Source organism: Capra hircus, chromosome 6, assembly GCF_001704415.2.
Source record: "Capra hircus breed San Clemente chromosome 6, ASM170441v1, whole genome shotgun sequence".
NCBI classification, from domain to species: Eukaryota; Metazoa; Chordata; class Mammalia; order Artiodactyla; family Bovidae; genus Capra; species Capra hircus.
In genome coordinates, this window is record NC_030813.1 from 70,613,697 (window position 1) to 70,685,785 (window position 72,089).

Consider the following 72,089-nt stretch of genomic DNA (forward strand, 5'->3'; position numbering starts at 1 on the left):
TCAATAGGTATATTAATCAGATTTAACCTTCTGGGTCTTCATTTGCAAACTGCTTAACTATTTGAAATTCGGCAGTATGAGTTTATCTTTTCACAAAATGTAGTATCATTGTCACAAAGGACTGACACTGGAGTCTCTAACTTTCAGAAAAGATAAGATTAATCAGAAAGAGTGATCTAGTGGGATCACTTTAATTGTTATAAACCACCTGGAGCAACTGCTTCTAATATAAGCAGCCAGGAGGATATTGCATTTTGATGGAATATTTGGTCACAGAGATTGATGCTGCCTTAGGAACCTAGAAATTCTTAGCAATGGAACAAAGATAAATTATTCTACACTAGTTTATAATACAGTGTATCATTCTAACTGAAAAAAGTAACATTCTGTTCATTTTAGAAAATGTGAAAAACACAAAATACTTTAAGGATATAATAATCATTCATAATTCTTCTGATCAGAGACAATATTTATGTCACCAAATGGTGACACCATTTATGTATGTTTCCTTCCAAGCTTTTTTTCCCTAGACATAGAATAACTTTTATACATAAGTCATAAAAGAATTTGAAGTTTTAAAGAATTTTATAATAATGTGATATAGGCTCTAATTGAAGAAGCTCAATTCTGCCTAGTTCAAAGCCACTTAGAGTGATTTTTATGTTTTCACATTAGTTTAGCATGAGCATCTTCAGATTGCTTGAAGTGGTATTTTTTCCCATTTCCTCCCTTGCTTTTCAGTTTCCTAACATTGCTTTTTAGTATTAAATTTTTCATATATATTTTGAAGTCATAATAAAGTTAGGAGCATCTTTTGAAAATTTCTGGGCAATCATAAGTTATACTTGTGGTTATGCAAAACAACAGTTCAGGAAGAGGCCAGGACTTGGACTTCCACCCATGGGATATAATAAAACTGTTTGTGTGAAGATTTTTTTTCCAGTGCATAAAAGCACTTCCAGAGAGTACTTTATGGAGCCATATTAATCCTCTTTGGCCACCAGAATATTGCAAACTAATGACTAATTAAATAAGACCTAAGCAGCCTGAGATCCCATACAGCTCTGTAGTAGATGCTGTTTTTGCAAACTTAATCTAATTTTGCTATTCTTTCTCCTTCCTATCAGGACCCTAATTTTTGATCATTCACCTGATCAAATAATCCTATTTATTCTAAGCCAATCTCCTGTTGACTATTATTCAGGTAGGGACAGCTGTGAAGCCTATGGTGGCCCAAACAGTTAGAAGGAAAATTTTATTCCCTGACTCTCACTCGTGCTGCACCCAAACAAGAGAACAAATACCCCAGATTGCCACTAGCAATGAAATTGCAACCAAGAGTGAAATCACCTTAGGCTGAAGCTGAAGCAGAAGATAGCAGTGGAAACAGGTTCAGAGTGTAGGTCATTGGAATACCATGGAGCTTCAGAACATACTGCCTCTGAGACCTGTCCAACTGCGGACTCCCAGTTCTACAAGATAATACTTTTCCTTTTTGTTTTAGTCCATTTTGCATCAATATTTTCTATTACTTGCAGCCAAAAGCATCCTAACTGGTACAAGCTCTCTAGAGCTCAGTTTCTTTCCAAGCTTCAATGTGCTATGGTTAATTCTGTATTACCCAGAAAGTAAATGAACCAAAACTGTTCTATACTTTTTCTATTGGTATAAAAAAAAGTAAATCATGATAGAGATCATACTAAGAATTTAATTTTAAGAAATTCACCACCAATAGTGTGAATTTTACAATAAACTATAGCTCAATAAATCTGACTTTAAAAAATGTCTTAAAATATCACCACCAACAAAAAAATTTCCGTCAGTTAAGTTTAACCACTCAGTAATGGTGTCATGCTCTTTCTCTTTCGATTATGCCATCCTTGGTGTGCTTGATCCAGCCTCTGGGGTTGGGGCAGGACCTATACTCCCCAGAACAAGAGAAACTGAACAAACACAGCCTTCTACTAGCTAGGGTGATGGGGGAGGGGAGGAATGGCTTTCTTGTGGGTAACGGAGCGTGTTTACCACCTTCAATCTGGAGTTTATTGTGCATTCATTCCAATAAATATTCTGTGCCTACATCCCAAGTAACACTGAATATAATTATGTTATGACTATTACAGTCATCAAGCAAAAAATCTCAAAACACATTAGAAATTAAGGAAGTTATGCACTTAAAAGAGGATGGAAAATCATAGAATTCCAGAAAATCACAGCAACTTTTTTGTTACATATCAAAGAGCTGATATATACCAAGTTAGAGTCACCTGTGCTTTTAGTTACTTGAAATCCTGGGGTTTTTTTCAATGAAGGTTATTATCAACCTATGACTTCTTTCAAATCTTTGTTTAACCATTTCAAAAGTTCAATCTTCTCTTGATGAGATGAATGAATGAATTAATTAATTAGCATTTGTGACCCCCTAAAATAACCAGAGCACAAACAAAATCTAATTTATTTAAATTAGTTATATAAATGAACCTGCAAGCAACATTCCCAGACCTCAAAAACATGATGCTGGGTGAAAGAAGTCTGACTCAAGAGAGTATATTTTGTATGACTCCAGTCTTTGAAGTTCAAGAACAGACAAAATTAATTTATGATGATGGTAATCAGAGCAGTTGTGGGGAAGGGGAGACCGACGGCAGAGAGACAAAGGAGCTTTCCGTAAAGATGGAAATATTTTGTGTTTTATCTTGGGCTGTGGTTAACCGGTGTAATACAATCACCAAAAGTCACTGAACTGAACAATTAAGATCTCTGCATTTTACTTGATGTTAATGGTATTTCAACAAAAGCATTAAAAATAAAATATGAATGTGCAGATTCAGGAATTACTTTAAACAGCCATCAAGAGGTGACACAAATTATGACACATACATACACTGGAATAATATGCAGCCTGAAGGAGAATGAGGTAGATGTTAGCAGCACTGGAATAAGATGATCTCCAAGATAGTCCCTGGCAGCCCAGAGGCCAGGGCTCCCCACTATCAGTGCCAAGGGCCGAGATTCTGTCCCTAGGGGAAGAAGTAAAATCCCACGAGCCGTGAGGCCAAAAATAAGAGTAGAATCTGGCTAGCATATGGAATCTATTGTCATTTGTGTATTTTTGTACACATGTAGAACTAATTCTGGAAGGACTCACGTGGCACCAGGAACAGTTGCCTCTAGGGAGAGAAGCAGGAGGTGAAGGTGGGTATATGGAGTAACAGGGTATGGAGACACCAGCTTTTCACTACATGCATATCTTAGGATGGAAAAATCAATATTAATGTGTTATTTGGAGGTACAGTTTAATTATAACTATGTGGGGTTACATTACTGATACAGTCCACTGTTGGATGTCACAATGATCCTTGGAGAGTGGCAGTCAGGTATAAGACAGGTACACCAGCATTGTCTGTTGGGGTATGTTCATGTCAGCCCTGCCGCGGAAATATTGATTTCTATTGTGTCCAGAGTGGAAGGAAGTGTTACTCCCCCATTTTCTGGGTGTGGCAAACCACTTCAGTATTCTTGCCTTGAGAACCCCATGAACAGTAGGAAAAGGCAAAATGATAGGATACTGAAAGAGGAACTCCCCAGATCGGTAGGTGCCCAATATGCTACTGGAGATCAGTGGAGAAATAACTCCAGAAAGAATAAAGGGATGGAGCCAAAGCAAAAACAATACCCAGCTGTGGATGTGACTGGTGATAGAAGCAAGGTCCAATGCTGTAAAGAGCAATATTGCATAGGAACCTGGAATGTCAGGTCCATGAATCAAGGCAAATTGGAAGTGGTCAAACAGGAGATGGCAAGAGTGAACGTTGACATTCTAGGAATCAGCGAACTGAAATGGACTGGAATGGGTGAATTTAACTCAGATGACCATTCTATCTACTACTGTGGGCAAGAGTCCCTTAGAAGAAATGGAGTAGCCATCATGATCAACAAAAGAGTCCGAAATGCAGTACTTCGATGCAATCTCAAGAATGACAGAATGATCTCTGTTTGTTTCCAAGGCAAACCATTCAATATCACGGTAATCCAAGTCTATGCCCCAACCAGTAACACTGAAGAAGCTGAAGTTGAATGGTTCTATGAAGACCTACAAGACCTTTTAGAATTAACACCCAAAAAAGATGTCCTTTTCATTATAGGGGACTGGAATGCAAAAGTAGAAAGTCAAGAAACACCTGGAGTAACAGGCAAATTTGGCCTTGGAATGCGGAATGAAGCAGGGCAAAGACTAATAGAGTTTTGCCAAGAAAATGCACTGGTCATAGCAAACATCCTCTTCCAACAACACAAGAGAAGACTCTACACATGGACATCACCAGATGGTCAACACCAAAATCAGATTGATTATATTCTTTGCAGCCAAAGATGGAGAAGCTCTATACAGTCAACAAAAACAAGACCAGGAGCTGACTGTGGCTCAGATCATGAACTCCTTATTACCAAATGCAGACTTAAATTGAAACAAGTAGGGAAAATCGCTAGACCATTCAGGTATGACCTAAATCAAATCCCTTATGATTATACAGTGGAAGTGAGAAATAGATTTAAGGGCCTAGATCTGATAGATAGAGTGCCTGATGAACTATGGACTGAGGTTCGTGACACTGTACAGGAGACAGGGATCAAGACCATCCCCATGGAAAAGAAATGCAAAAAAGCAAAATGGCTGTCTGGGGAGGCCTTACAAATAGCTGTGAAAAGTAGAGAGGTGAAAAGCAAAGGAGAAAAGGAAAGACATAAGCATCTGAATGCAGAGTTCCAAAGAATAGCAAAAAGAGATAAGAAAGCCTTTCTCAGGGATCAATGCAAAGAAATAGAGGAAAACAACAGAATGGGAAAGACTAGAGATCTCTTCAAGAAAATTAGAGATACCAAGGGAACATTTCATACAAAAATGGGCTCGATAAAGGACAGAAATGGTATGGACGTAACAGAAGCAGAAGATATTAAGAAGAGGTGGCAAGAATACACGGAAGAACTGTACAAAAAAGATCTTCACGACCCAGATAATCACAATGGTGTGATCACTCACCTAGAGCCAGACAACCTGGTATGTGAAGTCAAGTGGGTCTTAGGAAGCATCACTCTGAACAAAGCTAGTGGAGGTGAAGGAATTCCAGTTGACCTATTTCATATCCTGAAAGATGATGCTGTGAAAGTGCTGCACTCAATATGCCAGCACATTTGGAAAACTCAGCAGTGGCCACAGGACTGGAAAAGGTCAGTTTTCATTCCAATCCTAAAGAAAGGCAATGCCAAAGAATGCTCAAACTACCACACAGTTGCCCTCATCTCACATGCTAGTAAAGTAATGCTCAAAATTCTCCAAGCCAGGCTTCAGCAATACGTGAACTGTGAACTCCCTGACATTCAAGCTGGTTTTAGAAAAGGCAGAGGAACCAGAGATCAAATTGCCAACATCCGCTGGATCATGGAAAAAGCAAGAGAGTTCCAGAAAAACATCTATTTCTGCTTTCTTGACTATGCCAAAGCCTTTGACTGTGTGGATCACAATAAACTGTGGAAAATTCTGAAAGAGATGGGAATACCAGACCACCTGACCTACCTCTTGAGAAATCTGTATGCAGGTCAGGAAGCAACAGTTAGAACTGGACATGGAACAACAGACTGGTTCCAAATAGGAAAAAGGAGTACGTCAAGGCTGTATATTGTCACCCTGCTTATTCAACTTATATGCAGAGTACATCATGAGAAACGCTGGACTGGAAGAAACACAAGCTGGAATCAAGATTGCTGGGAGAAATCTCAAAAACCTGATATGCAGATGACACCACCCTTATGGTAGAAAGTGAAGAGGAACTAAAAAGCCTCTTGATGAAAGTGAAAGAGGAGAGTGAAAAAGCTGGCTTAAAACACAACATTCAGAAAACGAAGATCATGGCATCTGGTCCCATCACTTCATGGGAAATAGATGGGTAAACAGTGGAAACAGTGTCAGACTTTATTTTTTTGGGCTCCAAAATCACTGCAGATGGTGATTGTAGCCATGAAATTAAAAGATGCTTACTCCTTGGAAGAAAAGTTATGACCAACCTAGATAGTATATTCAAAAGCAGAGACATTACTGTGCCAATAAAGGTCCGTCTAGTCAAGGCTATGGTTTTTCCAGTAGTCATGTATGGATGTGATAGTTGGACTGTGAAGAAGGCTGAGCACCAAAGAATTGATGCTTTTGAACTGTGGTGTTGGAGAAGACTCTTGAGAGTCCCTTGGACTGCAAGGAGATCCAACCAGTCCATTCTGAAGGAGTCCAGCCCTGGGATTTCTTTGGAAGAAATGATGCTAAAGCTGAAACTCCAGTACTTTGCCCACCTCATGAGAAGAGCTGACTCATTGGAAAAGACTCTGATGCTGGGAGGGATTGGTGGCAGGAGGAGAAGGGGACGACAGAGGATGAGATGGCTGGATGGTATCACTGACTTGATGGACATGAGTCTGAGTGAACTCCGGGAGTTGGTGATGGACAGGGAGGCCTGGCGTGCTGCGATTCATGGGGTCGCAATGAGTCAGACATGACTGAGCAACTGAAGTAAAATGATAAATAGCTTTTTAGATAAAAGCTACTGGCCTCCTGATGATCCTTCCTGGGTCACTTTTTGGGGAGAACAGCTGACCTTGACTGTTGCTGCTTGGTCCCAGTATGTGCTCACAAGGACTCACTTCATTGTATATGTTTGAACTATTAAGATATACTGGAGTGGGTAGCCTATCCCTTCTCCAGCGGATCTTCCCAACCCAGGGACTGGACCGGGGTCTCCTGTATTGCAGGTGGATTCTCTACCAGCTGAGCTATCAGGGAAGCCCAAGATATGTTACCACGTACATCTATATTGCCAACTTAAATTAAAAAGAGTAAAGATACAAAGTAAGAGTCAAAAAGAGGCCAAAACTACTTGTAATTAAGATGATCCATAAGTTCAGTATCTCAGATGAACCTTAATATGAAAAGAAGATGAAAAGGAACATAGACATATATATAACCGAATCACATTGTTGTACAGCAGAAATTAACACAACCTTGTAAATCAACTAGACTTCAATTTTTTTTAAAAGATGATCCAGACACTAACACAGAGCGAAGCTTATCCACCAGTCCTGCTGATCAGCCTTCCTCAGGACTGATACAGCACTACCATCCACACCTCTCAAGCGGCACATACTGCATTATCCTTGAAATCGTGATTCGCTTTCTCTAGGCATAGAGTTTATCTTCATGGCTACATTGTAAGTAACCTTGAGAATGGTCACCTAGTCCTATACTTTGGGATGGGAACCTACCCTTGCCCTCCAAATAGCTGGTAGCTAGATAAATATTTAGTCATTAAAGTAAGTAATGAGTGTGAAGATTCTGCTTAATCTCAATACCTAAAGTCATTGCTAATTATCCTGTGAGACCATAACGATCCCAAAGAGGTTCCAACTGTTGAGATATTTTTTGTTTTTGCTTTTATATTTCAATATTATATTGATGTGACTCTCATAAAAAATATTTGTCCCCCAAATTTGTAAGTAAGATTTGTGTAAATCAAATCCTATTTTAAGTTCTCCAGGAGCTTATTATTTAAAATGGTTTACCTTGCTAGAGTTTTAAAAATAGATATAATACTCCCATCAGTAATACTGCAATATTTTTGTGATATGAATAATCACAGTATAATTAACCTATTTCCTAAATTTAAAAGTCTAGATTATATATTTCCTAAGGCAAGCCTCAGCTGTGGTTGGATTAACACCAAAATGACTCTTTTTCCTGAGTCATACACATAAATTCTAAATTACCCTCTCTTTTTATTTTTATTATTGAATGAGGGTAACACAATTATTACAGGGAAAAGGAGACAGGATAATAAAAGACAAAGGCATAATCCTAGAATATTGGGACAAATGGAGGCCTAGCAGCTTTGGATGACAGAGAGAGGAAGAGAAAGACTGTCCTTTGGAAGAAAAGAGGCCTGTTACCCAGCAAGCAGTGGATGCAGGCAGACTGGATGGGGAGGAGTGGAGAGGAGAGGCAAGGAAAGATCTAAAACCAAACAGTGTCCTGAATCCAAAGAAGCTTGAAATAAGAGGGAACCGGTGAGATATTTCACAGTTGGGCTAGCTTAGGCCTGAGCTCACTGTTTATTTCTGAATCTTGGAAGGGAATCTTGAATTTGAGGTCTTCTCAAATAGGACACATCTTTATGTAGAAAACCACTGTGGTCCCATGGAGGTGAAATGCCCTGTGCATTATCTCTGCCCAGAACAAATATAACATGGCTGAGGAGTTCACCACACAGGAGTCGGCTCTTAGGGACTGCTTTTGCTTTGTTTTTAAAGACAGATGTTTGGTTTGTTTCCTGTGTGTTTACTGCTAGTGTATGTTGGGAAATCATTCTGAAGCATAGGGACAAACCATTTCCTGGACTCTGTGACTGCCCATAAGGAACTAGATTCCTGGATATTGGCCCTGTCTCCCCACTATGAGGCCAGCCTGCCTCCATCTTGCTCTCTGATTCTGATGCAGAATCGGGAAGTTGAGAGGCAGGGCTGCCTCTTATTTCCTTTGCTCATTGTCTTTGCTCACCCAAATGGCAGCCCATGCAGGCAGGTTTGCCGTCTGTCTTGCACATGACTGCACACATTCCAGCAACTAACACAGAGCCTGGTTGAGAGCATACACTCTAAATATTTGTTAGAGAAACAAATGAATTGTTTGCAGGTCTGCCTTCTTACTCTCTGGTAGGAATGGCAGTATTCAGGAAATGAGGAGAGTACTAAGTATGGTGCTGGGCTCTTTACATAAAGTGAAAGGGAAGTCCTTCAGTCGTCTCTGACTCTTTGAGACCCCATGGACTGTAGCCTGCCAGGCTCCTTCTTCCATGGAATTTCCCAGGCAAGGATACTGGAGTGGGTTGCTCTTTACATAAGACATCCCAATATTGGGAGCTGGCCTAAGCCAATCACTGGTTTTTCTGATAAGAATGAGTTGCCTCTAGCCATTGAAGTGGATCAGTTCAGTTCAGTTCAGTCAGTCGCTCAGTCGTGTGCAACTCTTTGCAATCCCATGAATCGCAGCACGCCAGGCCTCCATGTCCATCACCAACTCCCGGAGTTCACTCAGACTCACGTCCATCGAGTCAGTGAGGCCATCCAGCCAGCTCATCCTCAGTCGTCCCCTTCTCCTCCTGCCACCAATCTCTCCCAGCATCAGTCTTTTCCAATGAGTCAACTCTTTGCATGAGGTGGCCAAAGTACTGGAGTTTCAGCTTTAGCATCATTTCTTCCAAAGAAATCCCAGGGCTGGTCTCCTTCAGAATGGACTGGTTGGATTTCCTTGCAGTCCAAGGGACCCTCAAGAGTCTTCTCCAACACCACAGTTCAAAAGCATCAATTCTTTGGTGCTCAGCCTTCTTCACAGTCCAACTCTCACATCCATACATGACTACTGGAAAAACCGTAGCCTTGACTAGACGGACCTTTATTGGCACAGTAATGTCTCTGCTTTTGAATATGCTATCTAGGTTGGTCATAACTTTTCTTCCAAGGAGTAAGCATCTTTTTATTTCATGGCTGCAGTCACCATCTGCAGTGATTCTGGAGCCCAAAAAAATAAAGTTTGCCACTGTTTCCACTGTTTCCCCGTGTATTTCCCATGAAGTGATGGGACTAGATGCAATGATCTTCGTTTTCTGAATGTTGAGCTTTAAGCCAGCTTTTTCACTTTCATCAAGAGGCTTTCTAGTTCCTCTTCACTTTCTGCCATAAGGGTGGTGTCATCTGCATATCTGAGGTTATTGATATTTCTCCTGGCAATCTTGATTCCAGCTTGTGTTTCTTCCAGTCCAGCCTTTCTCATGATGTACTCTGTATAGAAGTTAAATAAGCAGGGTGACAATATACAGCCTTGACGTACTCCTTTTCCTATTTGGAACCAGTCTGTTGTTCCATGTCCAGTTCTAACTGTTGCTTCCTGACCTGCATATAGGTTTCTCAAGAGGCAGGTCAGGTGGTCTGGTATTCCCATCTCTTTCAAAATTTTTCACAGTTTATTGTGATCCACACAGTCAAAGGCTTTGGCATAGTCAAGAAAGCAGAAATAGATGTTTTTCTGGAACTCTCTTGCTTTTTCCATGATCCAGCGGATGTTGGCAATTTGATCTCTGGTTCCTCTGCCTTTTCTAAAACCAGCTTGAACATCTGGAAGTTCACGGTTCACGTATTGCTGAAGCCTGGCTTGGAGAATTTTGAGCATTACTTTACTAGCATGTGAGATGAGTGCAATTGTGTGGTAGTTTGAGCATTCTTTGGCATTGCCTTTCTTTGGGATTGGAATGAAAACTGACCTTTTCTAGTCCTGTGGCCACTGCTGAGTTTTCCAAATTTGCTGGCATATTGAATGCAGCACTTTCACAGCATCATCCTTCAAGATTTGAAATAGCTCAACTGGAATTCCATCACCTCCACTAGCTTTGTTCGTAGTGTTGCTTCCTAAGGCCCACTTGACTTCACATTCCAGGATGTCTGGCTCTGGGTGAGTGATCTGGGTGAGAAGATCTTTTTTGCACAGTTCTTCCGTGTATTCTTGCCACCTCTTCTTAATATCTTCTGCTTCTGTTAGGTCCATACCATTTCTGTCCTTTATCGAGCCCATTTTTGCATGAAATGTTCCCTTGGTATCTCTAATTTTCTTGAAGCGATCTCTAGTCTTTCCCATTCTGTTCTTTTCCTCTATTTCTTTGCATTGATTGCTGAAGAAGGCCTTCTTATCTATTCTTGCTATTCTTTGGAACTCTGCATTCAGACGCTTTTATCTTTCCTTTTCTCCTTTGCTTTTCGCCTCTCTTCTTTTCACAGCTATTTGTAAGGCCTCCGCAGACAGCCATTTCGCTTTTTTTGCATTTCTTTTCCATGGGGATGGTCTTGATCCCTGTCTCCTGTACAGTGTCACGAACCTCAGTCCATAGTTCATCAGGCACTCTATCTATCAGATCTAGGCCCTTAAATCTATTTCTCACTTCCACTGTATAATCATAAGGGATCTGATTCCTCTCCTCCAATCTCCCCCAGGGCTTCCCTTGTGGCTCAGCTGGTAAAGAATCTACCTGCAATGTGGGAAACCTGGGTTCGATCCCTGGTTTGGGATGATCCCCTGGAGAAGGGGAAGGCTACCCACTCCAGTATTCTGGATTCCAGTCCAAAATTCCATGGACTGCATAGTCCATGGGGTCACAAAGAGTCGGACACGACTGGGTGACTTTCACTTTCGCTTTATTTCACTAATCTCCCCTAACTGTTGCAATGAAAGTGTACCCTAGAGCAGCCTCTTATTAAAGTATAAATGTTTCTGGAAGGCAGGTGCAGAATCAGCCACACTCCCTGTTCTCATCAGTGCAGAGAAGCCCCACTCCTTGTCCTCAGGATTTCTGATTACACCTTCCCTGGAAAGCTCCCTTGTAGGCTGTTCATAGGATTCTAACTGGTGGATTAGCCAACCTTCCAAGTACATCTCAAGACAGAGCCCTCTGTGAACAGAGAGGCAGACACAAGAGCAAACAGCTCAGGATGGAGATGAAGGTCTGAAAGGACAAGAGTCCTTATTCTTCCTTCAGGAAAGGGCAGTGGGACCTGCTAAAACTGTCAAGCCAAACTCATATCTTACAGTACACTCATGTCACCAATAGAAAAAAAGAAAAAAACCTGTGGCACATCCATGTACCAGTTCTGGTGTACATTTTCTTCTGGTGTATATTTTCTTAATGATATTTGAAATGCCTAAAAGGCCACGTCTCAGTTGCGGACTCTTGATTAGTTTCATTAAATGTTACATCCCACCCCTTCTCTTCCCTCACTCCCTCTCTCTACACACACACATTTGCAGGAAAAAGTTAATGTACTGGAACATATAGGTTGGTTCTGCAGGTTACCACATAGACGGTTCAATTTCTGAAAACTTACTAGAGTGAAAGAAGAACAAAAGCTTATAAAGTGCTTATTACATGCCCAGGATCTGAATGCATCAGACCTTCACAGTGACTCCACCATGATTATCCTGATTTTACAAATGAAGAAGCTGAGGCCCAGAGAAGGAGGAACACCTTCCAACTCACACTGCTGAGATGCGATCAGTGCCAAAAATCAAACTCACTATGAAGTTTCAGAGCCCATGCTCTTAACCACTATATTCAACTGCATCTCCTTCTGAAAATAAAAATTATTAGACTATTTATTACAGGTGTGCACAATCCCCAACACTTCTTTCTTTCTTTCTTTTTTACCCAAGATTCCTTGATCTCTTTAACACTGTGAAGACAAATGTTCAGAGAGGCGAATGTGTTAGCTGACAACCACTGTAGAAGTTTCAGGCACTGTGCTACAGTCTGAGAAAATTCGTGCCTGGACACCGACTCCAGAACTGTAAAAATATCCTATAAATCATGTTATCTTTTTCACCCCAAATGGAAGTTTGGTTTCTGAGCCTCCAAGGAAGAAATAATATTCATACAATTCCTCTACTACATTTTAAAATTAAAAATATCCATGAAAACCTCAGCTAAATTTAGTTCCTAAAACATTAATATTTGGTATATTTGGACAATAACAACTCTGAGGCAGTTTTCTACTTTTTCATGCTGAAATTAGCCACTAGGAAACATCACTAAGACTCTTCAAGTGACTCATAACTGCTAAGGAGATAAGAACGTGGGTTTTGGATTCAGCAAGCCTGGGTTGGAAGTGCAGCTCCATCATGTATGTATTTGTGCTATTAATACTTCACCTGTAAGCCTCAGCTCCTGGTTTATGAGATGGGTGTAATGGGCATCTGTGTGCCTAGACCATAAAAGACCATAAAGTACAACAATCATTTATTAAAATGCTAATTATTCAGGGGGATTAGCATTTAGTTGAGGCTCCTGAGAACAAATAGCCTCCAAGTCACAACAGAAAGAACTGCCCTGAATTTTCACATTGCTCTCCCTGGTAAGCCTCTCACCACCTTTCTTAGAGTCTACATATTTTGAGAACTCTTGTTATTGGTATAAAATCACTCAACTTGGCTGGCCTGGAGTCTGTTTTATGCCCCAGGCAAGTTCTCTACCTCCATGATTCTACTTCTATTTTGTAAATAAGTTCATTTGTCCCAGTCTCCCAATTTATCCCTCCCCTGCCCCACCCTTATATCCTGGTAACCATACACAGGCAAGTAACCTGCTTTATGTAATTAGATAGGACATATCAAACTCAGGTTGTTCTTTTTGGCTAACCCTTCTATCTCATGTGAATATGTCATTTTAAATAGCTAAAGGGTTGCTTTGTGGATGTAAGGGCAGAACTAGAACCAGTAGGTAGGAATTTTCACAGCATAGATATGACCTCAATGAAATGTAAAGTTGTGATCCCCCTGTCACTAGAAGCATTCAAGGGAGGGGAGGGTGCTAAGTGCTCAGTTACATCCCACTCTTGGTGACCCATGGACTGTATGTAGCCCACCAGTCTCTTCTGCCCATGGAATTTTCCAGGCAAGAATACTGGGGTGGGTTTCCATTTCCTACTCCAGTGGATCTTCCCAACCCAGGAACTGAACCCATGTCTCTCATATCTTCTGCATTGTAGGCAGATTCTTTACCCACTGAACCATCAGGGAAGCCTTCTAGGAAGCTTAGTAATTACAAGATCGGTGGAGAGAATATCCTTGCTTTAGACTGAACATGGACTGAGTAATAAAGATAAGAATAGTAATAAAAATCAGTGCTTTCATGCATTGAAGTGACAGATACTTCACACATTTGAGTTTATTGAATTCTTATAGTTATTGTTACAATTTTATAGTAGTAGCCCTTTTAGGAATTCCCAGGTGGCACAATGGTAAAGAATCCACCTGCCAATGCAGCAGACAAGGAGATGTGTGTTTGATAACCTGGGTCGGGAAGATCCCCTAGAGTAGAAAATCACAACCCACTCCAGTATTCTAGCCTGGAAAATTCCAAGGACAGAGGAGCTTGGCTGGCTACAGTCCATGGGGGTCTCAAAGAGTCGGATGCGACTGAGGACACACAGGCCTTTTGCACTTAATAAACCAAAGTTCAGAAAAATTAAATTATTTAAAAAATCTCTCACAGCTTGAATAATTAACACTGGGATTTGAATTCAGAAGTATGCTCTTATTTTATCAGTAATATCTACTTGTTATAAGGTCATCCCTGAGAACAACGAGGCTGTATTTCAAAGATATAAAATTGACGTCTGAAGTGGTGAATGACAGATACCATCTAATACCAGCTTTAGCATTCAAGTTACATTTTTATTTTGTTTTTGGTGCATAGAATCATAAATGGTGTGGTATTTTCACTGTCCTCTTCGCTATCTCTGGATATATTTCAGTTGGACTAACTCAGAATTTGGAGAGAAGATCAGGACATTTTGTTTGAAGTCTGAATCATGAACAGTATCTAACAACCGCATGTCTGCCTTATCACGGTACAGAAGTCAGAAATACACTAGAAATACACAAAGCTCACAGAAACTGTTAAAATAATCTATGATAATGATATAATCATCACATGGCAGTTACTCACAAATTCTCTGAGAGGCAGTGACACACTGGTTAGGAGCATAAGCTTTGATGTGAAGCAGCCCAGCGCCACTGCCACTAACTATGACCCAAGCCAAGATTAAACTCATTTAGCCTCAGTTTTGCAAATGAGGATTGTCAAGAGCTAACCAAGGGCCTCCCTGGTGGCTCAGTGGTAAAGAATTCACCTGCCAATGCAGGGGACATGGGTTCAATACCTGGTCCAGGGAGATTCCACATGGCTAGGAAAAGTAAGCCCGTGTACCACAGCTACAGAGCCTGCACTCTAGAGCCCAGGAACTGCAACTACTGAGCCCATGCACCCCTCCTACTGAAGCCTGAGTGCCTACAGCCTGTGCTCTGGACCATAAGACACCAGTGCAATGGGAACACTGTGCACCACAGCTAAGTGTGGCCCCAGCTTGCCACAGCTAGAGAAGGCCCGTGCATAGCAACAATGACCCAGTGCAAATATAAACAAATAAATGAAAATAATTCTTTCTAAAAAAAAAAGAACTGACCAAGCCAATTTGGTTGTTTACAATCATAGAGTTCTTTCAAGAAGACAGACTCCAACGGGGAGAAGCAAGTTTCTCCCAAGACATCTTGGACACAGAAAGTATGTTACAATGAACAGCCTCTGCAACATACAAGCTCTAGTGAAATAGCCATTCAATCTTAATTTATGAAAGGTCAGGGAAGTGCTAACTCTGTCCTTTCAGACACTTTGAAAGCACCTCACATGGAAGTTTCACTTCGGGTAGGTACAGCAGTGTTCCCACAGATTTGCTCAGCCATCAGTCTGGTTAAGTCAGGTGACACGATCTTCATTAAATGCTATACTCAGAAGAAATGAGAAGGCTAAACACAGGTTACTCTTCGAAGGGTGTAGGCAACTGGGCTAGATAGGTTCTTATTTCCTACTTGTTCAAGGGCAGGAGCACCTATTCATTATTTCTAACCAATTCAATCACTCTTGAAAACTATTCATTTCTCCAATGAAATGTCATTTCTAACATTCACTATTCTAATTAGAAAACCTTCTGGTATTGATCAGAAATAATGATGGTAGAGTCTGAGTTTTGGATTAGTGTCTTTAAAATGCTAACTAACCCCCTGGATTATTATTATTAAAGTTTAATACACACTGCATTAAAGAATTTTAAAGTGAATGACAGATAATATAACGATGGTAAAAAAAATACCCCACAGAAATGTTTGTGAGAATTAATAATAGCTGAAAGTTATGACCAACCTAGATAGCATATTAAAAAGCAGAGATACTACTTCGCCAACAAAGGTCTATCTAGTCAAGGCTATGGTTTCTTCAATGGTCATGTATGAAATGTGAGAGTTGGACTGTGAAGAAGGCTGAGCGCCGAAGAATTGATGCTTTTGAACTGTGGTGTTGGAGAAGACTCTTGAGAGTCCCTTGGACTGCAAGGAGATCCAACCAATCCATTCTAAAGGAGATCAGTCCTGGGTGTTCTTTGGAAGGACTGATGCTGAGGATGAAACTCTAATACTTTGGCCACCTCATGCAAAGAGTTGACTCATTGGAAAAGACTCTGATGCTGGGAGGGATTGAGGGCAGGAGGAGAAGGGGACGACAGAGGATGAGATGGCTGGATGGCATCACTGACTTGATGGATGTGAGTCTGAGTGAACTCTGGGAGTTGGTGATGGACAGGGAGGCCTGGTGTGCTGTGATTCATGGGGTCACAAGAGTTGGACACGACTGAGTGACTGAACAGAACTGAACTGAACTGAACATATATTGAATGCTTACTATAATCCAAGTAATATAACAAATAGTTTATGTGCATCTTCTCATTTAATCATCATACATGTATACTTGTGGCTGATTCATGTCAATGTATGGCAGAAACCATCACAATATTGTAAAGTAATTAGCCTCCAATTAAAATAAACAAATTAATTAAAAAATAAAAATAACAAGATTTACCAACAATGTATACATGTATAATTTTCCTAAAATAGTCATCACAATTGATAAACTCTGGGTACACGTTTAGTTTATTGACATATTTTGCATTCATTGTATATTCATTCTGTTTAAAATATACTCAATGAAGTTCTTGAGAAGTGAATAATTAAGTCAATAAACAGATATACTCCTATTTATAGGACTAAATAATAAATAAAACTGTTTTAAATACTTTCCCTTATTTTCACAAACCAGATTCTTATTGAAATGCTTATTCAATCACTTTTGTACTGAGTTAAATACCACACTTGTCTGTTACATTTTGTCATTAGTTCTTTCAAAATATAGCCTAACCAGAGAGTCACAGATATTTGTTCATTTACCAAAAATCTTATCCTATAGTAAATACTACTTATTTTGGCCAAAAAAAAAAACAAAAAAACTCGCTGCAATGAAGACATTATTAAATGACATGATTAAATAAATAGTTAAGTATTTATTTGACTGTTAGTCAAATAGTTATTAGTCAATTGGCTACTAGTTAGCATTATTTCTAGTGCATCATATGCATATAATAAATAAGAACTATTCTTACATTGCAGGTCTGATTATTATGTTAACCTACAATACACATTATTGTACCAATGGTCTCTAATGTGTTAAATTTGGCATATTGCATATTTTGAGGGATATTGTAGTTTTTTTAAAGTCTCACTTTTTTAGATGCTTACTAATACTTTAAAAGTGAAATTTGAATCAAACATTTATAGAGTGATTGAAGCATTTCCCTCCTTTAGACCCCATTTTGATGATGACCTAAATGACCACCCAGCATTCAGGGTTCATTGCCATATGAAGATTCTGTCCTCTATTAGCACCAAGAGCAAAATCTAAGATTTGTTGAAGCCCAGTCTTCCAACCAATGAACAAAATCCAACTACTCTTTGTTTCAGATTCCAATCAACGTAGAGACCATGATGAATAAAAGGAACCATTGATTATAACTCACATTTTTCTTCTCATTGAATAAACATTATTATTTCCAGCTTGCCAGTCATCTTTCTCTTTCATTCTCTCTCTCTTTCTGTGCTTTGTGGATTCCTTGTTTTAAATATTAGCGTGATTTCACAGTTTCTTGATCTAACTCCTTTTCAAGGAGTCATGTGCTCTTGACTTACAAGACTAGTCAAAATATCAGGATGGAAACGAGGTGCCTTGCCATAGGGCTTCTAATTGCAGATCAAAAGCTTCAAGTTTTGAAGCCAGTACTTTCAGTAGCCTCCTGATGGGCTGTGTTGTCTTCTCTCCATCCCCCCACCGCCGCCCAGTATGGGAAGTCATAATACTTCCCTTCTTGAGTGGGCCACTGAAGTAACAGGAGTGAATGAAACCAAGAGAAATAACTTCTTCTAGGGAGTATAGACATCAGTGTAAAAAAATTTCTTTTAAATAATAACTTCAAAAAAGTCACAGAATGTGCACTTTCCTGAAAGTGGAAGCATGTGACAAAATTTATAAAAGGTCTGGCTTTATAGCTGGGTCTTTGGAGGGAATGAAAAGCTAAAAGGCATGGACATCATGACAAATTCAGAAGACACAGAGACAATAAAATGCTGAAGGCAACCAGCATATCCAAAAAGAAAAGCTAATTCAAAACTGGAGATATAATTACCTAGATTAAAAGAGCAAGTATCCTTAAATTTTCAGAGGAAGGTTATAAAAATCATTTAATTTAAAATAAAGTGTACCTTTTGATACAAACCCTGAAGCCAAAAAACGTGCTATAATTAATTTTAGATCAAATTTTGGATGAAGGGGAGTATTTTGCATCTGTTTGTCAAATGTGCACACATTAACAAGCGATTAATGACCCCTAAACCCAATAAAGTCATTACCAAGCTAATAAAGACAATCATAGCCGAGATCCTCAGTTAGTCAACCCAAAGATAGAAAAGATTGAATTAGCTAAATGAAGTCAGATGATGGATTTAAAAGCAAACAATTGTACCCACCACTCTCATTAATAGAGAAATTAAGAAAGCTGCCACTGACTTCTGCCATCTCTCTCACCTCAGGCCATCTCTGATCCCCTTCTTGTCTATTGATTGTGTTACTTCGATTACAAGGCACTGAGGCAGGACACATCTTGTGTCTCCATTCCTGGCATTAAATGGAATATATTATGCAGTTCATTAGTTCATTCATCCAGCAAATGATTACTAAATGCATATAGAAAGAAAAGCATTGATTTGAGTTTGCTAATTATATACAGATAAAAGATAGGACACCCCCCCCCCCCGCCACCCCACCCCAACCCTTGGAGGAGTTAACAATCCGATGAGGGACACACACATAAAAATAATGACAATATAATATGCATACGTACATAAAGATAATTGCAACACAGAAGCCCCTTGAGAAAGGTGCAGCATGAGCTGAGGGAAGAAGGCTGAATTCTGCCTGGGGAGGAGGTGGATCTTCAGCTGAGCATTAATGGCTGAAAAGAAGTAAGGATTGCCATGAATTGCCCAAAGCTCAATGGGTTTTAGGCAACTCTCAAATTCACTTTGCTAAATAATTCCTGCTGAAGAAGTCTGAGGCTATCATTACTTTCCCAGTCTTACCATAAAAGCAAGCATCAGAAAAAAAATCTGCCAGTCATACAGCAATTATAAGGAAATATTCATTAACAAAGAAGCACAAGCAGTTCCTGCCCTTCATTTATAATAAATGGTAGCTCTCTGTCCGAGGCGCTTTGTGTGCTGAGACCACCCCATGCATGAGAGTTTCAGTTCAGCTAGACAGAACCACATTCCAGAAGCAGGATTCTGTTAGTCTTAGATCTGGCATGGAGACAACTAGAAATCCTCTTAAACCAACCACTGGACTTGAGACGATTTAGGAATTCAGTGTCAAGTGCCACCCGTATAAATGCAAGCTACAGGTTTCCTAATTCTTATAGTCTGTATCCTGGAGTATAAAATGTCTCTAAAATATTTTGGCCACTCCACCTTTACCACGTTCAATTTCACCATGAAATTTCATTTTAAATATTTGTCTTGCTATTTCGGAGGCCATCAGTTTCACCAGTGGGAGTGGAAAATGCAGGACATCAACAATGCTACTTTGCACAACCTCAAGTACTGACCAAGATTTAGCTAACAGAAGCAGTGTGGTAAATTCTAGAGATACACTGCCCAACATGGCAGCCACTAGCCACATGTGGCTACAGGTGTTTTGGGTAGGGCAAAGTGAGATGTTCTGTGAGTGTGAGATGAATTGTGCCCAACAAATAAACTGAATAAAATTAAATAGTTCATTAACAATTTTCAGTTCAGTTCAGTTCAGTCGCTCAGTTGTGTCCTACTCTGTGACCCCATGAGCCACAGCATGCCAGGACTCCTTGTTCATCACCAAATCCCTGAGTCCATCCAAACCCACGTCCATTGAATCGGTGATACCATCCAGCCAACTCATCCTCTGTTGTCCCCTTCTCCTCCTGCCCTCAATCTTTCCCAGCATCAGGGTCTTTTCAAATAAGTCAGCTCTCTGCATCAGGTGGCCTAAGTATTGGAGTTTCAGCTTCAACATCAGTCCTTCCAATGAACACCCAGGACTGGTCTCCTTTAGGATGGACTGGTTGGATCTCCTTGCAGTCCAAGGGACTCTCAAGAGTCTTCTCCAACACCACAGTTCAAAAGCATCAATTCTTCAGCACTCAGCATTCATTATAGTCTGACTCTCACATCCATACGTGACCACTGGAAAAACCATAGCCTTGACTAGACAGACTTTTGTTGGCAAAGTAATGTCTCTGGTTTTTAATATGCTGTCTAGGTTGGTCATAACTTTCCTTTCAAGGGATAAGCAGCTTTTAATTTCATGGTTGCAATCACCATCTGCAGTGATTTTGGAGCCCAGAAAAATAAAGTCAGCCCCTGTTTCCACTGTTTCCCCGTCTATTTGCCATGAAGTGATGGGACCGGATGCCATGACCTTAGTTTTCTGAATGTTGAGCTTTAAGCCAACTTTTTCACTCTCCTCTTTGACTTTCATCAAGAGGCTCTTCAGTTCTTCACTTTCTGCCATAAGGGTGGTGTCATCTGCATATCTGAGATTACTTATATTTCTCCCAGCAATGTTGATTCTAGCTTGTGCTTCCTCCAGCCCAGTGTTTCTCATGATGTACTCTGCATACAGGGTAAATAAGCACAGTGACAATATACATCCTTGACGTACTGTTTTTCCTATCGGGAACCAGTCTGTTGTTCCATGTCCAGTTCTAACTGTTCCTTTTATATATGTAAATAATATTTATATACATAGAATAATATTTCATATACACATATGTAATATTCTGACATACATAATATACATAATATTATTTTGACAGATTATTTATATATATATATGATATAGGCATCTAAATGCAGAGTTCCAAAGAATAGCAAGAAAAGATAAGAAAGCCTTCTTCAGTGATCAATGCAAAGAAATAGAGGAAAACAACTGATTGGGAAAGACTAGAGATCTCTTTAAGAAAATTAGAGATACCAAGGGAACATTTCATGCAAAGATGGGCTCGATAAAGGACAGAAATGGTATGGGCCTAACAGAAGCAGAAGATATTAAGAAGAGGTGGCAAGAATACATGGAAGAACTATACAAAAAAGATCTTCACGACCCAGATAGTCATGATGATGTGATCACTAATCTAGAACCAGACATCTTGGAATGTGAAGTCAAGTGGGCCTTAGAAAGCATCACTATGAACAAAGCTAGTGGAGGTGATGGAATTCCAATTGAACTGTTTCAATCCTGAAAGATGATGCTGTGAAAGTGCTGCACTCAATATGTCAGCAAGTTTGGAAAACTCAGCAGTGGCCACAGGACTGGAAAAGGTCAGTTTTCATTCCAATCCCTAAGAAAGGCAATGCCAAAGAATGTTCAAACTACTGCACAATTGCACTCATCTCGCATGCTAGTAAAGTAATGCTCAAAATTCTCCAAGCCAGGCCTTAGCAATACGTGAACCGTGAACTCCCTGACGTTCAAGCTGGTTTTAGAAAAGGCAGAGGAACCAGAGATCAAATTGCCAACATCCGCTGGATCATGGAAAAAGCAAGAGAGTTCCAGAAAAACATCTATTTCTGCTTTCTTGACTATGCCAAAGCCTTTGACTGTGTGGATCACAATCAACTGTGGAAAATTCTGAAAGAGATGGGAATACCAGACCACCTGACCTACCTCTTGAGAAATCTGTATGCAGGTCAGGAAGCAACAGTTAGAACTGGACATGAAACAACAGACTGGTTCCAAATAGGAAAAGGAGTACGTCAAGGCTGTATATTGTCACCCTGCTTATTCAACTTATATGTAGAGTACATCATGAGAAACGCTGGACTGGAAGATACACAAGCTGGAATCAAGATTGCCGGGAGAAATCTCAAAAACCTCAGATATGCAGATGACACCACCTTTATGGCAGAAAGTGAAGAGGAACTAAAAAGCCTCTTGATGAAAGTGAAAGAGGAGAGTGAAAAAGTTGGCCTAAAGCTCAACATTCAGAAAACGATCATGGCATCCGGTCCCATCACTTCATGGGAAATAGATGGGGAAACAGTGGAAACAGTGTCAGACTTTATTTCTTTTTGGGCTCCAGAATCACTGCAGATGGTGACTGCAGCCATGAAATTAAAAGACGCTTACTCCTTGGAAGAAAAGTTATGACCAACCTAGATAGCATATTCAAAAGCAGAGACATTACTTTGCGACTAAGGTCCGTCTAGTCAAGGCTATGGTTTTTCCTGTGGTCGTGTACGGATATGAGAGTTGGACTGTGAAGAAGGCTGAGCACCGAAGAATTGATGCTTTTGAACTGTGGTGTTGGAGAAGACTCTTGAGGGTCCCTTGGACTACAGGGAGATTCAACCAGTCCATTCTGAAGGAGATCAACCCTGGGATTTCTTTGGAAGGAATGATGCTAAAGCTGAAACTCCAGTACTTTGGCCACCTCATGCGAAGAGTTGACTCATTGGAAAAATCTCTGATGCTGGGAGGGATTGGGGGCAGGAGGAGAAGGGGACGACTGAGGATGAGCTGGCTGGATGGCATCACTGACTAGATGGACGTGAGTCTGAGTGAACTCCCGGAGATGGTGATGAACAGGGAGGCCTGGTGTGCAGCTATTCATGGGGTCGCAAAGAGTTGGACATGACTGAGCGACTGAACTGAATTGAACTGATATATATGATTAAGGGAAGTCCCATTTCCTTTTGACATATTACATGTACATATAGTTAAGTGGGGTTTCCCTTTTGGCTCAGACGTAAATAATCTGCCTGTAATGCAGGAGACCTGGGGTCAGTCCCTGGGTCGGCAAGATCCCCTGGAGAAGGGAATGGAAACCCACTACATTTTCTTGCCTGGAGAATTTTGTGGACAGAGGGGCCCCATGTGCTATAGTCCATGAGGTCAAAAAGTGTCAGACAAGACTGAGCGACTATCACTTTCACTTTTCATATTAAGCAAAATATATTTAAAAAAATTAGTTTCATCTCTTTCTTAACATTTTAAAAGTGTCTGTTAGCAAAGTTCATACTAAGTATGTAGCTTATATTACATTTCTACTGAACAACACTGCTCTAGGGTATAGAATATGGAATTATGAATTAGAGCGCTTTCTGGGTCTTCATGGGACTTTTGCATTTTCAAAGAAAATGCAAATAGCCTGAGGTAAACTTATATACAGCTTACCTGAAGTGGCATGTCCATAACACCAAACTGTGTAGGCTAATGTTTTAAAGTGGATTTATTTATTTACTTATTGATTGCCTAACAAGGCAAAGTCTGTACTGACATGGGGATTTATAGTCTCTCTGGGGTAGACAAAAGGTGAAGACATAAATAACAAAAAATCAGAAAACCTTAAGTGGTGCATAGAGAGTTAAAATGTGGTGATATGGTAAAGAATGACTGAGTAGCCACTTTAAATTGGATAGTCAGAGAGGGCCTCCCTGAGGAGATGTCATTTAAAATCCTATCTGAGGGACTTCCCCAGTGGTCCAGTGGTGAAGAGTCTGCCTTTCTATCAGGGAGGACAGGTTTGATTCCTGGTCAGGAAACCAAAATCCCACATATCACTGGGTACAGCCAAAATTTTAAAAATTGAAGAAATAAGATCATAGCTGAATGACATGACAGAGCCAGACACACAAAGATGGGGTTGGGTGGGAAGGCAATTGGGAAAGAGGTTGTTCAGACTGGAGAAACAGCTAATGCACGCACTCAAAAGTGGGGTGAGCTTGGCTTGAGGAGAAAGTCCAACTCTTTGCCACCCCATGGACTGTAGCCTACCAGGTTCCTCCATCCATGGGATTTTCCAGGCAAGAATACTGGAGTGGGTTGCCATTTCCTTCTCCAGGAGATCTTCCCGACCCAGGGATCGAACCCAGGTCTCCCACATTGTAGGCAGACGCTTTACCGTCTGAGCCACCATTAATTAAAACCATGGCATACAGTAAGCTATTCTCAGGAGAATGTAGGTGGAAAAGGAGAAGGGGCCCAGCTCCAAGCCCTGGAGAGTTCTTCCATTTAGAGATTGAACAGAGGAGATATCCGCAAAAGGGAAGAAGAATCAGAGAATTCAAACAAAAAATTGAGAGAGTGTGGTGTCACTGAGGCCATGAGCTAAGTCTGTTTCCAGAGGACAAAGCAGTTGTACTGAAAGTGCAGTACTGAAAGGTCAAGAGACTACAGAATTCTACCACGTGAGCTCATTGGGCATTTTGCAGAAGCAGTCTCCGCTGGGCATCAGGAGTAGAATCCATCAAGAATAGGTTGAGGAGAGAATATGAAGCAGTAAGTGCAGACAAAGGCTCTAGTCTATCCTTTTAAGCTGTTTTTCTGTGACGGGAGAGAGCCACGTTGGGTCTGAGGAACAGCAGAGACAACTGAATGCGGGTAACATTGAGCGTGTTACTGCTGATGGGAGGAAGGAGCAAAAGTAGATGGGCAAGGTCACATGTCAAAGGCATTCAGAAAGGAGGGGAATTACTGGAGGTTATTGAGCAGAGGAGCATAGTCATCAGGTACAAGTAGAACAGGGAAGAGGAGAAGCACGGTAGGGGTTTTCATAAGAGGAAGGGTCTTCCATTCACATTCTCACCATCATTGGGGTCTACAAGTCTCGTGGAAAGTTCTCAAGAAGAGTTGTTAAAGAGAGTTAGTAGTGCAGAAATTCTTAGTAGAGAAAGGCCAATTCACTTAAAATCAATTCGCCAAAATTCAGTTTACAAATGACCAATTCATGTAATTTGCCAAATTTTTCTATTCGCCACCAAGTTTTCATGGAATGCATGGAAAACTAATTTGCTACAAGTCAGTTTGCTAAAATTAAGCTACTGAACATCCAGCTCACCAAAGTATCAATTCATAACAACTCTATGTTATGAAGTTTATATTAATAGTATAAATGGAAAAATGGGCAAAGGGTATGTGGATAGGCAGTTCACAGAAGGGAAGGTCCTACTGGCTACAAAGCATATAAAGAGATGTCCAGTTTCTCTAATGGCACTACCTACATGGCTCAATGGTAAAGAATCCTCCTGCCAATGCAAGAGATGCAGGTTCGATCCCTGGGTTGGAAAGATCCACTGGAAAAGGAAATGGCAACTCACTCTAATATTCTTGTCTAGAGAATCCAATGGACAGAGGAGTAGTGGGCTATCGTCCGTGAATCCTACATGTCAAAGAACTCTATATGACTGAGTGACTGAGCATCCACGCATGCATGCGCAGAATCTAATAGCCAAAGTAATGCAAATTTTCCAAACACTGAGATTCCACTTTACATACATTAGGATGACAAATACTGTACAGGAAGATAACACCAAATATTGGCAAGTGACACAAGTTGAAATCTCCAAATAACAAACTCTCGGCTTCAGCTTAATGTGCAAGACATTTACAGGGAAGTGGTGGTAGGATCAACATCTGTGGAGGGAGGTGGGGAGGGGACAGGAGACGGGAGCTGCATGCATTGCTGTCCTAAAGAAAGCTTCAGCCAGCACCATGGGGAATACTGAAGCTGGGCTTACCCCTCAGAGTTGACCCTGCTGAGGCATAAGAGATTCATATTCCTTCAGTTGGACGATGGCTCACTGGTAGTTTTTTCCAGCTGAGAACACTCCTGAAAGGACTAATTGTCAAGGACTCTCTTCCAGCACTATATCCAGTAGTCGGAGGACTAAGTCCTCATTCGTGAAAAGGGATCTGAGAGTCCTGCAAGCAGGGTTGGATGTTGTCTTTATTTTTAAATATGAACATTTGGTCCATAATGGATTTCTTACATTGATTTTGATTGTTAAAAATATTGCATTAAGATGTTATCTTAAGTTGTACTGCTGTAAACATTGGGGAGCATGTATCTTTTTGAATTAGAATTATTGTCTTTGTCTTTTCCAGATATATGCCCAGAAGTAGGATTGCTGGATCATATGGTAACTCTGTCTTTAGGTTTTTATGGAATCTCTCTACTGTTCTCCATAGTGGCTGTACCAATTTACATTCCCACCAACAGTGTAGGAGGGTTTCCTTTTCTCCATACCCTTTCCAGCTTTTATTACTTGTAGACTTTTTGATGACGGCCATTCTGACCTGTGTGAGGTGATACCTTATTGTGGTTTTAATTTGCATTTCTCTAGTAATTAACGAAGTTGAACATCTTTCTATGTGTTTGTTGCCCATCTGTATGTCTTATCTGGAGAAATTGTAATAGCGAAGACATGGAAACAATCCAAATTCCCATCAATAGAAATTGTTTTAAGGGACTTCCCTGGGGATCTAGTAGTCTTCCCTCCCAATGCAGGGAGCCCAGGTTGCATTTCTGATCGAGGAACTAGATCCCGAATGCTGCAACTAAAACCCCGTGCAGCTGAATTAATTAATTAAAGAAAATAACCTGGAAAATTATATATATATTTATATACATAAAAACTGAATTACTTTGCTATATACCTGAAACAAGCAAAAAAATACTATAAATCAACTATACTTCCATTTTAAAAATATCTTATTGCTAAGTTGGTGGGCACTTCCATAAGTGTTCCCTCCATCTCTGAGGCCTGTTTCTGGTGTTGTTTAAACCTGGTTAGCCATTCAAGGGAGCAAACTGACTGTACTTAGTGACCTTACACGTGCATATATCCTGTGAGGTAGCTGTTGGCCTCCTGGTGTATACTCCAGAGGTGTATCGTCTCATTCCACAATAAGGGCAGATATGTAAGGATGTCATCCTAAAACTGTTTATGGTAGAGGGGATCTGGAGACAGTACAGAGCTCCACTGTACTATGGATATGGATAGTAATGAGCTAGATTCAGTCTATGGAATATAAAGCAGTAGTTGGATGCAATGAACTGAATATACAAAGATGAACATGGATAGATCTTTAAAATAGAGTAAGAAACAGTAGGCTATTTATAGCACCATCCTATGTGTGTACATTAGAAGCAAACATACAAAACACTGGTGAGGATCTACACATTTTAAGGACATAAAGCAAATATATTAGATCTGGTCCCTATAGAGGCAGGGAACAGGAGTGAAAATTAGAGGTGAAGGGAGTATATATAAAATACAATACAACATGAGAAGGGCCTTGCCTGGGTCAATGATGACAATATTTTAAAAGGAGAATGATTAACTCAATTAACTAAAAGATAAGGACCAAGGAAAAAAGAAAATAGAATTAACTTATTTTCAAATTTTAATGGCAAATTGTGGTATATAAAGTGGTTTGAAATGCCTTTTAGAACAGTCAATTTGTTGTTAAAGCTATAGTATGGATTTGGCTTTTGGTATGCCACAGTTGGTTCACCCCGACTGTTTAGAAATAGATTTGTCAATCCAACTCAACTGAATTTCAATTCTGTATCTGACTCACATTTCAGACACTTATCCCTTCTCACATGCTTGAAATACAGGCAAAATATTTATTGGAACTAGCTGATTTACAAATCTGTGAATTAAGAGACATACAAAAGGCAGTGAACTGGAATAAAATGTATTGGAATAGAGCAACCTGTTCTACCATTCACAAAATCTTTTGTCATCCAAAATACATGCAATCTAACTTGAAATACCAATCCAGTTCCCATTCTCCAGTCACTGACCCCAAATATAGAAAAATCTGGAATATACTGAACTTTGGTCACAGAGCTACAGCTAAACTAAACTAAGGTAAAAGTAAACCAGAGTAAAACTGTAAACTCATCTACTGATATTTCATGAAAATCTTTTAAACCTGCTAAAAAGAATTCCATCCAAAAAATAAATATACACATTATGAACAACAAAAACAAAAAAGGTACACTGATAAACAAGGCAAATTTATTTGTAAATCTGGCTCATCAAATGGAGATTTGCTCTTCAGTGAATTGACCTGGAGTATAAGGGACTAATGAATCATTTCCTCTTCCCTCTTCAAATCTGCCTTTGACATTCATCAGAACTCTAGGCGCCTGGATCAAAATGCTGGGGGGCGGGATTGAGGGAGGGGCCATGAGATTGGCCCTAGATCAGTTCATCTTCAAGGACAGACCCAACCACCAAGTGCCAGAATTTCAATACATCCCCATCTCCCTGAACCTGATTGCAGGAAACCAAGTGGAAAAAATTAACCTTGGGCTGAATCCAGTCCGCTTGCAGCTGCAGCCCAAGTGGCCTTTTTAAAAGCACACATTTGATCATGCCACTCCCCAGCTTAAACCATTTCAAGGGCTCAGGATCAAGTTCAACAGCATTTTGGGACTTACAAGGTCACTCAAGGTGGCCAGCATCTCCAGCCTCAGCTGTACCCCTTTCTCCTCCGCACTCTCCTGTTCCCTATTTCCAGACTTAACTCTAATATTCACTAGGCGCTCCATGGCTGCTGGGCTTTTCTTTATCCTTGCTGTTCCCTCTGCATGAAATGCTCTCTTCCTATACCTCCCACCCAGACATGCTTGCCTAGCTAAGCTTCTGCGCCAAAATGCTGGCTACCTAATTTTATGGCTCCCATTAGATATGACCTTTTTCAGGAAGACTGAAATTAAGAAAATGGCAACCAATGCTACAGTTGTTGTTTAGTTGCTAAGTCATGTCCAACTCTTTTATGACCCATGGACTGCAGTCTGCCAGGCTCCTCTGTTCATGGGATTTACCAGGCAAGAATACTGGAGTGGGTTGACATTCCGTACTCTATGAATCTTCCTGTCCCAGGGATCGAACCCATGACTCCTGCATTGTAGGCAGATTCTTTACCACTAAGTCAATAGGTAGTATGAGGGCTTTTCTGGTGGCTCATTGAGGTAAAATTACATTTATGTTCAGGGCTTCCCTGGTGGCTCAGACGGTTTTAGAATCTGACTGCAATGCAGGAGACCTGGGTTCAATTCCTGGGTCAGGAAGATCATCGCCTGGAGAAAGGAATGGCTACCCACTCCGGTATTCTTGCCTATAGAAATCCACGGCAGAGGAGCCTGGCTGGCAGGCTATAAACCATGGGGGTCCCAAAGAGTCAGACTTGACCCAACTGAGTGACTAACAAACACTTTTACATTTATGTTTATCTTATAAACAGGAACACTCTTGCCTTTTATTCCAGGTTCACTTTTCAAGATTGTACAGCAAACAGCCTAGGCAGATAGAGATAGTGACTTCCCTTCAAAGCAGAGAGCAGGTATTCTCGCTGCCCACTTTAAAACCCTAAGCTCAGGGTTCCTCTCCTGTAAGGCAATCCACTATCTGTATTGCAATGATCTGGGCTTAGCCATGTTGCCCCCATGGGACCTGGACGCAAGAAGAACTGATACAAGCATGTTATTCATACCACTTGCTGCACAATGAGTAAGCAAATCTTTTGAGTCACTGACCCAGAAGTCTTATGACTTTTGCCTGCATCCGTTAAACTGTGACAGTCTAACAGGTTGACTTGCAAAGAGCTGAAATCCCTTTTCAGTTCTTCAAATGTATCAGTGTTAATAACCTGATTTAGATGGTTGTGCTGGAGTTTAATAGTCTTATGTCCTTGTTTGTCGGAAATACACACTAAAGTATTGAGGGGTGATGGAGTTTCATGTGGGAAAGTTACTACTAAGAAACAAATAAGGATTTTATACTGTACTTCTGACCTCTCTGTGTGTTTGAGATTGTTTCAAATTTTTTTTAAGATTGATCAGTCAGTTCAAGTGATATTAGCCTGATCCATTCAATAAAAAGTTCCCCATCAACTTTTTTTAAACTAGACTCTTTTAGAGAAGTTTTAAGTTCACAGCAAAACTGAGCAGAAGGTATAGATTTTCCATATAGTCCCTGTCTCCACATGCACACAGCCTCCTCAGCTATCAACATACTTCATCAGAGTGGGACATACTTACCATCCATTAAGCTACATTAACACATCATTATCACCCAAAGCCCACGGTTTACAGTAGGGTTCATTCTTGGTTCCCTAAAAATCCTCTGCGTTCTGCTTATTTATCCCTCCCTTCCCCATAACCACTGACAACCCCCGATCACTTTAGTATTTCCACAGTTTTGTGTTTTCCAGAATGTCATGTTGTTGGAATCATACAGTATGTGGCCTTTTCAGAACCTGGGCTTCTCTCATTTAGTAAGATGAATTTAAGCTTCCATCATGTCTTTTCACAGCTTGAGAGTTCATTTCTTTTTAGCTCTAAACAGTATTTCATTGTCTGGATGTGCCACAGTTTATTTATCTATCCATCTACTGAAGGACACCTTTGTTGCTTCAAGTTTTGGCAATTACAAGTAAAGCCTCAATAAAAATCCATGCGCAGGTTTTGGTGTAGACATAAGTTTTCAGTTTACTTGGATAAATACCACAGAGAGTAATTGTTGGATCATATGGTGAGAGTATATTTAGTTTTAAAAGAAATGGCCAACTGTGTGCCAAAGCGGCTGTACCATTTTTCATTCCCACCGGCAACCAATGAGAATTGCTATTGCTCCACATTCTTGCCAGCAGATGATGTTCTCAGTGTTTCGGATTTGGGCTATTTCAATAGGTACACAGTTTAATCACATTGTCTTAATTTACAATTTCCTAATGATATTGAGCTTTTCATATGTGTGTTTCCCATCTGCACATCTCCTTTGATGAAGTATCTGTTCAGGTCTTTGGCCCGTTTTGTAATCCAGTTGTTTCTTATTGTTGAGTTTTAAGGGTTTTTTGTATATTTGGGGTAACAATCCTTTTTTAGACATATATTTTGCAAGTATTTTCACCTGGTCTGTAGCATATAATCTTATTTTCTTGACCATTAAATTTGTATTTAATGTTTTGGCATCCATTGAAGATTATTGCCTAGACTCACTATTTCATTAGAGATCCCCTAAATGATGATTTTCCAATTCATTTATTTCTCCTAAATTTATTAGCTATAATTTTTCCATAAGGAAGAACTTATCCTTATCAGCTATCTGGATGTTCTAAAATGAAATTTATATAGGAGAAGCAGAAAAAATGCCTGACTTTGTCCCTTTATTTTCAAAGTTCTGACTTGTGGTTTTAGGGAACCAAGGAAATTTGTTTCTGATTATTTGTTTGCTTCAGATGAACTCATAATTTTTTATACATTTAATGTTTTCAATCCATGCACTTATTTTTTCCTTTTGATGTTCAAATTTCCCATCTCAGGCCAGTAAAAGCCCCTTCAAGATTAATCAAATGTCTTTTTGTCATGATTTTATTAGTTTTTGATTGCTTCCTTGCTTTGGGCATAGTAAGATACTGTGGGTTCATTTTGGACATTTCTTGCCCGGCTCAAGTCATTCATTTCTCTAAGAAGCACTGACACCTTTTAGAAGGGAGCTGGTGTTTAGAGGTGGCATTATAAGAGCTACGGGTGTTTGTTGCTATGGTGTTGTCATTAATTCCTGCTTTTTTAGTGGGTAGAGCTAAGATATATGCATTAAATGATGTATCCATGAGATATTTATAAGGTTTATATAACTTCTTTGATTTTATCCTTTTTCCTACATATTAAAAACCCTGGTTCCTAATAACCCAACAGAATTATTTACCTTATATTATTACTTTATATTACATAGCATTACACTTATACTACAAGTATACTATAATGCTTTCAGAATAACAATACTTCCATAAATCACTAAGTCTTAGAAACACTAAGTCTACTGAATGCAGGATTTCTTTGAGATTCTTATTTGTTCTTAAAATATATTTTCCTAGGCATGTACAGTCAAAATATTGGACTTTATCTCATGTTAGGGGCATCAACAGTCTTGTTTTGCCCAGTACTGTGGGGTTTCCCCTGATTCATGCTAAAACCTGGCCACAGGTTTGGTCATCCTGCTTGGACTAATTCTCTACTTGGTGTGATTAGCCACTAATTTGACTTCGGGTTAAGTTCATTTGTTTCAAGTCATTTTCAATTTTGAGGAATTCTTGTTTGTTTTTTTTTTAACATAAAACATTTTTCCAAAGCCAAAGTCCTATGATGAGTCACATCCAGAGAAGTCTAGTTTCTGTCTCAGTCTCCTTCATTTTATTCTCTTTCTCCCTTTACAGAGAGAGAGCTATCATTTCCACCAGGTTTTCGTTGTTTATTCTACCATTATTTCTTTTTCGAAAATATAAGCAAGTACATACATGTAGTAATACCTCCCTTTCTTACACAAAAGATAGTAATCTATAAACACCATTTGCATTTACAGGTTTTTTTTTTTTTTTTTTTTTTTGGCCGTCATGTGGTTTGTGGGATCTTAGTTGCCTGACCGAGGATTGAACCCTAATCATGGCAGTGAAAGCTCCAAGTCCTAACCACTAAGCCACCAGGGAATTCACAAACACCATTTTAATATTTATTTTTATTTATTTATTCGGCTGCATTGGGTCTTAGTTGCAGCATGTGGGATCTTCAATTTTCATTGCAGCATGCAGGATTTTTTTTATTAATAGTTACAGCATGAGGGATCTAGTATCCTGACCAGGGATCGAACCCTGGCCTCGGGCATTGGGGGCATGCAGTCTTAGCCACCGGACCACCAGGGAAGTCCCATTCCTCATGTATCATTTTAAAAGTTTTTCCAGAACTGCAAATCCATATACCTAAATAATCACACTTGTCTTAAGAATGGCCGTAAACCTAAGGTTCCAGGATTGGGGAAGAAAATCCAACAAGCTGGGGACTGAATGATATGAATAAGGCAGGTTAACCGAGACAGAAAATGCCAAATATTCTCTCTTCACCAGACCTCTAGCATTACCTCAGTTCACTTCAGACTCTCAGTCGTGTCCAATTCTTTGTGACCCCATGAATTGCAACACGCCAGGCCTCCCTGTCCATCACCAACTCCCGGAGTTCACTCAAACTCATGTCTATCGAGTCAGTGATGCCATCCAGCCATCTCATCCTCTGTCGTCCCCTTCTCCTCCTGCCCCCAATCCCTCCCAGCATCAGAATCTTTTCCAATGAGTCAACTCTTCACATGAGGTGGTCAAAGTATCGGAGTTTCAGCTTGAGCATCATTCCTTCCAAAGAACACCCAGGACTGATCTCTCTTAGAATGGACTACCCCACGCCTGAGGTCAGGGGGGTGGCTGAGTCGAGCAACACCACGTCCAAGGAGCGGTGGCTGCACCGGCGCAGGAGGGCCAAGAGGAGCTACTCCACATTCAAGGTCAGGAGGGGCGGCCATAAGGAGATACCCCTCGTCCAAGGTAAGGAGCCGCGGCTGCGCTTCGCTGGAGCAGCTGTGAAGAGATACCCCACCTCCAAGGTAAGACAGTAGGTGTTGCGAGAGGCATCAGAGAGCAGACACACTGAAACCATAATCACAGAAAACTAGTCAGTCTAATCACACGGACCACACAGCCTTGTCTAATGCAATGAAACTAAGCCATGCCATGTGGGGCCACCCAAGACGGGCTGGTCATGGTGGAGAGGTCTGACAGAATGTGGTCCACTGGAGAAGGGAATGGCAAACCACTTCAGTATTCCTGCCTTGAGAACCCCATGAACAGTATGAAAAGGCAAAATGATAGGATACTGAAAGAGGAACTCCCCAGGTCGGTAGGTGCCCAATATGCTACTGGAGATCAGTGGAGAAATAACTCCAGAAAGAATGAAGGGATGGAGCCAAAGCAAAAACAATACCGAGTGCGGATGTGACTGGTGATAAAAAGCAAGGTCCAATGCTGTAAGGAGCAATATTGCATGGTGGTGAAGTCGCTCAGTCGTGTCTGACTCTTTGCGACCCCGTGGACTGTAACTTACTAGGCTTCTCCGTCCATGGGATTCTCCAGGCAAGAATACTGGAGTGGATTGCCATTTCCTTCTCCAGGGGATCTTCCCGACCCAGGGATAGAACCCTGGTCTCCTGCATTGCAGGCAGACGCTTTAACCTCTGAGCCACCAGGGAAGCCCTGCAATATTGCATAGGAACCTGGAATGTCAGGTCCATGAATCAAGGCAAATTGGAAGTGGTCAAACAGGAGATGGCAAGAGTGAACGTTGACATTCTAGGAATCAGCGAACTAAAATGGACTGGAATGGGTGAATTTAACTCAGATGACCATTATATCTACTACCGTGGGCAAGAATCCCTCAGAAGAAATGGAGTAGCCATCATGGTCAACAAAAGAGTCTGAAATGCAGTGCTTGGATGGAATCTCAAAAATGACAGAATGATCTCTGTTCGTTTCCAAAGCAAACCATTCAATATCATAGCATTACCTACTCAGCCCCAAATAGTTTTTAAAATTATTGCTGAGTTCAGGCTTAGGGCAGGGAGGAATTTAATATAATGATGAGTCTTAGATGCTGAGAGTAATTGCTTTCAGCTTCCAGCTGCGGAGGATAGGAAACAGGTGATGAGAAGCAGTAGGAAGGGCCCTCTCGTGTGGTCCAGAGTGAAAGGCACAGAGCTGCTCAGCTGTCTGCTGTGCCGGGACCGTCAAAGCTGTCAGGAGCGTGTGTGAGCTGCTCGCTTGGCTGTGTGAGATTCCACATTGGAGCTTTTAGTACAGGACATGCATAGGAGCCTCACGAGTAAAAGATCTTAGGGGCTGGAAGAGGAGTCATTGATGAGATCCAATGATTTCCTTGAGTGGAAAAAGGAGAACAGGCTCCCAGTGAGGTGCCGATTTCATGTCTTGGCAAATTAGGCCCTGCGCCCTGCAGGTCGGGCAGAGGCCATCTGTGGCTGCCAGAGAGTGCGAGGCAGGGCTGCCATGACCTGTGGGCCTAATCGGGGGCTGCTGGCCTGGCGTAACTCACGGACAGGCCCTAGCTCTCCCTGCCCTCTCAGACTTCCTTTCTTCCAGGGCTGGCTACCTTGCCTTCTCCTTTTCTTTGGAAAGGACACAGTCTCCTGAGCTCTTTATGACAATAAAAGAAGGATATCATCTCTTGAATGTCACTCTTTAAATGAACTTTTGCCACTAGGGAAAATGTGATAGGGATGTTCTATGCTAAATCCAGTAAGAAATTCAGATTCATGTGTGGAGGTGGAGGAACAAGATGGCTAGAGAAAGGCCCCTGAGACTGACTGCACGGGCTTGAATACTGGCTGTCCTGTGCTTTAGAGGGATCTGGGCATCTGACTCTTCTTTGTGTGCCTTTATTTCTCAAAAAAAGGGATGGGGGAGGGGGCATTTCCTAACTTATAAAGTTGCTATTCACCTATAGTGGGTTGAAATGTGGCCCCCAAAAGATATGGCCATTGAAATCTCGGAATGTGGTCTTTTTTGGAATAATGGTCTTTGCAGATGTTAAGGATATAGAGATGAGATCATCCAGATTTAAGGTAGGTCCTAAACACAATGGCTAGTAACCCTATAGGAGGAAGGAGGAAATTAGAGACCCAGAAAGACAAAGAGAAAGCTCTGTGAAGACAAAGTTAGAGATTGGAGCGGTGCACCTATAAGAAAGGCAATGGACACTACACACCTGACTACTAGCCTTCAGAACTATGAGAGTACATTTTCCCTCCGGTAGTAAAATAAACTGAGGAATATCTGCTTCTCGGGTTTTTAAATAAGAACAATGCACCCAGCTGGGTTCTTGACACGTGGAAGTGTTCAGAAACATTTGACCCTTTGTCTTTCCCTATCCAAATTCCTACAGGATACCCAATAGGAGCTTCAAACTCAACATGGCCCAAAATGAACTCCCTGAAGCCCTTCAAAACATACCCTTCCCCTTAATTTCCAGATCCAGTTAATAAAGTTGTCACCCTTTCTGTCTTCCAAGCCCAAACTTAGGAACTAGAAGAGAAGCGTGGAAGGGAACCTCTCTCTGAGGCTCCAAAAGAAAACAGCCTTGTTGACACCTGATTACTGGCCTCCAGAACTATGAAAAAGTACGTTTCTGTTGTTTCAAGCCAAGTTGATAGTAATTGGTTACGGCAGCCGGAGGAAATCGATACAGAGCCTTAAGAGCAACAAAGCCTGGGATGTAGTTCACTGAGTAAGAGCTCAGCAAATACTAGCAGGGATTACTCAACTCAATTGAAACAAAGCATAGTCGGCTAAAAGGATACATCAACTGGATGATGAGGGTGGGAACAAAGCCAGAACCAGGCAAGGAAGAGGCCCTGGGATCACCCATTCATTATCCACTGCTGCTCAAGTGTGCAAAGGAGAATATGAGCTGATTCTTGGCTTTGAGGAGCTTGTTATCTCATGTGCAAAAAGCACATACCCAGACCGCTTCTCTAAGGTGCGGCTTTCATTGATGTCCGGTGACTCTCAAATGCTCATCTCTAGGGTAGGCTTATTGATTGATCAACTCCAGAATTACAGGATCCTATGATACTAGGTTGGAGTTTCCCATCCTTGCCTTTCCAGCTGGTGAGCTTGGGTAAATTGCTCAACATCCATGCATTGCAGTCTCCTCAGGTATTAGAATAAGCTGAGGAATATATGCTTCTTAGGGTTTTAAAATGAGAACATCTATTCAGGGCACCCAGCTGGTTGCTTGACACATGGAAGTGTTCAGAAACATTTGCCCCTCTGTCCCTATTCAAATTCCCACAGGATACCCAATAGGAGCTTCAAACTCAATATGGCCCAAAGTGACCTCCTTGAAGCCCTCGTCCTTCAAACCTGCCCTTCCCCTTAATTTCCAGATCCAGTTAGTGACTTTGTCACCCTGCTATCTTCCAAGGCCAAACTTAAAAGTTTTCCTATCGTCTTCCCTCTTTTCTCAGCCCTTGCATCCAATGGTTCCAAGGGCCTTCTGATTTTACCTTCCAATGAGTTCTCATCTCTAGAGTAGGCTTATTGATTGATTAGTTCTATCATTTTCCTGCCAGTTCTGCTGGCATTGTCTTTATTTGGGCATTTCGCAGTGTCCTTCCAGGGGTCTCTTTGCACTATCCTAATAACCACACCCCATCCCTCGGCCCCCAGGTCCTAGTCTTTCCTCTGCTTTACCATTGGAGCTATGATCTTCAAATCTGATCTTGTTCTTCTGCTCTTTTTAATCTTCCTATTGTTCTTGTTAACCTAGAAGGCAGAGGTCAGGATTAACATGCAGACCGAGAACATAGGAACCCAGGAGCACTGAAGGCTGATGTATTAAATCCCAGACACTCAGATGCCCAGTGAGACAGGAAATAAGGGACGAACGGTAAAACAGGACAACCAGACTCAGACAGACTCCTGGTCGCACCTGTCTTCTGCCTGTGGGGCTAAATCTTGAATTAATTGTTAGGAATGGGGCTTCAGGAGAGTACAAGCAAGATTATCTTTTCTTTGAGTTTGGGACTGAGAACCAGAGTCAACTTAAATAAACTGAGAAGGGAAATGTTCCAAAATTAGAAAACTGCTGTGATTTTCCAGATTTTCTGAAGCCTTAGGTTAGCAGAGCAAGCATTTATGAGTTGTTAGCCATGACAGCTGTACATGCAATGAGAAGTGAAAAAAAAAAAAAAAATTTCTTGCCATTCTCCCACCTTCCCTGACTAGGACACTCCAGCCACAATTCTTTCCATATGCACCACAGTTTTTTTTAATCTCAGGGCCTTTGCACATGCTATTCTATATTTATTTCTTTCATTTGGGATTATCTCCATTAGCATGTAAGCTCCAGCGAAATCAAGCCTAGAATAGTGCTTGGTACATAGCAAGTGCTCAGTAAAAACAGTGGAAGAGCAATGCTGTGCCTTTTGTTTGGAGCACTTGCCCCCTTGTCTATCTAGGGAACGTCTATCTATCTTTTGAGACTCAGTTTCTATGTGGCCTTGGACAAATCTCCCTGATCCTGACTCTCTCTCCCTCTCCTAACTCACTCCCTCTTGTGGACCCTTTGGCTTTTCTCACTGTTCTTCTAGGATTGTACTTGTATCATTTACAAGCCTATCACCTCTAGGAGACCATGAACCACAGAGGGCAAGGGCCAAGTATTGCTGACAGGGAACATCATGCCTGGTCCAGGGATAGCTATTGAGCACCATTTATCATGAGTGTTTGGGAGAACAGGAAGAGGAGTACCCAGTCCTGCCTGGAGGGTTCAGGGAGGCGAGGTCAGAGAAGGGCTCTAGGAGAGGGGAAGTTGGCAGAAGAGAGATGGGAGATGAGTCTTCCAGGGGACAAAGGGACATTCTACAAGGGAAAAGACATCTCAAGCTTTTCTCTAGGGAGTCTTTTGAGAAACATGCTACTAACGACTCCTGAGCTGTCCAACCCAAGTCCAAAAAAGGGGGTTTAGTGGGTGACAAGGGCTTGCTTGGTGGCTCAGATGGTAAAGAATCTGCCTGCAATGAAGGAGACACAGGTTCGATTCCTGGATTGGAAAGATCCCCTGGAGAGGGAAATGGCAACCCACTCTAGAGTTCTTGCCTGGAGAATCCCCGTGGACAGAGGAGCCTGGTGGGCTACAGTCCATAGAGTTGCAAAGAGTCAGACACAACTGAGTAACTAATACACAGTGGATGACATCATGGCCTAAGACGCAGCATTCTGTGCTTTCCACCTGAGCCAAAAGCCACCCTAGCAGGCCCCTGCACCAAGCCTGGGTGGAAGGCAGAAATGAGAACATGCAAATTGCTATTCCAGCAGCAGTTTTGCCTGCAAGCAATTTCAAAGACCACACAATAGAAGTATTCAAATAGATGGTTTCAAGTAGCCACAGTGTAATGAGATCAAGATTCCCAGACTGCCAGCATGGAGCACGACAGCAAAAATATCATTTACGACCAGCTCAGGAACCCTATTTGCATAAAACTTGTGAACCTGAAAGCACACACTCCCTACCTAGGCAAAATCAACAAGACCTCTCCTGGCTTTTGTTTTCTCTGGCTGGTAGCTGCCTATCAGGTGAATAAGCCTTTGTGATGAGAGATTTCTCCAAAGCTAAACAGGCTACTCCTAAGGGATTCCTAAATATACAAACACATTCTTTCAGACACTTCCTTTACAACTGCATTGAAGAAATATAGCCTTTCTGCTTAAACTGTTTTACAATCTTTAAATTCCCTGCCCACCCCCTGACACACCCTCCGTATCCCACCTTCATGCCTACCCGCCCATCCAAGCCCAGAACGTCGCACATGCCCGCACCGGTGCATCCCCTTCTCCCGCCTCAACAAAGGCTGGCCAGTGTGCTGGGAAGTTTCTAAAGCCTTCATTCTCCTGGGCTGATCTTGAAGTTCATAAAGGCACAATTTCTTTTAGAGGAAAAACACCCCTAATAAGCTCAGGTGAACTTTTTTCCTAGATAAATTGAGAGGGTTGAATTATATGAAGTTTAAAGTCCCTTCTAGCACTTTAGAATTCTCAGCTACCTTCCTCCCATGCTTCCCAACCTCACAACACAACACAATTCGAGTTAGCAAAAACTAGGCATAGTGTCTTGGGGCTTCCCTGGTGGCTCAGACAGTAAGAATCTGCCTATACTATGGGAGACCTGGGTTTGATTCCTGGGTTGGGAAGATCCTCTGGAGAAGGGAACGGCTACTCACTCCAGTGTTCTTGCCTGGAGAAATCCATGGACAGAGGAGTCTGGCAGGCCCCAGTCCATGGAGTCGCAAAGAGCTGGATACAACTGAGTGATTTTCACAAGCATTTGCTGTTGTTGTTCAGTTGCTCAGTCATGTCCCACTCTTTGCGACCCCATGGTCTGCAGCACGCAGGCCTCCCTGACCTTCACTGTCTCCCAGAGTTTGTTCATACTCATGTGCATTGAATAGGTGATGCCATCCAACCATTTCACTCCCTGTCATCCCCTTCTCCTGCCTTCAATCTTTCCCAGCATCAGGGTCCTTTCTAATGAGCTGGCTCTTTGCATTAGGTGGCCAAAATATTGGAGAAGGCAATGGCACCCTACTCCAGTACTCTTGCCTGGAAAATCCCATGGAGGGAGGAGCCTGGTAGGCTGCAGTCCATGGCGTCGCTAAGAGTCGGACACGACTGAGCGACTTCACTTTCACATAGGCTTCAGCTTTAGTATCAGTCCTTCCAACGAATATTCAGGGTTGACTTTCTTTAGGATTGACTGGTTTGATCTCTTTGCTGTCCAAGGGACTCTTCCGTCCAAGAGTCTTCACCAGCACCACAGTTTGAAGGCATCTATTTTTTGGTGCTCAGCCTTTTTTTATTGTCCAGCTCTCATAGGTATAGTGTCAACTATTTAAGGACCTTCCTGGGCTTTGAGAGGATGCAAGGCTTTCTGCTAAATCCCCCCAAACATTCGTTGTCACTGATGGCAGTTGCTACTGTACTCAGAGAATCAAATAAATAAAAATGAGTTGAAATCCTAATCTAGACATTTAATGTCTTTTATGAGTGTTTCTAGACCCAATGTGTCTTCAAAGCACCTTGGTTTAACTAACTAATAGTAAGGACTAAAAAGATTCAGTATTAAGATGAGACAACATTTCTGGAATTCTGAGGTGATTAGAACCATAGTCAACCACATGGCTATGGCAGGTGGATGGGGTTGGAGGGTGACCTGGAACTCGCAGAAGGCGAGGAGGGAGCCAGGGAAGGTGTGTTAGGGTAGAGAGGAGCGTGAGAACAAGACTGTGGGTTCCTTTGGTTCAGGGCTTACAAATGCATCCTGGTTTAAAACTTTTTGGCCTGAGTAGGGGCCAGAACAGGGGTTGTAGATTCAAAAGCCTACCAAAGACAGTGGCTTAATCATGTGAGACCTTGTTCCCCAAGGTAGGAAGCAGAGCAAGGAGAGAAAGGGATGGTGTAGAGAGTGGGCACCTGTCCTGGCCAATTGTTGATTTTACTACACAAGGACTCAGCATCCCAAGGCTTGTCACTTTATGTGAAATTTGCACATTTCAAACATTAGCAACTAAAACAAATTTAGAATGTTGTGCATTCTAGACAAAACACCTCAGAAGACCAGATTTGGAACTCCAGTGGGATTTGAACACGAGGCCAGAGTAATCAAAGACATTTCACCTGTGATCAGACATGAGGGCCTGGCCTAAGGAAGGGCTGTAGGGACCTCTGATAACCTGTGAAAGGAAGACAGGTCAGCAAATGCAAAAACAAAACAAAACAAAAACAGAAACCTCAAAGTGAGGAAGACTAAGACTATTTGGAGTAATGGAAAGGCTTGGCTTCCTCAGGGAACTTGTATAGTCAGGGTCCAGGGACCTGTGCTATCCCAGGATATATATATATGTATATATATATATATATATATATATATATATATATATATATATACACCTGTGGTCAGTGCTGCTACCAGGAACCACTTAGGGGGAGGGGAAAAAAAAAACAAACCTCACTTCTTCAGGAATGCACAAAGCTTAAAAGAAATTGCTTCCAGCTTACACCAGAACAGGGAAATGAGGTCAGAAAAGGGTGAGAATAAATCCAAATACCTATATTATAGAAAGAGCAACGCCCATCTGTTTCAGGATTGCAGGAAACAGAGCAATGCTTTCAGGAGGCCAGACTGAAAAACACAAACCTGTTTAACTACGGCCTGATGACAGGCAATTCATGCCCTGATATTCCCCTTTCACTGTAGTTCAAAGCTTGTGTCCTTTAAATGGTGAGCAGATGATGTTGTATTACTATGAATGCAGATGGATATCGCAAATAAAGTGGGTCTGGGGAAGCAATATTTTTTGAGCACCTACTGTGTGCTAGACCCTCTGTGGGTGCTTCACATACTAAAACTGCTTTTGGAAAATTCCCTGGTAGTCCAGCTAAGACTCCACACTCCCAATTCAGAAAGCCTGGGTTCAATCCCTCTTCAGGGAACTAGATCCAGCATGCTGCATGCTAAGAGTTTGCACGTTGCACTAAAGATCCCACACACTGCAACTAAGACCTGGCACAGCTAAATAAACAAAAAAAATTAAAAAAAAAAAACCAACTGCTTCTGTTACAGCATCCTTCTGAGATGGGTCATTTTTATCATCCCCACTTTACAAATGAGGAAACTGAGATTCAGAGTGGGATCATGACTTATCCAGCATCATCAGAGAGCTAATAATAAGTGGAAGAACTGGATTAAGCCAATTCAGTATAATAATAACCACAACTAACATTTCTTCTCTCTACCCAGGTATCTTTGTGCCACCTCTGAGCTGTGACCTTCCATTATGAACTTCTAGCCTGTTTTAGAGGGCTGTTAAGCTGAACTGTGGTGTTGGAAAAGACTCTTTAGAGTCCCTTGAACTGCAAGGAGATCCAACCAGTCCATCCTAAAGGAGATCAGTCCTGGGTATTCATTGGAAGGACTGATGTTGAGGCTGAAACTCCAGTACTTTGGCCACCTGATGCAAAGAGCTGACTCATTTGAAAAGACCCTGATGCTGGGAAAGATTGTAGGTGGGAGGAGAAAGGGACAACAGAGGATGATTTGGTTGGATGGTATCACCAACTCAATGGACATGAGTTTGGGTAGACTCCAGGAGTTGGTGATGGACAGGGAGGCCTGGCATGCTGCAGTCCATGGGGTCGCAAGGAGTCAGACACGACTGAACAACTGAACTGAACTGAACTGAATCTGAGATGAAGGGGCTTCCCAGGTGGCGCTAGTGGTAAAGAACCCGCCTGCCAATGTAGGAGACATAAGAGATACAGGTTCAATTCCTGGGTTGGGAAGATCCCCTGAAGGCGGGCATGGCAACCCACTAAAATATTCTTGCCTGGAAAATCCCATGGACAGAAGAGCCTAGCAGGCTAGAGTTGCAAAGAGCCGGACACAACTGAAGTGACTTAGTACACAAGCTGAAATGAGATGCCACATATAAACACTTAACACAATGACCTGCCCAATAAATGCAATCAATAGTTGTCATTATTCAGTTCAGTTCAGTCACTCAGTCATGTCCGACTCTTTGCAACCCCATGAATTGCAGCATTCCAGGCCTCCCGGTCCGTCACCATCTCCTGGAGTTCACTCAAACTCACGTCCATTGAGTCGGTGATGCCATCCAGCCATCTCATCCTCTGTTGTCCCCTTCTCCTCCTGCCCCTAATCCCTCCCAGCATCAGAGTCTTTTCCAATGAGTCAACTCTTTGCATGAGGTGGCCAAAGTACTGGAGTTTCAGCTTTAGCATCATTCCTTCCAAAGAAATCCCAGGACTGATCTCCTTTAGAATGGACTGGTTGGATCTCCTTGCAGTCCAAGGGACTCTCAAGAGTCTTCCCCAACACCACAGTTCAAATGCATCAATTCTTCGATGCTCAGCTTTCTTCACAGTCCGACTCTCACATCCATACATGACCACAGGAAAAACCATAGCCTTGACTAGATGAACCTTTGTAGGCAATGTAATGTCTCTGCTTATGAATATGCTGTCTAGGTTGGTCATAACTTTTCTTCCAAGAAGTAAGCATCTTTTAATTTCATGGCTGCAGTCACCATCTGCAGTGAGTTTGGAGCCCCAAAAAATAAAGTCTGCCATTGTTTCTACTGTTTCCCCATCTATTTCCCATGAAGTGATGGGACCAGATGCCATGATCTTCGTTTTCTGAATGTTGAGCTTTAAGCCAACTTTTTCACTCTCCTCTTTCACTTTCATCAAAAGGCTTTTTAGTTCCTCTTCACTTTCTGCCATAAGGGTGGTGTCATCTGCATATCTGAGGTTATTGAGATTTCTCCCAGCAATCTTGATTCCAGCTTGTGCTTCTTCCAGCCCAGCATTGTCATTATTAATCGATGCTATTAGATCAGGCATTCAGAAGGCACTGGTGACTCCAAGGGGGAGGGATAGGAGGGACAGGGACAGATTGCCATGGACTGAGAGGTGACTAGAGATGACGAAGAGGCAGCAGGCATAAATTGCTCTATGGGAAAGTCTGGTGTTTAAGAAAGTCGATTTACCATGACTGCTATGGACTGAATTGTATACTCTACAAATTCATGTGTTGAAGCCCTAACCACCAATATGACAGTACTCAGAGATGTGGCCTTTAGGAGGTGGTTAAGTGATGGGACTTCCCTGGTGGTTCAATCAGTAAAGAAACCACCTGCAATGCAAAAGGACTGGGTTCAATCCCTGGGTCGGGAAGACCCCCTGGAGAAAAGAATGGCAACCCACTCAGTGCTTTTGCCTAGAGAATTCCATGGACAAAGGATCCTGTTGGGTTACAGTCCATGGGGTTGCAAAGAGTCAGACACGACTGAGCAACTTAACTGACTGACAGTCCACGGGGTCACAAAAAGTCAGATACAACGGAGCAACTGACACTAAGTCTTGGGTTGGGCACCGTGAGAGACCTCTCCCTCTCTCCACGACCAGACAACAGAAAAAGACAGCCAACCGCAAGTCAAAAAGAGGGCTCTCACAAGACACTGAATCTGCTGGCACCTTGATCTTAGACCTCTCAGCTTCCAGAACTGTAAGAAATAAAGGTCTATTGTTTAAACCACTCAGGCTGTGGTTTTTGGTGCCAATAGCCTAAGCTGATTAAGACCATGATTAAGTGGAAGAGGAGAAGCCAATGGTGCAAAGTCAAAGGGGTATTGGTAAATGAAGAACCACCCCAGGGCCTGGAGGGAAGGGGACCAGAACCCAGATGAGGTCAGCCCAGGAAAGGGGTAAGGATGTGTCTTCCTCTGAAACAGAGGAAAGAAGAAAGTGGGGAGACAATACTGGTATATTTTGATGCGGAAAACTGAGGTTCTAAAGTTTGACCTAATCCCAGTGGAAGTGGAGAAAATGACCTGGCTGACCGGAAAGAGAGAAGGAAAGTGCTGGGCGTGGAGGAGTTGGGAAAAGGCAGCATGGCTTCTGTAACCGTGGTTCCCCAGATTTTCCAGCACAGTCCTGATCTAGGATTCTCCCCCATTACCCTCTGTAAGTACATTCATATGGACACACATACTTACCAGACCTTATGCCCAATTTGGGATTCCAAAAAGATAACTACCAACAAAGCATGAATGAAAGTAATGATGAGCAGCCTAAAACAAACCTGAGATTAAACTGAGAGAATGTGCACTGATTCTACCAATCAGCCTTGGGACTCTCTCCAGCTCCACAGAACAGTCCAGAGAACCAGAAGCAGGGAAGATCTCACAAGAGGGCCCTGGTGGAAAACCAAACCTAGTAAGATTCTATGGCAATGATGAGAAGGCAGGCATTGGGATGAGAGCATCTCTCTTCTTGTCCTGGCCCAAAGCAAAGAAACCTTAACTTATACCCATGGTTTTTCAAAATGTATTCCTTGCAATTAAACAAACTTAAGAAGCACTATGTATTATCTTCCCCACAGAAGATTTATATTACAAGTCATAGCATTCAGACCTCTGAGAAGTCCTGCAGGAAAGAAACTTTGTATCAAATAATGAAAAAAAAATGCGTTTTAATGTAACTGCTCTCTGGGAAAATATGACAAGCAATTGAAGGAGTACTTTAATAATCTACTAAGGGCTGGGGTGACAGTAAGTCAGTAAGGGGCCTGCTTAATAAAAAACAGATGATTCCTAAATGTCCTCTATAGAGAGTGGGGCCTGTGACCTAAGAGGGTTTTGCTTTATCAAATGCAATATGCTAGATTTGAGACCAAGACACAAACTTTCTGGATGATGAAGAAGCTGCATTTGATGAAGAGAGGACAGGAAAGAGGACTTTCATGTGTGCCAGGAAAAGGGGATCTTAGAAAAGAGGTGTATCTTGTGAGGATATTTAAGATAGCTTACTATGAGTATGGGAAACAAACCCTCTTTTTCATTTTTCCCTAGGAAATTTCAGCAAAGGCTTAAAAGTGAAATAAAATCATAAAATGGTGGCATGTAATTGAAATTCCTTTTGGAAAATGGTAAGGGCACTGAATGCCACAAGGCATGGAGCTGAGATGGCAACATGTGAAGATGGGGTGGAAGCTATATCTGTCCAACTGGATTCTGTCTGTTCAACCCGGTACTTCCCAAACTTATTTGCCCAAGAACCTGTTTTCTTTTCTTATAAAACCTATTAACATCTCAGAACTGGCATTCCTCTAGATCTAAATTGGAACACCCTGGCCTTACTCATTCCCCTTTCACATAATCTGACTCAAGTAGGGAGCTAGAGAAATTTCTAAATTTGACTTCTGGCAGAAATAAGCAAGGATAATATTCAAAGTACCCAACAAGTCCAGCATGAGTTCCAGTAAATGAGTGGATAACTGTCAACCCAGAGTGTTCAAGCTGAATACCAGCCCTATAAAATCCTACTCTTTTCTCAGGCTATGTTTAATTCTGGCACTGGAATTTAGACTCATCTCTTAATAGAACTGTAAAGGGCTTTGGACACCTTATTCTTCAACTATCTCCGTGGATAGAAGAGAAAATAAATGGATGGTTGGTAGCATAGCTGGGGCTGAAACCCCAACCCACTAATTATGGGGCACACCAGCAGTTATTCCATGACATGCAGTGAATAAATCACTGCTAAAAATCCAAGATCAAAGTCATCAAATGCTACCCTTTTCCTCCTCACCCTGCTTCTCATCTACCGTCTGTCTGAGGGCTACAGTTATGTGGAAAGCATGTGTCAGGAGCAAGACCACAGCAGTTGGGCTCTGCTTGGATGTGGAAGAAGGAGCTCTTCAGACCTGTGTTAGTTAGGATGAGAAAGGCTGTAGTCATAAATAGTCCCATGCAGGCTATGACGCAGCACAGCAGAAGCTTATTTCTTAATCACACAGTAATGAGAAAGGTTCCAGTCCTGGGGAGCTGGGGGATGCGGGTGGGAACTCTTCAGTTATTCAAGAACCTAGGATGATGGCAGTTCTGTCGTCTTTAGCATGTAGTTTCTGAGGTGGCTCAAGGAGTTTCCCTCTCAGTCAGCAGGATGGAGGAGGACACACGAAAGCCTGAGAACTAGACCAGAAACGGCACACGTCACTTCCGCTCTACTCCACTGGCTGGAACTCAGTTATGTAACCACAAGTGAGGACAGGAAATGAACTCAAGAAAGCAAAGAAACACATTTTGGTGAGAAGATCCTTTGACTTCATTTCCCCATTAATTTATGAAGCATTAGGATTTAAGACATCAGTTTTTCCATCTGAAATAAGTGAATAAAATAGAAAGAAAGGATAATTTGGTTCACTGTCTTTTTCACTTATGTTTAGGGTCAAAATTGACAAAGGCTAGCAATAAATGTAGAGTTCTCCAAACCCTTATAGATTTTGACCTCCCTCTCCTTCACTGCCATTCTATGAATGAAAGAGAAGTGCTGGATACTATCAACAGAAAGCCCACTGACCTAAGAGACACAAAATTTAGGTTCAGACTCTTCCACTTCTTAGCCATATGACCTAAGGCAAGTCAACCAACTTGTTGCTGCCCCAGTGTCCTTTAAGCATGAGCTTAAAATGATGAAATCAAAAAGAGAAAAATATTGTACATTAATGCATATATCTGGAATCTAGAAAAATGGTATAAATGATCTTATTTGCAAAGCACAAATAGAGACACAGATGTAGAGAACAAATGTACGGGTGTTGGTCAGTCGCTAAGTCGTGTCTGACTATTTTGCGACCTCATAGACTGTAGCTCTCCAGCTTTCTCTGTCCATGGGATTTTCCAGGCAAGAATACTGGAGTTGCCTTCTCCAGGGGATCTCCTTGACCCAGGGGTCAAACCCAAGTCTCCTGCCTGGAAGGCAGATTCTTTACCACTGAACCATCAGGGAAGCCCAAATGTATGGACATGGAAGGGAAAAGGGGGCTGTAGGATGAATTAGGAGATTCGGATTGAACATACATAAACTATTGATACTATTCATAAAATAGATAGTGAAAACCTCCTGTTTAGCACAGGGAACTCTACTCAGTGCTCTGTGGTAAGCTAAATGGAAAGGAAATCCAGAAAAGAGGAGCTATATGTAAACATATAGCTGATTCAGTTTGTTGTACAGCAGAAATTGACACAATATTATACAGCAACTGTACTCCAATAAAAATTAATAAAAGAAAAGAACAGTAAAAAATGCACATAGCAGCTCCACCAAGATATCTGGTCCTAAAAAGTGTAAGAGTCTCCTCCATCATTTCCCATACACATCCATACTAAGGGTCCTTCTTGGAGGATTCATTTCAGGGATGGATTGGTACTGTTCACTGAGGTTGACAAGTGCTCTATTTTGGGTCTGGCAGAGAAGGAAGGCTAACCCAAAGATGCCATCAAAGTGTCACACTTGAATGGGACCATTTTAGTGAGCCATCTATCTCTCCTTGAAAGTAAAGAGAGAGACTAATTTTCCCTTAAACTTGGGTTGTTGTTGTTTTTTTTTTTTTTTTTTTACTATTTCCAAGTCACTCATAGTTTGTCTAAATTTACAGTCATTTTATGTTTGAGTCAGACCTTAAATTAAGGTACAATGCAGAGCACAGACTTGGGAAACTGGATTATGCACAGAAAAGTCAGTGAAAATTCATAGCATATCCTGAACTTGGGGCTTATTTCACTTTCTAAGATACATCAAGGTTCAGGATAAGTTGTTTGCACTTGTAATATCGATGATGATGATGATGACAATGGTGATGTGGTGATAATTCATGATGAAGATGACTTTGCATTAAGGATATAGCACTGATTTCACAGGAATACAAATTAAGGGTGGTGGTTGGGTAGGGATAGTTTTGGTTAAAATTATGAACAAATACATACACTCCAATGCTCACAGAAGCACTATTTGCAGTAGCCAAGATGTGGCTGTCCATTGACCAAGGAATGGATAAAGAAAATGTGGTATATATATATATACACATACATACAAGGGAATATTACTCAGCCACAAAAAGGATAAAATTTTGCCATTTGCAGCAACATGAATGGACTTAGGGGGCATTATGCTAAGTGAAATAAGTCAGACAGATAAAGATAAATACTATATGATATTTTATGTATGGAATCTAAAAGATATAACAAACTAGTAAATATAACAGAAAAGAAGCAGACTCAGATATAGACAACAAACAAGTGGTTACGGGTGGAGGGGCAATATGGGGGATGGGAGTCACAAACTATTGAGTATAAGATAGGATGCATTGTAAAACACAGGGAATTATAGCCAATGTTTTGTAGTAACTGTAAATGGAAAGTATTTGTATAAAAATAAAAATATCTTTTTAAAAGAGGACAGCTATGAGAAAAATAGTAGAAAGACAGAAATAAACATGGTTTACTAAAAGACAGTGGGAACTGATTTGGTTAATGAACACTTCTTTTGTAGAAGGAGAGACAAGAGGAAGGAGAGAAGTCAAAAGATTTTGGAAAAGAAGGAAATCTAGAAGTGGAGAGGAGACAAGGGCCGGCTGGCATTTAGAATCCATTTCTCTTGCCTCCTAGATGTGCAAAGCAAAAGCCAGAAAGCAAAACACAATATTCCTCAGATGTTATCCTTTCTCCAAAAGTGGGTTTGTGGGTGTTAATTGGGTTCCACCAGCAAGGGCCAGCCTGCTCTGGGCCTACAACCAGCATAGGCCTACAGGGCCACTTGCTCAGCAGGGTGCCAGGTGTGGTTTAATGCTCTGCTGTCAAGATCTTGAAACTAAATAATTTTGGTTCTGAATTTGTGTTTTATGAGTGAAGCCCAATGGGACAACAGAGCACAAGTATAAGCAAAAGAGATACACAGTGATGTGGCTGTCTGTCGCTGTTCCTTGCTGCCCATTTCCATGTAGATTTAAGGGGATCCCATAAACAAAGACCCACTCTAGTATCTTGCCTGCAGAATGGTCAGAGGATCCTGGTGGGCTACAGTCCATACGAGCCTGGCAGGCTACATTCCATGGAGTCTCAAACAGTCGGACACAACGGAGTGAATTAGCACATAAACCAAAAATCTATGTGGGAGGACATCCCTCCTCCTCCGAGCCCCTGGCAGCCACTAATCTATTCTCTATCCCTATGGGTTTACCTATTCTGGATAGTTCATATATAAAACTTAAAATCAGTACCCAGTAAGTGCATTCCCCATACAACTGAATAAGCAGGGCTTTCCACCCAGGCAGAACTTCCTTGAATACAGAATGAAGGTAAAGACAATGACAGAAACATAAAGCAACCAAGGTACCCTTATCGTATCGTTTCTTACTTTCCTATAAATGTCACTTCAGTTGTGTCCAACTCTTTTCGACCCCATGGACTGTAGCCTGCCAGGCCCCTCTGTCCATGGGATTCACCAGGCAAGCATACTGGAGTGGGATGCCATGCCCTCCTCCAGGGGATCTTCCTGACCCAAAGATCCAACCCCTCATCTCTTATGTCTCCTGCATTGGCAAGTGGGTTCTTTACCACTAGGGCCACCTATTAGTCAACCACTTTTGCTGAAAATGATGGAAAGGGAAATTTAGAGTAACTGATAGCTCCTTTTCTCTTCTGTTTGTCCTTGTTCACCAGTAGGCTGAAGACATAGAGTTTGGTGGAATGTGTACATGTCAAAAAGTAAAGTAAAAATAGTTGAGCTAGGGAATTCCTTGGCAGTCCTGTGGTTAGGGCTCTACGCTTCCACTGCAGAGGGCATGGGTTCAATCTCTGTTTGGAGAACTAAGATCTCATATGCCCTGCTGTGTGGCCAAAAAAAAAAAAAAAACACAACCTACAGTTGAGTTATGGGTGTGCAGTGTTTCCATTGCTCTGATAAGAAAAAAATATAGAGGCTATAAAATACAAATTCTGTGATTTTGGTGATTCTGCATTTGAAACTAGATGAATGGTAAAATTAATGCTAGTAAATTTTTAGTTTTTTCTGTGTGAGAAAGACATTAAAAAGTGAATTTAAAACACCCTAAGTCAAGAGAGAGACCATAGAAGAAAGCTTTTTTTTTTGGTACCTTTAACAGTACTTTTTTCCTTTCTTTTTGAACAAAGGGCCCTGTGTTTTAATTTGCTCTGGGCCTCCCATATTACAGAGCAGGCCCTAACCATCAGTTTGCTTCCTTCATGTGAGATCTGGGAGGCAAAATAGCGTGGACGCCATCTTCCTTCATCCCCACTACTTTCATCCACGTAATTGCCACTGCCTGAGGCCAGCCATGGCTCATGGCTTATGTTACTTTCATCCCAAGATGAAAGCAATAGGACTCCTAGAGTAAGGTTTAAATTAGGTATGGTTCCTTACCTATTTCAAAGGTAATTCAGGGTTTTGAGTCTAATACTACTTTTGAATTAATTTTAATTTTTATCCACATACTACTTTTGTATACTTGAACATTTCAAATAGCAAATGATTTTTAAAATTGAGATATAATTTGCAGGCCATGAAATTCACCTTTTCAAAGAGTACCATTTCAGAGTTTTTAGTGTAGTCACAAGGTTATACAACCACCACCACTATCTAATTGCAGGATATTTTCTTCACCACAAAAAGAAACCCAGACTGTCTTAACAGTCATTCTACATTGCTCCCTCCCTTAAGCCCTTGGCAACCTCTCATCTCCTCTATGGATGTGCCTGTTCTGGATATTTCATGAGAATAGAATCATACAACATAAGCTTTTGGGTCTGCTTCTTTCAAGTAGCATAATGTATCCAAAACTCATCTCAGTGTCAGCAGGTATCAATGCTTCATTCTTTTTTGTGGCTGAATAATATTCTAGTACATGGATATGCCATATTTTGATTATTCATACAGTGCAATAAAAATTTTAATGGAAAGAATAACCCCTTGCTCCATTCTTTCCTTCTCCATGCTCTTATTCCCCAAAGGAAGTCACTTCCTACTCTTTATTTCCCCTGGTATATACCTCCTTGTTTCTATATGTCATATCACCTTTATACTGCTAGTTATGTTTAATTTTTAGATATTCACTGTATCCCTACTTTGGAAGACAATTGTATGTTTCTTTGACACCACTACACAGACACATTTTTTCTTCTTCCTTTCCCTTAGTACTGTTACATGGACAATTTTTGGTTAAATCAATATTTAGTAGTTAGGGTACAGTGACCATGTGAAATAATGTTCACTGTTGAGTCAATAAATATATCATTATTAACTTCTACTTTTCAAACCAGGACAGTCAACTGTCTTCCTGATATCCACATGCTGGAATGCCTAGGACTACTTCTTTTCTCTGTTTACATTCACTCCCTAGACATCCCCAAGGCTTCCAATATTATCCAAATATTTATTACTCTCAAATTTATATTGTCAGGCTCATCTTCATCTGCATTCCAGACTCATGTCATCTACTGCTGACTTGACATTTCCACTTGGCTGTCCCACAGGCACCATATACTTAATTTGCCCAAAATAGAATCTCTATCTCCCTTGTTCTGCAGCCACAACCTTCCCCTTCTCAGGAAATGGCCCTGCCATTCTTACAGTTGGTTAGACACCAAACCTTGGAATTATCCCTGTCTCTTTTTTCCCCTTTCATACTCTATATCCAATCCACAGAAAATTCGGTCAGCTCTACATCAAAACACATCCAAAATCCAACCACTTCTCACCATACCCTACTCCTTCCGTTTTAAGTCCAGGACACCATCATCCCTCACCTACACTGTAACAAAAACCTCCTGACTGGTCTCCCTTCTGCATCCTTGCTCCCTGACAGTTACTGTCCACACAGAGCTGGAATCATCTTTTTAAAACATGAGTCACACTGCTCAAATCAGTCCAGTGGTTTTCTGTCTCACTCAGATGTGTCTGACTCTTTGTGACCCCAAGGCCTATAGCCCACCAGGCTCCTCTGCCCATGGGATTTTCCAGGCAAGAATACTAGAGTAGTTTGCCGTTTCCTCCTCCAGGGGATCTTCTTCACCCAGAGATGGAACCTGGGTCTCCTGCATTCCAGGCAGATTCTTTACCACCTGAACCACCAGGGAAGACTCTTCACTCAGATAAAAGGTGCTTTAAGATCTGGTGCTGGAGTGTCTTTTACCTCATCATCTTCTACTCTCTTGCAGCTTTCTCTGTTCCAGCAGCACTGGCTTCCTTGCCACACATGGAATCCTTTAAGTGCATTCCTACCTCAGAGCCTTTGAATTTGTGGTTCCCTCACCCAGAATGCTTTTCTCCCATATAGCAACATGGTTTCTCTAATGTGTTACTTGCTCAAATATTGCCTAGAAGGCAGGCATTGTATCTCCAGCGTCTAGAATGTGCCTGAAATACAATAAGGACTCAATAAATGTTTGATGACTGAATGTATTACTTTAAAAGTATCAATACCAGAGGGATAGTATGGGGAGGGAGGTAGGAGGGGGGTTCAGGATGGGGAATACGTGTATACTTGTGGTGGATTCATGTTGATGTATGGCAAAACCAATACAATATTGTAATGTTGTTAACCTCCAATTAAAATAAATAAATTTATATTAAAAAATAAAAGTATCAGTAAATATATGTATTCAATCTACAGGTTGAATTCAGAAGCAGAATTTCATATTCTGCCATTTAAAATTCTATGTAACTTCCCCTCATAAATGCCTCCCTAGTTCGTAGGATTCTGTGTTTAAGTCTCATTCTCTTTTACTAGCCTGAAGTTCAGGAACAAGGTCAGGAGCAACGGCAGTGAGGAGATACCCCACATCCAAGGTCAGGAGTGGTGCCTCTACTTCGTTGGACTGGCCGTGTGGAGATACCCCATGTCCAAGGTCAGAGAAACCCTAGTAAGATGGTAGGCACTGGAGCGGCTTTGAGGAGATATCCAATGTCCAAAGGCAAAGGAGAAGCCCCAGCAAGATGGTAGGAGGGGCGAATTCGTGTTTAAATCAAACACCATTCCTGCCAGAGATGCTCAGAAGGCTCAAACAAACCTTGTGTGCACCAGGACACATGGACCTCACAGAGACTGAGACAGAACTGTGTTTGAGCGTCTCCTGTGGAGGTATGTGTTGGCAGTGGTCTGCCACAGGGACAGGGGCTCTGGGTGTGGGTATGGCATAAGTCCTCTTGGAGGAAGTCACCATTAACCCCACCACAGAGCTGCCAGAACTTACATACGACTTGGGAAATAGACTTTTGGCAGGCACAACAGAACCTTGTGCACCAGAACCCAGGGGAAAGGAACAATGACCCGCAGGAGACTCGCCTGTGGGTGTCTGGGAATCTCCGGCGAAGGTGTGGGTTGGTGGTGGCCTGTTGCAGGGTTGGGGGCAAGGACTGTAGCAGTACATGCATGGGATCTATTGAAGGAGGTCACCATCATCTTCATTACCTCCACCAGAGTTTGGCCCCAGGTAAATAGCAGGGAGGGAACACAGCTCCACCCATCAACAGAAAATAGGATTAAAGATTTACTGAGTATGGCACAGCCCATCAGAACAAGACCCAGTATCCCCCTCAGTCAGTCTATCCCATCAGGAAGCTTTCAGAAGCCTTTCGTCCTTCTCCATCGGAGGGCAGACAGACTGAAAATGACAGTCACAGAAAACTAGCCAATCTAATCACATGGACCACAGAGCTGTCTAACTCAATGAAACTATGAGCCATGCCATGTAGGGCCACCCAAGACAGACGGGTCATGGTGGAGAGTTCTCACAAAATGTGGTTCACTGGAGAAGGGAATGGCAAATCACTTCAGTATTCCTGCCTTGAGAACCCAATGAACAATATGAAAAGGCAAAAAGATAGGACACTGAAAGATGAGCTCCCCCCGTCAGTAGTTGCCCAAAATGCTATTGCAGATCAGTGCAGAAATAACTCCAGGAAGAATGAAGACACAGAGCTAAAGTAAAAACAACACCCAGTTGTGGATGTGACTGGTGATAGAAGCAAGGTCTGATGCTGTAAAGAGCAATATTACATAGGAACCTGGAATGTTAGGTCCATGAATCAAGACAAATTGGAAGTGGTCAAACAGGAGATGGCAAGAGTGAACATCAACATTTTAGGAATCAGTTCAGTTCAGTCACTCAGTCGTGTCCAACTCTTTGAGACCCCATGAATTGCAGCACGCCAGGCCTCACCATCCATCACCATCTCCCCGAGTTCACTCAGACTCATGTCCATCGAGTCTGTCATGCCATCCAGCCATCTCATCCTCGGTCGTCCCTTTCTCCTACTGCCCCCAATCCCTCCCAGCATCAGAGTCTTTTCCAATGAGTCAACTCTTTGCATGAGGTGGCCAAAGTACTGGAGTTTCAGCTTCAGCATCATTCCTTCCAAAGAAATCCCAGGGTTGATCTCCTTCAGAATGGACAGGTTGGATCTCCTTGCAGTCCAAGGGACCCTAAGGGTCTTCTCCAACACCACAGTTCAAAAGCATCAATTCTTCAGTGTTCAGCCTCCTTCACAGTCCAACTCTCACATCCATACATGACCACAGGAAACACCATAGCCTTGACTAGACGGACCTTAGTCGGTAAAGTAATGTCTCTGCTTTTGAATATGCTATTTAGGTTGGTCATAACTTTTCTTCCAAGGAGTAAGACTCTTTTAATTTCATGGCTGTAGTCACCATCTGCGGTGATTTGGGAGCCGCAAAAAATAAAGTCTGACACTGTTTTCACGGTTTCCCCGTCTATTTCCCATGAAGTGATGGCACCGGATGCCATGATCTTCGTTTTCTGAATGTTGAGCTTTAAGCCAACTTTTTCACTCTCCTCTTTCATTTTCATCAAGAGGCTTTTTAGTTCCTCTTCACTTTCTGCCATAAGGGTGGTGTCATCTGCATATCTGAGGTTATTGATATTTCTCCTGGCAACCTTGATTCCAGCTTGTGTTTCTTCCAGCCCAGCGTTTCTCAGGATGTAATCTGCATAGAAGTTAAATAAGCAGGGTGACAATATACAGCCTTGACATACTCCTTTTCCTATTTGGAACCAGTCTGTTGTTCCATGTCCAGTTCTAACTGTTGCTTCCTGACCTGCATACAGATTTCTCAAGAGGCAGGTCAGGTGGTCTGGTATTCCCATCTCATTCAGAATGTTCCACAGTTTATTGTGATCCACACAGTCAAAGGCTTTGGCATAGTCAAGAAAGCAGAAATAGATGTTTTCCTGGAACTCTCTTGCTTTTTCCATGATCCAGCAGATGTTGGCAATTTGATCTCTGGTTCTTCTGCCTTTTCTAAAACCAGCTTGAACGTCACGGAGTTCATGGTTCATGTATTGCTGAAGCCTGGCTTCGAGAATTTTGAGTATTACTTTACTAGCATGTGAGATGAGTGCAATTGTGTGGTAGTTTGAGCATTCTTTGGCATTGCCTTTCTTTGGGATTGGAATGGAAACTGACCTTTTCCAGTCCTGTGGCCACTGCTGAATCGGGAAAGGAGTACATCAAGGCTGTATATTGTCACCCTGCTTATTTAACTTATATGCAGATTACATCCTGAGAAACGCTGGGCTGGAAGAAACACAAGATGGAATCAAGATTGCCAGGAGAAATATCAATAACCTCAGATATGCAGGTGACACCACCTTTATGGCAGAAAGTGAAGAGGAGCTAAAAAGCCTCTTGATGAAAGTGAAAGAGGAGAGTGAAAAAGTTGGCCTAAAGCTCAACATTCAGAAAATGAAGATCATGGCATCCGGTGCCATCACTTCATGGGAAATAGATGGGGGAACAGTAGAAACAGTGTCAGACTTAATTTTTTTGGGCTCCAGAATCACCGCAGATGGTGACTACAGCCATGGAATTAAAAGGCGCTTACTCCTTGGAAGAAAAGTTATTATCAAACTAGATAGTATATTCAAAAGCAGAAACATTACTTTACCAACTAAGGTCCGTCTAGTCAAGGCTATGGTTTTTCCTGTGGCCATGTATAGATGTGAGAGTTGGACTGTGAAGAAGGCTGAGCGCTGAAGAATTGATGCTTTTGAACTGTGGTGTTGGAGAAGACTCTTGAGGATCCCTTGGACTGCAAGGAGATCCAACCAGTCCATTCTGAAGGAGATCAACCCTGGGATTTCTTTGGAGGGAACGATGCTAAAGCTGAAACTCCAGTACTTTGGCCGCCTCATGAGAAGAGTTGACTCATTGGAAAAGACTCTGATGCTGGGAGGGATTGAGGGCAGAAGGAGAAGGGGACGACCGAGGATGAGATGGCTGGATGGCATGACAGACTCGATGGACATGAGTCTGAGTGAACTCCGGGAGATGGTGATGGACGGGGAGGCCTGGCGTGCTGCAATTCAAGGGGTTGCAAAGAGTTGGACACGACTGAGCCACTGAACTGAACTGATAGAGCAACGAAGCCCATGGACCACAACTATTGAGCCTGTGCTCTGGAGCACAGGAGCTGCAGCTACTGAAGCCTGAGTGCCTAGAGCCTGCGTTCCACAACAGAAGCCACTGCAATGAGAAGCCTGCACACTGCAACTAGAGAGTAGCCCCCGCTCGCTGCAACTAGAGGAAAGTCCATGCAGCAATGAAGACCCAGCACAACCAAAAGTAAATAAGCAAATTTTTTTTAAAAAAAGAACTAATGATATGACTACTTATCAAGGTACCGTAAAGAGTTCATTCCTCAGATACAGTTAAGATGGAGAACTCTCCCACCTCCATCATCCATTCGTCTACGTATTCTTTTAAGGATTCGATCTGGTATGTATTGAGCACCTTCTTTGTGAAGGTCTCTAGTTCCCTTGTGGTTCAGCTGGTAAAGAATCCACCTGCAATGCGGGAGACCTGGGTTCGATCCCTGGGTTGGAAACATCCCCTGGAGAAGGGAAAGGCTACCCACTCCAGTATTCTGGCCTGAAGAATTCCATGTGCTGTATAATCCATGGGGTCGTAAAGAGTCAGACACAACTGAGCAACTTTCACTAGTGCCTAAATACTTCCTATTATATCTAAATGACATGCCCTTTACTGGTCTAAAATGTTATTTCTTATTCTGACCTCAGTGAAGCTGGGGAACAGCTGGGTACCAGCATCTGTCTAATCCCTCTTCATCCCTTGGCAACTATTAAGACATGCCAGGATGCTCTTTGCTGAGGTCTCTCAAATTTAAAATGGGGACACTGGGTATTCAAAATAGAGGGCCTTGACATTTGAATACCTGCCTCTCCTTTTTCCTGCTGGAGAGAAATGCCTGGTTGCTGACTTCAGGGTCGGGCATGGACAGCCCATCCTTCCTTAGGGCTGGTGTTTGGTTTGGTGAACTGATTTCACAGACAATGGGCACATTTTCATAAGTCATCAGAGCAGGAGGAACTCCCCTTCTTGGAAGCAGTGTATGGCAGTGATAGGAGTGGAGGTGTCAAACTTCATGTACGGAACTTGAATTCTGGCTTGGAGCAATTTTTAAAATGTGGGAGAAGCGATGAAGCCAAGTTGAAAACCACACCCCCAAGTCTAGTTGGGAGGGCTACTTTGTAGTCAGGTCTTTAGAATTTCTTTACAAAGTCCCTGGGATGTGGTATATCTTTCCGAACTCTTGCTTTATTTGGAATGAAAAGGTGTCCTTGGAGTGAGTTTCCTGAAACTCTGCTATGTTATGTAAATACTTTTGTTTTATAATCAAGTCTCCGGGGGGTCTTTTACTGTAGGGCCTTATTTTTAGGTCAGAGGTCAAGAAAGCAAAGCAAGGACCAATCAAGATTATGGTTTTACAATTATTAACTGTTTTTGTTATCTTCTAAAGAGAGACCATTTGCAGGGAAAAGGTATGTTTTACTTCAGGAAACTAGAGGCAAAAATTCAGTCTTAAAACAACTCAAAAACTGAACCTAATTCTGTTATATCAAGAGAGGATTCTTTGAAGCTCTTCTATTGTATGTTAAAGGACTCAGTTTGCACAGAGAGCTATGCACACACAAACAATTTGATTCACCACCACCTCTGGGTTTTTGTTTTTTTGCTGCCTGGTTCAGAGCTATTGTGTAAAAGACTATCCATTTGCACAGGGGATTTTAGTAGGGGAAATGGACTCATCTGCCTGGAAAGGCGAGCAGGGGCTTCAGGATAGAAAACTGACTCCTGATTCCTATCGGGTGCATTTGCCTGTGAAAGGCCCTATTCAGCTGTCTGGAGGAGGAGTTATGGCCCCAGGCCACACTGTTCGGAGGTGTCCCCAGACCCACAGGTTGGGTGGGGGTGGGGCTGGTTCCTGGTACCCTCCTGGCTTAGACTAGAGCTCCTTTTTTTTTCCTCTGGGAGGTTGGCTCAGGCCTCCAGAAATCTGCCTGTGGCTGTTTCTCCTGCCAGGTGCTTGGTCCTTAGAAAGGCACAGGCCATCAATACCAGGACAGTTTAGTTAGGACACACTGTTTGTATTTTAACTTATATCACATTTCTCCAGATATGCACAGCCTTTCTTTAAAAATATTCTTTCCCCTTGACCTTATCCTTAGAAAGTTACCTTCTTTTGCTATCTTTAAGACATTTGCAGAATCCTGTGTTTATTAACTTAACTTCCCAGCTCCTACTCTGTTCCCCTGTCTTCCCAGAAAATCCCAGATCAGAGCTTCCCACACTTCTGGTGCCCTCAGTCTCCACTGGAGCTACATGCTCTTTGCAAGGATGCAAGCAGGTTTGGGGGCTTCCCAGGTGGCTCAGCGGTAAAGAATCCCCCTGCCAATGCAGGAGACAGAAACATGGATTTGAGCCCTGGGTCAGGAAGAGTCCCTGGAGGAGGAAATGGCAATCCACTCCAGTATTCTTGCCTGGAGAACCCCATGGACAGAGGAGCCTGATGGGCTACAGTCCATGGGATCACAAAGAGTCAGACACAATTGAGTGACTGAGCACACACACACAAGTAGGTTTGACAAGCTTCTGTAGTGAGTCCCTCAAAGCCCCTGTGCAGTCATCACCCATTGATATCAGGCTAAATAAGCAGTTTTTTGATAGGATATAAATTATCAGGAATAGATAGAAAAGACACACGTTTCAGGGAGTGAACTAATTCAAGCAGAGACTGCAAATTTATTTCTTAATTCTACCATCAACTCCTTGTGTGACCTTGAGTTTCTAAGACTTATCATAAATACAGAGATCCTCAGTTAACTTCCCAGGGCTATTTTGAGCAATACACATTAATTGGTTAAGGAATGTAGTGATTACAAATTATTTTGTAAATGCAAAGCTTTATACATATTAAGTAATTCTTCTGCATGACTAATAACTAGACTAAAAGTTATAGAGAGAAGTCTACATTATCTCTATAATAATATATAAATATATATAATAATATACTTGCTATGTGTGCTGAGTCACTCAGTCGTGTCCAACTCCTTGTGACCCCATGGACTGTAGATGCCAGGCCCCACTGTCCATGAAATTTTCCAGGCAAGATTACTGGTGTGGGTTGCCATTTCCTATTCCAGGGGATCTTCTGGATCCAAGGATCAAACCTGCGTCTCTTGTGTCTCCTGTATTGGCAGGTGAATTCTTTACCACTGTACCAATGGGGAGCCCCATTTAGCCCCATTTAACAATTTCATTTTAATAAATACTCTTCCCCACTCTGCTGTAACACTCACCTAGATCTGCAAGTCTCTTAAACCACTGCAGAAAAATTTGGTAATTCTGTTTCATTAAAATCTTCAGTCCATCAGATGAAATAATGAATATTTATTGAATGATTACTTCAGGTGATGTCACATATTAAACCATTTAGTTGTTGTTGTTCAGTCACTAAGTCGTGTCTGACTATTTAAGACCCCATGGACTGCAGCATGCCAGTCTCCTCTGTCCTCCACTATCTCCCAGAGTTTGTTCAAATTCATGTCCTTTGAGTTGGTGAAGCTATCTACCCTCTCATTCTCCGCCACCCACTTCTCCTCCTATCCTCAATCTTTCCCAGCATCAGGGTCTTCACCCATAAGTTGGCTCTTCATATCAGGTGGCCAAAGTATTGGAGCTTCAGCTTCAGCATGGGTCCTTCCAATGCATATTCAGGGTTGATTTCCTTTAGGATTGACTGGTTTGATCTCCATGCAGTCCAAGGTACTCTTAAGAGTTGTCAACACCACAGTTTGAAAGCATCAATTCTTTGGCGCTCAGCCTTTAGGGTTCAACTCTCATATCTGTACACTTACCTCAATCCCAAGAAGTCTGTGCTTATTCCTGATTTATGAATTAAGCACAAAGATGTTAAGAAACTTGCCCATGGTCACAGTTAGCAAGTGGCAAAAGCTGGCTTGGAAACAGGAAGCCTAGATTCAAAGTTTGTGTTCTTAATCAATAAGAAACCCAACTGATGACTGAGAGCAGAGCAACATGTAAAATCCTGTCACTGACTCAAGGAGTAGCCTTGACCACTTTAAGCTAACTGTGTGATTTGGGGTTGCAGTTTCTTCATCTGTAAAATGGATATTTTCCAAGGACCCTGCCAGCTCTGTAATTCTGTACTTTAACAAGTCATCATCTCTTAATAGGAGTCTGGAGGGCAATCACGGCAGCTTCTGGAACAAGTGGGTAGCAAATATTGCAATTTTAGGAATTCAAGAAGAGGAAGTCTACACAAGTTTGGTACTTCATGCAGGAGCCCTGTGATGCCTGAAATCAGAGATTCCAGTGCGACTGCCAGTAGATAAGACTTCTTGGCAAGATACCAGTGTTGCATTTCCAGGGGAAGTGAGAGCTGGTGAGCACTGTGGAGGTGTGGTATGGAGGGGTCATGGACTCACCTAAAATAGAAGGTAGGAAAATTTGTAAAAGAACAAACATAAAAAACAAGCAAAAGTGGTACTGTGTTTCATGAACTTGGATGTGATGCTGGGAAAGAAAGAGAAATTGCAATGTTATCATTCATAAAATACAATTCTTTTAGTAAGGAGAGCATAGAAAGAGCATCGGAGAAGGCAATGGCACCTCACTCCAGTACTCTTGCCTGGAAAATCCATGGACGGAGGAGCCTGGTAGGCTGCAATCCATGGGGTCGCTAAGAGTCGGACACAACTGAGCGACTTCAGTTTCACTTTTCTTTTTCATGCACTGGAGAAGGAAATGGCAGCCCACTCCAGTGTTCTTGCCTGGAGAATCCCAGGGACGGGGGAGCCTGGTGGGCTGCCATCTATGGGGTCGCACAGAGTCGGACACGACTGAAGCAACTTAGCAGCAGCAGCAGCAGCAGCAGCAGCAGCAGCAGCAGCAGCAGCAGAAAGAGCATACGGACTTTGGAATTGGACTGATGCGGGTTTGACCCCACATCAGTATTCTTGCCTGGGAAATCCAATGGACAGAGGATCCTGGTAGGCTATAGTCCATGGGGTCGCAAAACAGTTGGACATAACCGAGAACTGAGCACAGCACAGCTGCCACATTTTAGCTTGTGATCTGGGTAAGGGCCTTCATTTTCTCCTTGGTAAAATAGGGATGACACTAACACTGTGCCTAGACTCCATAAATGCTACTTTCCATTCCAACCAGCCAGGGTTACTTTCTACCCAAGCCACCACACACCAGACCTGAGAAAGTCAAAACCCAATGAACTCTTAGCAGTGATGAAAAGCTTTGATCTTTAAAGAGGAATGAAGACATTGTATCCACCCTTGTTTTTCCTTTCAAATTGTACTAGACTCCTCAAGGAGCTTCATCCTGGACTCTGAGACTAAGGGATAGAAAGATAGGAATGAGAAGCAAGAAAAGCAACCTAAAGTTAGAGGTGACCAGCTTGTGCCCAGAAGGTAAGTACAGGGGCTCCACTAAAAAAAGCTCTAATAGGAATTTCTCCACCTGCACCCAGAGCAGGGCCTGGTATACAGACGCTGGCCCACAGCTGACTGGCTCTACCAGAGAGAAGGCTGTCAGTGGGAAAGCCTTCATCATCCTTCTTCTCAGAGTACCCACATTGGAGGAAAGGGTAACCTTGACATTACTGAAAGGGAAGAGTGGGATGAGGTGCCACAAGAGAGTCACATAAACAGAGGCAAAAGGGCAAGCCGGGGAGAGAAGATACAGCCTAGCGGTATTAGCTTCCTATTATTGCTGCTGTAACAAGTCACCACAAGCGGTGGTCTAAAACAACAACAAACGACTGTGGTGCTGGAGGTCAGAAATCTAAAGTGGCTGGAGAAGGCCAACCTTCCTTCAGAAGGCTCTAGAAGAAAACTACTTTCTTTGCTTTTTGTAGCTTCCAGAAGCTCCCCATGTCTCTTGGCTCCTGGTTTGAGATTACTCCTATCTCTCCTTCTATCTTCATATCTCCTTCATGGACTCTGACACTCCTGCCGACCTCTCTTAAGGACCCTTGTGAAGACGTTGGGTCCACCTGAATAGTCCAGCCTCTCCTCCCATCTCCAGAGCCTTAATGTAATCACATCTGCTAAGGCCCTTTTGCCTTGGAAGGTAACATATTCATAGGATCCAGCGATCAGACATCTTTGGAGAAAGCCATTATTCAGCCTACCACGCTATCTAAACTTTGATAACCAGAAATCTAATTTATCTCCTTATCAACTTTGTAATCTGGAAACAATGCCCTCAAGCCTAAACCTTGCTGTCTCCATTGGGTAAAGGGAAAGTGACAACATTTTACTTGACTCCTTTTGGGCTCATAGGGGCCATCTTTGTAAGCTGTCCACTAACTGGGCCTCATGTGGATTAAAGGTACACTAATGTTGGTTTAGATCTGATAGAGTTCCTGAAGAACTAGGGAAAGATTTCGTGACATTGTACAGGAGGCAGTGATCAAGACCATCTTCAAGAAAAAGAAATGCAAAAAGGCAAAATGCTTGTCTGAGGAGGCCTTACAAATAGCTGAGAAAAGAAGAGAAGCTAAAGGCAAAGGAGAAAAGAAAAGATATACCCATTTGAATGCAGAGTTCCAAAGAATAGCAAGGAGAGATAAAGCCTTCCTCGGTGTTCAATGCAAAGAATTAGAGAAAACAATACAATGGGAAAGACTAGAGATCTCTTCAAGATAATTAGAGATACCAAGGGAACATTTCATGCAAAGATGGGCACAATAAAGGACAGAAATGGTATGGACCGAACAGAAGCAGAAGATATTAAGAAGAGGTGGCAAGAATACACAGAATCATGACTCAGATAATCACGAGGATGTGATCACTCATCTAGAGCCAGACATCCTGGAATGTGAAGTCAAGTGGGCCTTAGGAAGCATCACTCCAAACAAAGCTAGTGGAGGTGATGGAATTCCAGTTGAGCTATTTCAAATCCTCAGAGATGATGCTGTGAAAGTGCTGCACTCAATATGTTAGCAAATTTGGAAAACTCAGCAGTGGCCACAGGACTGGAAAAGGTCAGTTTTCATTCCAATCCCTAAGAAAGGTGATGTCAAAAAATGCTCAAACTACCACACAATTGCACTTATCTCAGACACTAGCAAAGTCATGCTCAAAATTCTCTAAGCCAGGCTTCAACAGTATGTGAACCATGAACTTCCAGATGTGCAAGCTGGTTTTAGAAAAGGCAGACAAACCAGAAATCAAATTGCCAACATCCACTGGATCATTAAAAAAGCAAGAGAGTTTCAGAAAAACATCTACTTCTGCTTTATTGACTACACTAAAGCCTTTGTGTGGATCATAACAAACTGTGGAAAATTCTTCAAGAGATGGGAATACCAGACCACCTGACCTGTCTCCTGAGAGATCTGTATGCAAGTCAAGAAGCAATAGTTAGAACTGGACATGGAACAACAGACTGGTTCCAAATAGGAAAAGGAGTACGTCAAGGCTGTATATTGTCACCCTGCTTATTTAACTTCTATGCAGAGTACATCAAGAGAAACGTTGGGCTGGATGAAGCACAATCTGGAATTAAGATTGCCGGGAGAAATATCAATAACCTCAGATATGCAGATGACACCACCCTTATGGCAGAAAGTGAAGAGGAACTAAAAAGCCTGTTGATGAAAGTGAAAGAGAGTGAAAAAGCTGGCTTAAAACTCAACATTCAGAAAACGAAGATCATGGCATCCAGTTCCATCACTTCATGGCAAATAGATGGGGAAACAACGGAAACAGTGACAGACTTTATTTTTGGGGGCTCATAAATCACTGCAGATCAGACTGCATCCGTGAAATTAAAAGATGCTTGCTCCTTGGAAGAAATGCTATGACCAACTTAGATAGCATATTAAAAAGCAGAGACACTACTTTATCAGCAAAGGTCCATCTAGTCAAAGCTATGGTTTTTCCAATAGTCATGTATGGATGGGAGAGTTGGACTGCAAAGAAAGCTGATCACTGAAGAACAGATGTTTTTAAACTGCGGTGTTGGAGGAGACTCTTGAGAGTTCCTCGGATAGCAAGGCGATCCAACCAGTCCATCCTAAAGGAAATCAGTCCTGAATATTTATTGGAAGGACTGATCTGAAGCTGAAATGCCAATACTTTGGCCATCTGATGCGAAGAACTGACTCATTTGAAAAGACCCTGTTGCTGGGAAAGATTGAACATGGGAGAAGGGGATGACCGAGGACAAGATGGTTGGGTGGCATCACCAACTCAATAGACATGAGTTTGAGTAAGCCCCAGGAGTTGGTGATGGACAGGGAAGTCTGGTGTGCTGTGGTCCATGGGGTTGCAAAGAGTCAGACATGATGGAGCGACTGAACTGAACTGAAATGTTTGTTCCCCTCCCTCTTCTAGCACATGACTGAGAGGCATTACAAGGTTAGGCATTGGAGATGGCACTAGGACTTCTGGGAGCTGTCACAGACCCAATTTCTGAGAAAACAGACATTGAGACTGAGATCTGTATGCAGGAAGTTTATTGGTTCGTGGTCTCAGGATCAATACCTGTGGAGTATGTGGGAAGTTGAATTGGGTGGCAAGGGGAATGATCAACTGTGATGGAGGTGCAAGCCTCAGCCTATCCAATGGGTAACCCAGAGTTGACTCAGGTTAGGGTGAGGGGCTGAGCTTCTTCCATATACCTGAAAGTAGTCATTATCCATGAGTTGCCTGGGGAGGGGCATGATGTTGGCCAAGGTGGTTCTCTCCCACCAAGGGTATCTCTGGAGAGCACTCAGCAGCAGTCGATGCTTCCAGTAGCTGGGTGAATGCATGCCCCAGTCCTGCAGTAGAGACCTGGGGAGCATACCTTGCTATCTGCTACAGCAGCTAACGCTTCTGTCTTATTGAGTGAAGACCAGAGAGAGAACAGACCGTAAGAGTCCCGACGGACTGTGCAGCTCACAGGTTCAGAGGCTCTGAGTTTGAGCTTTCAAGCAGGCAAGTCTGACTTCAAACCTCTTTTCCACTTCTTCCTATTGTGTGACTTAGGGACATCACTGTACCTCTCTGTGTCTCTGTTTCCTCATTTCTAATTTAGAGGGTGATAGTATTTATCTTAGGATTGTTGTAAAGATTAAACAGATAGTCAATACAGAATTCTCAGCACTGTGCCTAACATCTGGTGAATCCCATATGTGTTAGGTTTTGTGGTTAACAATATTCTCATACCTCCTTTCCTACTTTATTCTTTCAACCCAAACCCAAATGTTTCACATGTGAGCTAGAAAGGAGAGGGAAGAATCCTACAGGAATACCCAACATGCTGCTGCTGCTGCTAAGTTGCTTCAATCGTGTCTGACTCTGTGCGACCCCATAGACGGCAGCCCACCAGGCTCCCCTGCCCCTGGGATTCTCCAGGCAAGAACACTGGAGTGGGTTGCCATTTCCTTCTCCAGTGCATGAAAGTGAAAAGTGAAAGTGAAGTCACTCAGTCGTGTCCGACTCTTAGCGACTCCATGAACTGCAGCCCACCAGGTTCCTCCATCCATGGGATTTTCCAGGCAAGAGTACTGGAGTGGGGTGCCATTACCTTCTCCAATACCCAACATGACTTAAAAACATATATCACTAGGGACTTCCCTGGTGGTCCAGTGGTTAAGACTGCGCTCCCAAAGTAGGGGACTTGTGTTGGATCCCAGGTCAGGGAAGTAGATACTACATGCCACAATTAAGACCTGGCACAGCCAAATAAATAAATAAGTATTTTTTAAAAAGGCATATCACTAACGCTAGGGTCAGGATTGGAGCTAGAGAGTGGGAAGAGGAGTATTAATAGCACACCCCTGGGGCTTTCCTGGTGGCTTAGAGGTAAAGAATCCACCTGCCGTTGCAGGAGACAATGTTCAGTCCCTAATCTGGGAAGATCCCTCATTATGCAGAGCAACTAAGTCCATATGTCACAACTACTGAGCCTGAGAGCGGCAACCACTGAGCCATGTGCCCTAGAGCCTGTGTTCTGCAACAAGCAAAGCCACCACAATGAGAAGTCTGTGTATTGCAACTAGAGAGTAGCCCCTGCTTGCCACACTATAGAAAAGCCCTTGAAGCAACAAAGACCTAACTCAGCCAAAAACAAATACATAAAGAAATAAAAAATTAAAAAAAAAAAAAAAAGAGCAAATATTTGGAGCCAGGCTGCCTTAGTGAGACTCCAGGCCACTCAGAAACTAGCTGGATGACCTTGCAGAGTCACTGTGGGAATTAAATGACATCACAGAAGTACAGCTCCTAGGACACTGCCTGACACATATAGGAACTGGGTGCTAAGTTGCTTCAGTCATGACCAACTCTTTTCAACCCTATGGGCTGTACCCTACCAGGCTCCTCTGTCCATGGAACTCTCCAGGCAAGAACACTGGAGTTGGTTGCCATGCCCTCCTCCACGGGATCTTCCCAACCCAGGGATCAAACCCATGTCTCTTATGTCTCCTGCATTGGCAGGTGGGTTCTTTACCACTAGTGCCACTTGGAAGCCCATAGGAGCCATGTATGGTTGTCATAAACATTCTTAGGCTACAACATATCCACAAAGGCAACTTTAAGGGAAGAAGCCCTTGATTTAGACCTTGCAGTTTTTCCAAGAAGTTTAAAATCTTTAGATATCCTGACTGAATTCTTGAAGTTGGCTACAAACTCTGTTTCATGTTAGTAGATTAGCTCTCCACTAGCACTGATTCCCTGGATTAAGCATTTAATCTTTTACAACTGTAACCAGGTTGTCAAAGAGGGTGATGCTAACTTTAGTTTGAGCTGGGATTGGATGGAGAAAAAGAAGCTTAAGAAAAATGACTCCAGGGATCAGCTAAAGGGATTGGTGTTCTTTGAGCATCCTGGGCCTCCCTTCAAGGTAAAATAAGGGTTGGTAAGATAGACTAAACCTTTTACAAATTTTATGCCCTTTTCTTAGTTCCTTTTCCACTTGGAATGTTAAAACTTGAGGAACTTCAAATACTCCAACCCTAATACCTCTGCTCCAATACTTTGGCCACCTGATGTGAACAGACAACTCATTGGAAAAGACCCTGATGCTGGGAAAGATTGAGGGCAGGAGGAGAATGACAGAGAATGAGACTGGTTGGATGGCATCACCAAATCAACAGACATTTTGATTAAGCTCCAGCAGGTGGTGAAGGACAGGGAAGCCTGGTGTGCTGCAGTCCATGGGGTCATAAAGTGTGGGACACGACTGAGAGACTGAACAACAATAATACCTCTGCTACTTTCTCTTGTATTGATGTTCTCCAATTTTCTTTCTCCCCAGTCCAAACCCACACCGGAACGGGTTACAGAAGATGTGACTGATCAGAGTAAAGCTAGGACCACGTTATTGAATTAGGAGGCAGAGAGGGGGCTTCAGGAGACTATCTCCTTGCAGAGGTTCTGGGCTGAGAGTTCTTACCCTGTCTTCCACTCTCTCTCCTTTTTCCTCTCTCTGTATCACAGATATTTACTTTGATTTATTCTTTTCAAATATGCTTCATTTTCAAGCCCAGCTTGTTGGGAACACTGCCCCATTGGGCCCAGGCTGGCTTCACTGCATTCCTATCACACAGAGCAAAAAAATTAGCCACAGGAAACCCAAGTCACCAAGTCAGTTTGTTGGACTCATTTAATTTTTCTTCAAGACTAATTCCTCATTAGTTTTATTTAGTTAAGACTCACAGTGAGGCTTCCCCTGCAACTATGGTGTCAGCTTTTTTTTTTTTAAGTAAGTAAGCAACAAAACAAATGTGCAAATATTTTGATAAGAAGAACAATTATGCTGTCTGTATCTCTTAGATTCTGAAGAACTCCTAGTGACCCAAGTTTTTGACATTAAGGGAGATACTCAGCTGGCAGAACCATGCCCCTGAGTTTTATCTTTGTGGACTTAAACTCAGTGAAATTCAGCTCACAGAATTATTATTACTAGGCTGGAGTGGACTGTCCATTTCCTGTACTGACTTTTCATATCAGAAAGCAAAGTTGACTTTAAATCTTGTGATTTTTATTTCCCAGAAAAAATGAGAATAGACAAGCAGAGAGAGTCATATGACTTGAGAGGAACCCCCCCCCAATCAAAATGTATCTGAAATAATGCCCTTCTTTCTGTCTCTAATGCCTCTCTCTTAGGGCAATCAACCATTACCTGCAACTGAGACTGTTGCTTACAATGACCTCCTAATTTATCTCTCTGTGTCAATGCTTGCTTGACTCCTGTGTGTTTTTCCCACACGCAATGGCCAAGGTGATTTTCAAAAAGTATAAATCAAATTATGTCATCCCTAGTGCCTTAGCGGTAAAGAATCTGTCTGCTGCGGGGGAAATGTAGGTTCAATCTGTAAGTCGGGAAGTTTCCCTGGAGAAAGAAATGGCAACCCACTCCAGTATTTCTACCTGGGGCATCCCATGGACAGAGGAGTCTGGCAGGCTACAGTCCCTGGCATCACCAAGTGTCGGACACAGCTGAGCAACTAAACAACAAACAAAAAACAACTTTTCTGATATGAAAAGACTGAAAGTCTTTAGTCATTTCCTTTGCACTTTAGGTAAATCTGAAATCCTTTCTGTGGATCCATGGCACTGACTGTCCCTGGAGGCTCAAGCTACTATTCTCTAGCCCTGCTAGACTTCAATTCCTTAAGTAAGATCTTTCAGGCCTCAGGGCCTTTGAACATGCTATTTCATTTATTTTAAAAAATCTTCCCTCCATCCTATTCTTCTCTTACAAGTGGCTCTCCTTTCTCATTCCTTAGACTTCACCTTAAATGTGACTTCTTCAGGCAGAACTTTCCAGACTATTCTATTTAAACTAGATTTCTCATTCTGGTCATTAGTCTCTATTTTAGTCTTTTTATAGCATTTATCATGGTGGCATAGTGTTAAAGAGTCTGCCTGGTTCAATTTCTGGGTTGGGAAGATCCCCTGGAGTAAGAAATGTCTACCCACTCCAGTATTCTTTCCTGGAGAATCCTATGGACAGGGGAGCCTGGTGGGCTACAGTCCACGGCGTCACAAAGAGTCGGATGTGACTGAGCATGCACATTATTATTATTATTTATTTTCCTTTTTTCTGATTTATTTTCCGCTTTCTGAACTTGAGTGTAGAGGGCAAAAATCATGCTTTTCTTATTCATCATTGTATTCTTCTTGTGTAGAAAGGTACTTGCCACAAAGTAGGAACTCAACAAATCTCTATTATATCAAGAAACACTTTATTTTGATAGGTGGTTTTTTAAAAGGCTACATTTTCCATGAAGTAGTCTGCTTTTGGCCACCTGATGTGAAGAGCCAACTCATTGGAAAAGACCTGGTGCTGGGAAAAATTGAAGACAAAAGGAGAAGAGGGTGGCAGAGGATGAGATGGTTAGATAGCATCACTGACTCGATGGATATGAATTCGAGCAAGCTCTGGGAGATGGTGAACTACAGGGAAGCCTGATGTGCTTCAGTCCATGGAGTTGCAACGTGTTGCACATGACTGAGCAACTGAACAACAACAACAAAAAAGTCTGCTTTAAAAAATTTTTAATTTTATTAAGCTCTATATGACATGCTGAAGTCTCTATTAAAATCATCTAGCTCTCAATTTCATTGAGATTATTTCCGTTCCCCAGTTCCTCATGCTTTCTTGTCTCATCCTTTGTGGATTTTATGAATACGAATGTTTGCTCGAATGTCAGCACACTTTGCTTTGTTCACTGCTGCAGCTTCAACATCTAGAACAGTGACTGGCACATATATGTACTGCTGTGACATAAAGGCCATCCAGGGGGAAAGTTCTAACCTGATGCACTAAAACTATAGATGCACAGAGCCATGGTTCTCACAATATAGAGTTTGCAAACTGGCATTGTATCAGCCAGAAGTGTCCTACAGAAGTGTTTTTATTTAATCTGGGTAGTATTTTAAATTGTTCTAAATGAGTTACGTGCTTGCTAAGTCACTTTAGTTGTGTCCAGCTCTTTGTGACCCCAAGAACTCTAGCCTGCCAGGTTCCTCTGCCCATGGGATTCTCCAGGTGATGAACACTGGAGTGGGTTGCCATGCCCTCCTGCAGGGGGTCTTCCCGACCTAGGGATTGAATCCATGTCTCTGCATTTGCAGGTGGGTTCTTTAATACAAGCACCACCTGGGAAGGCCTTAAATTAGTTTCCTATATTTAAAAGTTGGGATATCACATAAAAATCCTGACTTCACTCTTTCTTGAAAAGCAAGAAGATCTAGTACATGGGAACCTCTGCCACGTGGCATGAAGGGCTGAGGCTGGCAAGCAGCTGCCCTTTTTGGAAATCCATGTCCCCTCCATTTGCTTTTACTAACAATTCATGTTAACCCAAGGATCCTGGCGATCCCGCCCCATTGCAGTCATCCTGAAAATAAGTGGGATTTTAAAACTAGATAAATACAGAATTTCAGTAGCAAACCCTTCAGGAATGTAGAATCAACTCAGGGAATATTTGTGCAAGATTGAAATGCCTTCGGCCTGATTGGTCCTTCAGAGATTCTTCCAAAGTTCTCTGCCAGTGGTGCAGTAGGTTATTTATTACTACAGTAATAAATAATAGAAATTTTTTGCTATTCTTGAGATTTTCATTGTTGTTAAATTCTAGGCATTGTGTAAGAAGCTGAATGGATTTCTTCCTCTTAGGATCAAGCTAACTCAGCTAATAAAAGTTATTCAAGGATACCCCATGTTCCAAAAGAAAGGAGGGAAAAAAAGGGCATTATTTAAACCTTGCCTGGGCCATATGCCTTGACAGTTGACAAACAGTTTGTACCTGAACAAATCAAATTATTTATTGTATCGATAGATGATGAGTTAGCAGCAGAGGATCACCATCACCATCATCATCATCATTACAGATGAAATCTGAGTTTTAATCTAGGCATTTGAAAACAAGTGAAGTGCCCATACAATGTAACCAATCGTTTGAAGTTGATATAAAGAGGTTCAAGTTATATTTGATCAGTAAGTACTTTAGCCTTGTCTATATAATCAGGGTCAATTTGACAAGGGATTTACTAGATCTAG